Source organism: Lactuca virosa, chromosome 6, assembly GCF_052849685.1.
Source record: "Lactuca virosa cultivar CGN04683 chromosome 6, Lactuca_virosa_CGN04683_v6, whole genome shotgun sequence".
In the NCBI taxonomy this organism is placed as follows: Eukaryota; Viridiplantae; Streptophyta; class Magnoliopsida; order Asterales; family Asteraceae; genus Lactuca; species Lactuca virosa.
The window spans coordinates 193,535,055-193,607,143 of record NC_136431.1 but is presented as its reverse complement, the minus strand read 5'-3'; the positions used below and the strand labels follow the sequence as shown (position 1 = coordinate 193,607,143).

Below are 72,089 nucleotides of genomic sequence, written 5' to 3'. Positions count from 1 at the left end.
ACCCGAGCCAAACAACACTGGAGCATGCAAAGAGTTCACTAGGAATGTACCTAACAGAGGTACATAGATAAGCATAACATAAAACATAACCAACATAATAATGAATAGAAACATACCAGTCACAACATTTGGAGCTGCTCTGGCCTCCTCGGCAGTTAGCTAGAAAGCGCGACCTCGAGCCCTCGGGGGCTCCATCATGCCTTGACTCCCATCAGTGATCCTCAAAGTAGCCGACGCTAGAGGTTGCTCCGGCCTAGCAGCAAGCGAGGGACAGTTGGCCTTCACATGGCCAACCTGGCCGTAATGATAACAAATCCTGGAACTGAGTGATGGGGCCTACTAGCGGAAATCCCTCGCCATATGGCCCTGCCGGCCACAATTGTGGCACCCAGAAGACGATTGAAAAGCACCCTCATGCACCTTGCCTCACTTCCCACAAGTGTGGCCCTTCCGGCCCCTAGATTTGGCATCAGCGGTCTTAAACCGCTTTGGCGCAAGCTGCGACTGCGTCGGGACTGGCCTCTGCTCCCTCGTCTGCAAATCAATCTCAGTCTCATGCCGCCTGGCGGCCTCCCGCATCTCCAACAAAGTACCATAGCGTTGGGTGGAAACAAACTGTCTGATCTCCGTCTTGAGCATGCTCAAGTAACGGTTCATATGAGCCTGCTCAGATGCAGCAAACTCAGGACAAAACATAGCCCTCTCCGTGAACATCTTAGTGATCTCAGTCACCGTCTCAAAACCCTGCCTCAAATCCAGGTACTCCTGGGCCAACCTCTCACGTTCCACTAGCGGCACATATCGGGAGCGAAACATCTCAGAGAATTGCTCCCAAGACACGGCAGCTCTCTTCTCAGTAGAATATGAACTAGTAGCAAGCCTCCACCAATCCTTCGCTCTGGTCCTCAGAAGGCTCAGAGCGCACTTGACCTTCTGGTCAGGTAGACGAGAACAAGTGAAGAAACACCCCTCCAAATCAGATAGCCGCCTCATGGCGATGATCGGGTCCTGCACTCCATCGAAATTCATGGGCTTTGTATTGTCGAAGTCCCGATATTGAAAAACCCGACCCGATCCAACTCATGCAGCCGCAACGGCTGTAGTGGCTATAGGAGCAACAGTCTCAGACAAAGCAGCATAACGCTCATCAAAGTATTCAATCATGGCGATCTTGATAGACCCACACATCTCTGGCAACTAAGCTCGGAAACGAGCAACAACCTCCTCCTGCAGGATCTCCCTGATCCTGTCATCCAACGCAGCTGACTCACCCTGACAGCCAGCTACTGATCCCGAACCGGAACCTTCCTCAACTCGACGCGTAGTCACCATACTTAGATAAACCAGGAGGATATCAGATAACATGCATATCATAATGGGGAACCAACTCCCAACAAAGCCCTAGGGGTTGTGACTTCCTTGTTAAGCATACGGAGCCTGTGCTTTCAGTAGTATGGGCCCATAATACCTTCCACACCTACTCGTATTTGTCTCAGAGGATCATCACAACACCCTAACAATACTCACTAGCATAGCCATACACTCAATCCTCATTCCCTAGAGGAAAGGCTAAACATCTCAAAACTGGCCAGCTAACCCCACACAACTCATCCATGAAACTTCCACCAACCCTGCAGCCCTCGTGTATGCTAGCCATGCATAACACTGGACCCTATAGACAGTCGAATATCTTATCCTACCCTAATCCCTTCATCAAACAAGAACAGGAAATAAGGCCAGACCAAACATTCTCAGGCTATAAAATCTTAGTTATGCATGACCATGATGCATACACTAAGCAACTACAGTAATGATGTCAATTTCATTAGAGAAGAACCCTGGGCTATCAGGCATCATATAATCAGGCAATTATATCATGCAAAATCCTGAAGATCGATAACCTATGACTAACATGTTGTTCTAACATATCACAATATCAAATAAGAGTATGGTATTTTGGGGTCTACTTATTGGCTCCGACTGATCGTACACATCACATCCACCTTGATTATTTTGAAAACCATTTGAAAAATCTTTTTCCTTAGTTTGAGACTGGATTCACACGAGTGTTTCTCCAATTCACTCAAACCAAGACTCTGATACCAAATTGTAACATCCATAAAATTTATGAAAATTTTAAACTTTTTAAAACACCCACAAATCATCATTGTTTACAAATAGTTTCCAAAACAGGTTCAATATCATAGTATTCCCAAAATCATAAAAACAAAGCTCGAGGAGGTGCACGATCACGCCTTCGCCTTCCCACGATCCTCTAAGGTACCTGAAACATAATCCAAAACTGTAAGCCCAAAATTTAGTGAGTTCCCCCAAAATACCAATGCACAAGTAAATAACACATATATAATAACAACATGAAATGAGTCCAAAGTTGACAGACTGGATTACCCCTGAGCCCACAACATAAGTCTGGCTTGCCCCATCGGCCCACAACTTATATCTGGCTTGCTCCCCGGCCTGATCAGTCCTCGGACGACTGAATAGCACTAAGCCCTCAATACGAGTCTAGCATACCCTTCCCGACCCTCAGCTCATATCTAGAATGCTCATGAGCCCTCATTATGAGTCTGGCATGCCCTCCCTGGCCCTCAGCTCATATCTAGTTTGCTCCAGGGTTTGTTGGCTACAACACGGAGCAGTACAACCTCAACCCAACCCACACGATATGTCGACATATAACAGATAACATCATAAACAGATAAACAGACAGTATCACAGGTAGTCCTATAGATCTACCAAACTAGCATATCAAAGATAGCATGCATATCTATTCAATACTCAACATATCAACAATATCAGATTATCAACCAATAGTCCGACCTTGGTGCCTTCGACCCGTAAGTATAGTGAGGAAAAATCACCTCACAAACTGAACAAAACTGATTAGGCCCGACTCTGAATCTCAGCTCTCAACTCAAATGCTTACAACCACCAAGTGACCATTTCCATCAAAATTCCAACAATACCCAAAATATCCTCAATAGCCAAACATGGTCAAACTTGTTCAAACTCAAAGTTAACCGGTCAAAGTCCATAAACCCACTAAGTCAACACTACCGAGTTAACTCGAAAATGGCTGATGCATGCGAGTACGCGGGGCGTACTCCGGAGGTACGCGCAGCGTACACAAGGCTTCACAAAAACCACTATTGGGGTGGCTGACCGGGTACGCGGGGCGTACACCAGTCTACGCGGGGCGTACCCTTGCAAATCCAATTCCTTCATTAAGTGCTTAATGGTTTTAGCACTTGAGCTAACACTTCAGATCCAAGGTCTAGAGGCATACTAGGGTCATAAATTTCCCAACTTTATGACTTTTCACGTCCAAAAAGTCCTTAATGCAAGGTCTTAATCCATTAAGACCTTCTACAAGAAGCATAGAGCCAAACTAGCTAAAGGGACCTCATTTTTATGGCTTAGAACCCTTCCTAGGGTCTGAAAGGACAGCCCAAAACGTCCAAAATGAAACATGCATAGAAATGGGACTTTTGAGACAAGAAGAACATCATAAAGCTACCAAAACGAGATCCAAGCAAACAAAACATCTAGGTGGGAACTTTTTACCTTCTGGAGCTTCCCAAGAAGGTGATGATCCAAGATCCACGAGCTTGCTTCAACTTCTAAGCTCCTTGATGCAACTCCTTCTTCCTTAAGCACACAAAGAACACACTTTTAACTCAAAACACTCTCTTATGGGGTTAGGGTTTGCCAAAAATGACTCAAGGGCTTGGAGGCTGAAAAAATGAGGGTAAATGATCCTTAACGGTTCTTAAATACCCCACAAACCCTAAAAATTAGGGTTTCACTCGAACATAAGTACGCCCAGCGTACTAGGGCGCACCCTAGTAAGCTTAGCGTACTCACATGTACACTTAGCGTACACCACCTACCCCAAAATTACCATTTTTTCTACTATGGTTTATTAGGGCTACTTCCTTCCAATCTAAGGACCAAAATGACATATTTTAAAACCAAGGGATGAATTTGAGAATGCCTGAAAAACTGGGGTGTTACACAAGGGGTTCTATATATGATGGAGGCTAAGAAAATACCCTAGAACATGAATCTTTTCCTTTAAATGTTGTAACACTTGTATTTTTGTAAGTTTCACATTTAACCTTCATATTTAAAAAAGCTTTGCATTTTAGTCCTTAAGCTAGTACGCGTGGCGTACATGGTGGTACGCTTAACATACTATCCCGGAAGCTAATTGCGGATTTAGTCCACGTACGCTGGGCATACATGGAGTACGCATGGCGTACGTGAGGATTATGAAACCCTAATTTTTAGCGTATTACATCCTATTTAAACCTTGTGATAGCCTCACTAGGTCATGTTTAGACAGCCTTCATCCCCACTTGTCTAGAAATCGAAACCCTGGTGAGATTTAGAGAGATTTGAGCCATAAAGTGTGTTTGTGGGTGTTTTGTGAAGGAGAAGAAGACGAGAACCACTTGGAGTTGTGATTGGAGCTTGAGGATCTGGGATTATCTCACATTTTTCTAGATTTTTGAGGTGAAAAGCTCCCATATTGCTAATCGATGATGCTAGATCTAGTTTTGTGCCATTTTGTGCCTTTTTAGTCCTTGGAATGATTGTTGAGCCTCTTGATTCACTCCATAAGTGATTAATGGTAGATCTAGGGTTCTTTTGGTCCATTTGTCCATAAAAATGCAAGCTTTGTCGTGTTTATGGACTCATTCATGTGTTAAGACCCTTTGTTAAGTTCTTCTGAGCTATAGAACCCCATTAAGCCATGCATACACGTAAAGTAGACAACTTTACGTGACAAACCACCTTAAGGAAGTCAGATCTGAGTGTTGGGTTGAAGTCTTAACTGATTAAGGGCTTAATGATGGAAGTTGGCCAAACTGGGGAGTACGATGGGCGTACAAGATAGTACGTTGCACGTACAATCCCCAGAGCCAGTACGCTAAGCATACGAATTGAGTACCCCCCACGTACTCAGCAGTGGGCTTCAGAGTTTTGGGTATTTCGATATTGGGCCCATGATTGGACCTTAGGAGTTTAGGGATTTATTGTGCCATCAGAATATTATTTTGGGCTAATGATATTTTATTGAACTTTTGGTTGGAGGCCCACGAATGGACTTGGGCCCGATTTGGAAAATTGGGCCATATTGGGCTTTGGGTGATTATTTTGGAATTTGGTCCTTTTGGATAGTTGGTTTGGGCCTTGGCTTTGGGTCAAGTTAGGTAAAGGGTAAAATGGTCTTTTATGCTAGTTGGGACTCTTGGTGTGAGTCGGGATCCAATTATTGATTGGATGTTATTTTATGATTATAGCGCGGGGATTTTAGCGGGTCAGCAGTCAGAAATTTATCTATGAGATTCAGCGGTCTGAGGTGAGTTTCCTCACTATGTTTAGCGGGTCGAAGGCACCAATGGTGGCCCATGATTATTATGATAGGGTGCTAGATGTCTGCGTGACTCTTGCATGTGTTGTGTGCTGGTATGTATACCGAGCGATGTTCGATGATTGTGTTGTATCTTATTGTCTTTGTTATTATCGCATGTGTTATCATGATTATATGTTTATATGTTTATTATGTGTACCGGGTGGGGTCTGATTCTAGGAGGGGCCTAATGAATGACAAATATGTAATCCGAGCGGGGCTCGAGGTCGGGCGAGGTCCGAGGCCGAGTGGGACTCGATGTCGGGTGAGGCCAGATGTGAGGCGGGGGACCAGTATGTGTTTATTTATGTATGGTATGTGATATTTTGGGTAACTCACTAAGTTTTGGGCTTACAATTTTCAGTTTATGTTTTAGGTACTTCAGGATCGAAAGCAAGAGCATGGGATGATTGCAGAGCACATACCACCTTTTCCGTATTTTCAGATTTACTCTGATATGATATGATGTAGTGACATACTTTGGTCTTGTTGGGTTGTATGACAATGTTTTGGATTACTGTTTTATAAAATTAAAAATGAAATTTTTGGGTCTTATTTTGGGACGTTACAACTGAAAACCCTAAAAATTCGTAGGTTTGGGCTGCACAGTTCTCACGTCGTGAGAATATACTTCTCACCTCGTGAGAACAGGCTCCTCATGTCGTGAGAATATAATTCTCGCCTCGTGAGAACGGGGTTCTCACCAAATTCCGTTCCAACTTCAAACAATCATAACTTCTTCGTTTCAACTCCGTTTTCGGCGATCTTTATATGCACAGAAAGGTATTGACAAACCCCACAACCCTCTCTAATTACTGTTGACTTAATACATGTCAAAATAAAACCATAATCCATGCAAGAAGCCTAAAATATTAGTTTTCCCATTTTACTCTTTTTCTTCCAAGCACAAATCGAAGACTTTAATCACTTAAGCAACATCATCATCATCATTCGATAAGGTCTAAATACCATTCCATTTAATCCCCAAACCTTTACTCGATCCATTTATAGTCCACAGTCCCGAAATGAGAAACTTCTCGAAACAGGATGTTACAACATGTGATATCAAGAATATGTGTTTACAGTAGGTCCGACCCTAACATTTGAATGTCTTGTGCGAAAATAAAATTGAGTCCCCATAAAAAATTAATATAATGTGTTATTAAGTAATTTTTTTACCGTTCTAAATTCAATACTCAAAACTTAAAGTTGATAACATAGATCTCGTAAATTTCCTACATGGGCATCGTATATCGATCTTTACTCCTTAGTAATAAACTAGAATTGTTGTAAACAACTTTCTAAAATAAGAAAAACAACCAACACATTACAACTTTTTAAACATCTATCTTCTAGCATTTTTAGAATCAAATTCATCTATTATACTTTCATACCCAATATTTTCAAAAAAACTCATTCAATAAAAATCATAGCCACCACGTTCAATCTCTCTTGAGACATGGTAGATCACAAATAAAATTTTAAAAGATTTTGTTTTAATAAGCTTCTTTTCGTTGATGCATCTATAGTGGAAATAATCAACAATATCCTTTGTGCTATACAAGAATTTAGATACGTATATATAATTTTTAAAAATTTAGTATTACGTTAGTTTTATTATGTATGATTAGTAATATTTTTAACATATCTAGTTCGTTGAATAAATCACCACCATTGATGTCAGATATATGGCCATTTTTGTAACTTCTTTTCAAAATTTTAGCAACATGCCTTTAGTTCATCAGTATTCAACAACTTCAACTTTTCAGTTGTGAATAAGAAACCAAAAATACTATCATACCAATTTTACTGCTTAAACTTATGCTCTAATAGACGAGTAGTTTGATCAACCATGTATACAATATATTGAATCATGAATGATTTTTGAAGTAAAATTTCATGTAGTAATGCTTTAATAGACCAATAGTTTGATCAACCATGTATATAATATATTGAATCATGAATGATTTTTGAAGTAAAAGTTTATGTATTAGTTCTGATCGATAACAACATCACTCTCATCAAAATGTATTTCCTTTAAATTCTTATCTTATTATTGTTCTTGAAAAATATCAGAAAATTCCTAAATCAAAAGCTATAATCAATATATGATACAATATAGTCATATCGGTGATAAAATCAAATCTATCAAGTTCATACTATGCTAGACATGTAGCTTCACTTATGATATTTAATTTTTTTCTCCGTTAACAAGCTTATGCAAAGCTTACACTATTCCATCTTGAGTCAAGTCTATCAAGTTTATAATTGTTTGTAATATTTGTTCAATTACACATGGTCACCAGTCAAATTACTTCAATTGTAAGTGTCAGTTGGTCTTGAACAATTGGCTTCTAATTAATTTTTTAGTAATTATTAAACAGAATTTTTGATTGGAGGCCCCTTACAATTTAAGACTCAATGCGACAACACCACCCGCACACCTTCAAGGTAGTTACTCGTTTACAATAATAGAAGAAACTAACATCTTAGAAATTACGTAAAACATTAATAACGACACTTTACGGAGTGTACATCAAAACATCGTTATATCTTGGGTAAATAGCATAAAAAACACTCCGTTTACACCAAAATTCTAATTTGACACCGTGTTTTTTTTGTCTCAAATTTGACACTGTGTTTTCCAATTTGTTACAATTCTGACCACTTGACCGGTTAATTAGGTTACATGCTGACGTGGCATGATGACGTGTCAGTTTTGATGATGTGGCATGCTGACATGATATGCTGACGTGTCAAAATTGATTTTTTTCACAAAAAACACTAAGTTTTCACTTTTTTTCGATTTTGACACTAAGTTTAATTTTTTTCTTTCAATTTTGACACTATGTTTTTTTGTTCCAAACTGAACATCATTTTTTTCCAATTTTGTTCAATTTTGACCATTTTCCATTTGAAACCGTATAAATATATTTTTTTATTACATTTTAAACCGTATAAATATATTTTTTTTTGTTTAAAAACCACATTTTTATTATATACAAGGTGTTTTTTTTTTTACATTCAAAGTATAATGTATAAATATGTATTAGTTATATCATGAGAACCAAACTAATCATAAGCTTCTAATAAGATGTGAAAATTTCAGGGGTTGCAAACTTGACATCCGAGTTTTAATCGACTACACGCCTCCAAACCTACAAACTCATTTTAAAGTTGTGTATTTAATATAAAATACGGTTTTTATATAACTAATACATATGTATACATAAAATTATGGTTTGAATGTAAAAAAAAAAAAAAAAAAAAAAAAAAAGGAAAAGAAAACTTGTATTTATACAAAACTATGGTTTTTAATTGAAATGGAAAATGGTTAAAATTGAACAAAAATTGATAAATGATGTTCGATTTGGAACAAAAAAAACATAGTGTCAAAATTGAAAGAAAAAATTAAACTTAGTGTGAAAATCGAAAAAAAATGAAAATTTAGTGTTTTTTGTGAAAAAAATTCAATTTTGACACGTCAGCATATCATGTCAGCATGCCACATCATCAAAACTGGCACGTCATCATGCCACGTCAGCATGTAACCTGGTTAACCGGTCAAGTGGTCAGAATTGTAACAAATTGGAAAACACAGTGTCAAATTTGAGAAAAAAAAAACACGGTGTCAAATTAGAATTTTGGTGTAAACGGAGTATTTTTTATGCTATTTACCCTTATATCTTTATGTAAATCGTTGTAAAGATTATTGATTAGTTTCGATCGAAAATTGAGGAATAGTGCAAATAAAAAGGCGTTAATTGACTTTATAAGTTGGGACTGTTTGTCTCCTACTAGCGAATCGGAAAGTGAAATCTGCAAATACTAGGATTATTTTGTGATATAAGCTGAAAATATGGTTATTTAATACGGAACCTCCATATATACAAATAAGAAGATAAATGTAAATACCTTTTTGTAAACAAGGTAAAGTTCAATTCATGTAGACAAGTTTGATTTGTCATCTGAATTCTGAAACAACAAATCATATCAAACCAATCCATATCATTTAAATGAAATGTTAATTCAATACCTAATTCTGTTACTTTAAAATTAAACCATATATATAAAGCTAAATTGGTAACTTTTGGACATAGAAGCAAATTATATGCCACTGCAATAGAAAAGGGGTCCCATATCTAGATTACATATCTATCAAAGTACCCAATTCACCTTCCCCATTACCCTTGGAATTACCCTCCAATTGCAAGTTACTTTTTCTCTTTTACTTCTTTTTGTATATAGTTAAAACGTGTTAATTTGCTTCTGATTTAAAATAATTAGGGATTTCTTTCATGACTTATCAGACGTATTAATCAATTTTAGTCTCGAGATTTATATTCTTTTATTATAGTTTGTCTTTCTTTCTTACACTTTTAGATCATGCACGTTTAAGATTTTGTTGGATAGGAAACTTGCAAATAATGAAAACAAACATCACTTATTAAACAATGGAACTACAATAACTCAAAATTTTGTAAAGCCAAAACAAACAATAAGAAACTATAATAACCATGTAAAAGAATAAATAAAATAAAAACTAATGTTATAAGCTATCAGAAGTCTTTAAATGATATTTGGTAAGTGGTCATATAATTGTTATTTCAAAAATTTGCGTTTTGGTTGTTCGATAACAGTTTTACGGTTTGAAATATGCATTTTGGTTCCAGGGCCGGTCTTGAGGATTCAAATGCCCAGGACGAGCCGGAAAAAAAGGGCCCTTAGGCCTTAACATATAACAAATTAAATTACATAAACTAATTTTTTTTAAAACAACGATAAACTTTATAGATAAACTTATCTAGAGCACCGACGTCAACGTTTTTCTTTTTTTCATCTAGTTTTCTTTTTTTCATCTAGTTTTTTTTTTACGTTTTTGACTACCAGATGGTTTTTAGACTTCTTCACTACAAGTTCGTTAGTTTCAACTTTCAACATTCAACATTCATTCAGATTTCAGAATTTCAACATTAACTAATAACTGTAATATGATAAAGTGATTTTGATAATCTATTCATTTAAGTATAAAGGCAAACTATTCAAATTCAACATTCAATTTCAGAATTTCTAATAACATAAATGCATTATACATTCAATTTCTGATAAGTGATAACATTCAATTTCTAATAACATAAATTAGTCAATTTATGAATTTTGCATTTTGGAACAAAAAGAATTATGAATTCTAAAACAAAAAGCAAACAAGATACAAGGATGATTAAATGTTGGATGCAATTGAATGACTGAATGCTTACTTAATTAGTAATCGTCTAATCGATTAACAGAGAGTGATTTGTTGGGCTTGATCGATTAACAAACTCGTTGATTCATTGAATGATCGGTAATTGACAGAATATAATTACAATCGCTTCTGGCTTGGCTTTTGTGTTGCGTTCCCAGTCCCAATTCTCACTTATCTACTTAAATTGTCGAGTGGACTTGGACAAACCTAGCATGGATTCATTTGTTGGGCCTCATAGTATAAACAAAAAAAAATTAAAAAATTAAAAAAGAAATAAAATTGGGCGCCATTAGAAAAAGGGCCATGTGTGTATGCCGAGATTGCACCTGCTCTTCATCGGCCTTGTTTGGTTCATACTTATACAATAACTACTTAGTACATTTTAAATAAATAAATACCAATAAAATAATTCCATAATATATGTCTTAGGGATATGCATACTTTGAGAGGTAAAACCTGTATAAAATTTTTTAAATATGCTCTTGCATGCATGGTGAAGATGGTCTTCTCAATTATCCCTTACTGTAACGCCCGATTCCCGGTACGCATTTTAAATATAAGTAGGACTCGACGAGTTGGCAGCCCAACTCGCCCAACTCGTCGAGTAGACTGGATTATGGACGCGGGCTTTAAGTAACCTACTCGACAAGTCGGGAGACCGACTCAACGAGTAGGTCTGCCTGGATTAAACCCTAATATTTAGGGTTTGCACCCTATTTAAACACATTATCTTGTCCCACTTCAGCCTCCATCGTCTCTCCCAGTCCAGAAAAGCCCTAACTCGAAACCCTAAAGCATTTGGAGTGTTCTTGAGCCATTTTTGTGTGTTTGTGATTGTTTGAAGCTTGAAGAAAGAAGTGGAAGCTTGGTGGTTCCAGAAGAAGCAAGTAGACCTAGAGGTTTTGCTTCACTTCCAGCTCATTCAAGGTAAAAAGCTTCAACCTTGACCATTTATCTCTTAGATCTCTAGTTAGGGCAAGTTTCTACCTTTTCCAAGTTTTAGTTGAGCCATTTTCGGGATTTTGTGGTTCTAAGGGGGTATGACTTTAGATCTGGAACCATTGAGGATTCCCATGGCATAAAGGTGCCAACTTTATGGCCATGGGAGTCCCATGCATAATATAGACCTCATTTTAGAGTCTTTTGAGCCAAAAACCCCATGCATGAACGTCAAGTTCGTAGCTTTACTTGTAAAACGGACCCTAGGAGGTTAGATATATGTTTTGGATGCTTTAAGACCATCTGAAATCGACTGAAGTTTTAGACATAGAGGGACTCAGCGAGTCGCTTTTGTGACTCGGCGAGTCAGGTTGCATTTTCCCCAAAACCCTTTCTTATATCGAGTAGTGTGTTGAGTTGGAAGAAGACTCAACCAGTTGGGTTCATTATGGACCTGAAGATCAACGTACTCGACGAGTTCAAGGATGAAATCGGCGAGTTCAAGGCAATATCCCAACCATATGAAGATGAACTCGACGAGTTCAAGGATGAACTCGGCGAGTCAAAGACTAAACACATTAACTCAGATGAAGATGAACTCGACGAGTTCAAGGATGAACTCGGCGAGTCAGTTGTAGAAGGTCCCGACTTTGTTTAAGGAGAACTCGGCGAGCCCTTGAAAGGCTCGGTGAGTACGGTCGAAGTCTTGGCATTTTCATGATTCCAGAACTCGACGAGTTGTGGGGCCAACTCGGCGAGTTGAGTCAGCTGGATGTTGACTTTGACCAAGGTGTCGACCTTGACTTTGACTTTGACCTGAGTTGACCAAGAAATGGTAATTAAGGAAGATTGTTATGTGTAGGATCTGAGAGGGGTTGGTTCCGGCAGCAAGGTCAGTTTAGATACTTTACGACATTGAGGTGAGTTACCTTCCAGTAGGAGTGGGTCTACGGCCACAATGCCGGCCCACTAGTAGGAGTTGGTTGATAGATGATTGTCTTTGTGATAATTATCTAGGTTTTCTACTACATGATATGTTTTATGTAACTAGCATGATATGATATATGTGATAGTGGTAGTAGGGGGATTAGTCTCGGTTACCAGTTGAAAGATACCGAAGGGGACGTCAGAACCCACGTATGTCTAGTAGTATGTTCATGATATGTTCTTATGTGTTAGTGGTAGAGGGTGAAATAGTCCCCGATTACCGGTTGAAAGATACCGAAGGGGAGGTCAGCTCCCGGTTACCGGTTGGAAGATACCGAAGGGGAGGTCAGCTCCCGGTTACCGGTTGGAAGATACCGAATGGGAGTTCAGCCCGACTACCGGTTGAAAGACACCGAAGGGAAGTCCAGCTTCTGATTATGTCAGACAGATACCGGTTGAAAGATACTAAGGGATAGACAGTATATGTTTATGGTATGTGGTATGATGGGGGAACTCACTAAGCTTCGTGCTTACAGTTTTCAGTTTTGTTTCAGGTACCTCTTCAGCGAAGAGGAAGGAGCCGGCACGGTAGCAACGCATCGCACACATATGATTTCCACATTTTGAGATCCATGGGATTGTACTCTGACATTATTGCTATTTTGATGATATGGTTTGAGACACGTGGCTATGTTTTTATGAAATGATATGAACCAATGATGTTTTTCAGTAAATTGTTTTATAAGTCTTTTAATTAAAAATGAATTTTTTGGCTTTGAAAATTGGGATGTTACACTTACCATTTCACCATGCAAAGTTTTCTTGGATAGGCATTTTGTGAACAACAGAGAGCCTAATCGAGTAATGGTCATCTCGAGTTGAGTTGCTTAATCGAGTAATCATTTATGATCAACATGACAAGTAGACGTGGAAGCTAGAGCCTAGATGGCACGGGCAATTACATATTCTCTCCTGCAATATGTTGATATGTATGTTGGATTAGTGTCTAAGTCCGTAAATATATTTGGTATGTACTTGACCCGAGTGTGCATGGTCCTTTTGGGTTGCCTTCACCAAAGCAACTTGACAAGGTAATTTGATATGAGAGAGAAGATATTATGGTTTATTAATATATTATAAGAATAATATATTAAAGGAGAAATCATATTTATTTAATTAGTATTAATCATAAATTAATTAGGAATTAATTTGGTGACTAAAAGAGATTAATTAAATTAAAGGGGTATAAACTGTCAAATGTGTGATAGTTGAGTTTTGGGCTGGGAAACCTAATGGACTAAGGGGGAACGAAATTATGATGAGGGATCATCATATTTTCGTCCAAGGGCCTCATTCCAGAAGGTTCCTTGGGCTGCTTGGTGGCTAAGCTATCCATTAGGGTTTAGACTGAAACCCTAGCACCCTACAGTATAAATAGATGCCCTATGCTTCAATTTTAGGCCACTTGATTCCAAGGGAAACCCTAGGGCCGAAATTAGCATCCTTCCCCTCTCTCTCTTAATTGCCTTCTTGCTTCAAGGTGTTTGTGAGCCATTAGAGGCACTACAATTGTGGTGCTTGCTTTCAAGAGTTCAAGAGATCAAGGAAACTAGTTGTTATTGCAATATAACAACAAAGGTATGTCTACTACACTTCTATATGATTTTCGAAAATAATAGAAGCATGCCAGGGTTTATTTTGTGTTCATATAGTTGTATGTCTTATAGTGAAAACATAGATCCAATTAGGGTTGTATGCACACATAGGATTGTTTGCATAAAGCCTTTCAGTGGTATCAGAGCCTTTGGTTTTTGTTTTCAATTTGATTTGATACATATTATGAATTTGACAAATTAGGGTTTATGGCAAGTAAACCCTAAGGCTTGGTGTTTTTCGAAAATAGGGTTAAGAAACCCTAGTTGGCGATTTTTTGTAGGGTTCTTAAACCCTTTTTGCCTAGCCTCCAAATTTCGAAATTAGGGTTATGAAACCCTAGGGATTTCGAAAATCCCTTGCCCCCCAAGACAAGATCCCAAAATTTTAGGGATTTGGATAATGCCATCTTTGTGATTATCAACTTAATTGTTTAAACTAGATAATTGAAGATCTTGAATTATCCTTTCCATAAATTTCGAAATCTAGGGGATAAAAAGGATTAGGATAAATTAATTGTTTAATTTTATGATAATCCTTCATGATTTAATAATTTAAATTAATTGTTTAATTTTGATAATTATTAAATCAAAGATTTTTGGTGTTTAAAATTTTAAATTAAATTGTCTAATTTTCGAAAATTTTAAATGCAACAAAGACACTAGTATTTTAAAATGTTTTAAAATACACCCTTATACAATTATGATATTATAAGATTAATTATTATATATATGTATAAGAATAAGCTAGTCTTATCGCTAGTAGGCCTCATTCACGAAGCCAGTCTATAAGGTGGGTATAAGGTTGCTGCCTATAAAATGGCGCTTAATGGATGTACACTCACATCTACCGCTTGCTTGACTGGTGGAGGGTCGTTAGCCGAACGGATAGGATAGGGCACTTAATTCCTCATTATAAGTATAATGGAAATATTAAAGTAACTACATTGTTTTACAAATTCCCACTCTTAGTTACTTTAGGGTAAAATGTGAAAATGATGATATTCCATGGAATTACACTTTGTACCCCTGTCAAACGTTAGTGGAGCGTGCGTGGTTAACCAGCACACTAATTTGGGATTGACATTGGTGACAAAGGGTGGCTCGATGTCTTATCATAGATCAATGGAGCGTGCGTGGCTAACCAGCACATTGATTAGGTGATGAAGACATTGAGTGCACCATGATGATTCGCATGGTTATTCACAAACTTGTTTGCGATCCTCGGCATCCCAGTCGCAAATTTGAAGTGCATATCGAGATTTAAACATGCCATTGAAATGTTCAATGAATCTCAAAAGAAATCTAGGAATTTTCAAATACATTTAAAACTTAACCTCTTTCGTTTTTCATGGTGAAAATTAGTGAATCGTCATTCACTTACCTTCAAATTATTTACTTTTAGATTACGGCATCCCTTTTCTAAGTTGTAAATAATGTTGTTGGATCCTAGCCCTAATTTCTCATGTGGGTGTTTAATTAGGGATTCATTCTAATCAAACTTTGTTCCTTTCTATTTCAGATGTCGAACGCAAACGCAAACAACAACACTTCTGGGTCATTCTCGTTGATGAACCTGTGTCAAAAAGTGACATTTGATGGCTCGAACTTCAACGAGTGGATGAGATACATTCGCATGATAACTCGTTATGAGGACAAAGAATATGTCCTAGACGAGAAGCTTGAAAGGATCAACCCAGAAGAAGCTACTCCTGAAGAGATGGCCGCCTTTGAGGCCCACGAGCGTGATAACGAAGGTTCATTGCATCATGTTGGCCACCATGAACCTCGAACTCCAAAAGTCCTATGAGGACATGTATCCATATGAGATGCATCAAGATTTGCTGGACAGGTACCACCAGAGCGCGAGGCAAGAGCGCTATGAGATCATCACCAACATGATCACCGCTAAGATGGGGAGTGGAGAATCCCTAACTGCTCATTTGCAAAGAATGCAAAGATATGTTGATCGTCTTCTCAAACTTAATGTTAAGTTTGATGAGGATTTGGCTATCTACATCATCCTCCACTCCTTGCCTTCCTGCTACAGCCAGTTCAGAATGACCTACCACATGAATAAGGAAGAGGTCACCCTAAGTAAGCTTCAAGGGCTCCTGAGGACAGCTGAGAGCAACCTCAAGGACAAATCTGTTGCATCATCCTCTACTGTAGCTGCTCCTGTGTTGGCAATTGGCCAAGGAAAGGGAAAGAAGAGGAAGGCTCCTTACAAGAGCCACCATAAGGGTAAGACCCAAGATGGTTCTTCTTCTAGTGGGACCAAAGCAGGTTCTGTTAAGCCCTCTTCTGACCCCAAGGAAGCAGAGTGCTTCTATTGCCACCAGAAGGGCCACTGGAAACGAAGCTGCCCTAAATATCTGCAAGATATTAAGGATGGGAAGATAAAACCCACCTTTGCAGGTATGTATTTAATTAAATCTAATAACTCATCATTTGCTACTTCATGGGTTCTTGATACAGGGTGTGGTTACCACATTTGTTCTGATATGCAGGGCCTAAAAAGAAGTAGGGAAGTGGAGCATGGAAGGATAAGCTTGATCATGGGAAACAAGAAGTCTTCACCAGTAACCAAGATCGGAGTTTATTCCTTAGTGTTGAGTAATGGGTTAGGGCTAGATTTAAATAATTGTTGCTATTCGCCAGATATGGCAAGAAACATCATTTCTTTTCATGGTTTGTTTAGACAAGGTTTCAGATATTCATTTGATAATAGTAATGGTTCTATTAATGCTTATTTGAATGGTGTCTTTTATTTCAATGCATTACCTTGTAATGGGATTTATGAATCTGTGTTAGTTATTGATAATTTAGGAAATGATGTTTTGAATATTGATTCGTCCACAAGTTTGGACAAAGCATGCTTGTGGCATTGTCGCCTTGGCCATGTGAACAAGAAACGCATAGCCCAACTCCAAAAGGATGGAGTCTTGGAGTCTTTCGACCTTAGGGACGATGACGTGTGTGAGTCTTGTTTACTTGGGAAGATGACCAAGTCACCCTTTACTGGCACATGTGAAAGGGGTGAGGGTGTATTGGATCTCATACACACAGATGTATGTGGACCCTTTAGATCCACCACAAGGGACGCTTGTCGCTTCTACGTGACTTTTACAGACGATTATAGCAGATATGGATATATCTACTTAATCAAGCAAAAGTCAGAAACTTTTGAAAAGTTCAAAGAGTTCAAGAATGAAGTAGAGAATCAGTTGGGCAGGAAAATCAAGATGCTTCGATCTGATCGAGGGGGAGAGTACCTAAGTCTTGAGTTTCACGACTATCTGAAAGAGTGTAGAATAGTTTCACAATTGACGCCTCCTAGAACGCCACAATTGAATGGTGTGGTTGAGAGACGTAATCGAACCTTGTTGGACATGGTTCGCTCTATGATGAGTCGTGCTTCGTTACCAATCTCATTCTGGGGGTATGCCTTGGAGACTGCCGACCATATCCTTAACTTAGTTCCCACCAAGAAGGTTACCAAAACGCCTCACGAGATGTGGACAGGGAAAGCTCCCTCGTTAGCACATATCAAGGTTTGGGGTTGTGAAGCTTTCGTAAGACGAGAGACTCACGACAAGCTAGAACCTCGTAGTGAGAAGTGTTATTTCATCGGCTATCCACAGAAGTCTTTTGGTTATCTCTTCTATAGACCAAATGACAATGTTGTCTTTGTTGCTAGGAGAGGGGTTTTCAGAGAAAGAGAACTCATAAGCCAAGGAGACAGTGGGAGTCAGATTGACCTTGAAGAGCTTCAAGAGTCAGGAGAAGAAGGAACCTCTGACACTGGCATGCAACCTGAGAAGGAAACTCCTGTTGAACCTATTGACCAGTCCTTACCTCTTAGACGTTCAAGTAGAGTTGTTGTTCCACCCCAGTTTTATGGTTTCCATATTACTACTGACGGGGATACGTTTATTAGTGATAGTACACTAGTAAATCTGGACGAACCTAACAGCTACAAGGAAGCCATGGCAGGCCCAGAGTCTGTTAAATGGAAAGAGGCAATGGATAGCGAGATTCAGTCCATGTATGACAACCAAGTTTGGAATTTGGTTGACAATGTGCCAGGTCGTAAGACGGTCGGGTGCAAGTGGATCTTCAAGAAGAAGACAGACATGGATGGGAAAGTGCACACTTATAAAGCGCGATTGGTCGCGAAGGGCTTTACTCAAACTCCTGGAGTTGACTATGATGAGACCTTCTCACCAGTTGCGAAAATAAAGTCTATTAGGGTAATGCTTGCGATAGCTGCGTTTCATGATTATGAAATTTGGCAGATGGACGTAAAAACCGCTTTCCTAAATGGGAAGTTGGCTGAGGATGTTTACATGAATCAGCCAGAGGGTTTTGTCGATGCAAAGCATCCAAATAGAGTGTGCAAGCTTGAGAAATCCATTTATGGATTAAAGCAAGCGTCTCGCAGATGGAATCTTTGTTTTGACGAGAAGGTCAAAGAGTTTGGCTTTCTGCGAAATGAAGATGAGTCATGTGTATATGTCAAGGCCAGTGGGAGTATAGTGAGCTTCCTCGTATTGTATGTCGATGACATACTACTCATAGGAAACGACATCCCAACATTGCAGGAGGTCAAGTCCTGGCTTGGGAAGTGTTTTGCTATGAAGGACCTCGGAGAGGCTGCATATATTCTGGGAATAAGGATAGTGAGAGACAGAAGTAAGAGACTGATAGGACTCAGTCAGGATACATACTTGGAAAGGGTACTAAAACGTTTTAGTATGGAAAATTCCAAGAAAGGGGAGTTACCAATCCAATGCAATACCAAACTGAGTAAGACTCAGAGCCCGAGTACAGAGGCAGAAATAGCTGATATGAGCCGAGTACCTTACGCTTCCGCAGTTGGCTCAATTATGTACGCTATGACCTGTACTCGCCCTGATGTGGCTTTCGCTTTGAGCATCGTCAGCAGATATCAAGGGAATCCTGGTAGGGCACATTGGATTGCTGTCAAGAATATTCTTAAGTACCTACGAAGGACTAAGGAATGGTTTCTAGTCCTGGGTGGGAGTGATGACTTAAGGGTGCGAGGGTACAGTGACGCTAGTTTCCAGACAGATCGGGATAATTACCGATCGCAGTCGGGCTGGGTCTTTACCCTGAATGGAGGAGCAGTGACTTGGAAAAGTTCCAAGCAAGAAACCGTAGCTGATTCAACATGCGAATCAGAGTACATTGCGGCGAGCGAGGCATCAAAGGAGGCTATATGGTTGAAGAACTTCATTGGAGACCTTGGAGTTGTGCCATCCATAAAAGAGCCCATGGAAATTTTCTGTGATAATGAAGGAGCGGTTGCCTTAACCAAGGAACCAAGGGATCATGGCAGATCTCGTCATATCGACAGGAAATACCATTTTATTAGACATCGAGTAGAAGAGGGACTCCTCGTTGTGAAGAGGGTATCGTCAGAAGATAACCCAGCAGATCCCCTCACGAAGGGACTGAGTAGGGTTAAGCATTTGCAGCACGCTAGGAGCGTAGGGCTGAAGGACGATATTAGTTTAGATTAGATAGGTAGGAAACTTGTAATGGATGATCATGTATTCAACATTTGATGATTAAATAAAGGTGTGTTATTTATAAGAAAGCTTCTATCCTGTGTTGATTATTTATCTATTGTTTCAATTTTGCATGTTTTGACTTCCTGAATAATAAGATTATTCGAACAGTCCACAATCGTTCATATGTTGGAAGTAGATATGAAGGAAGATTGTCATAAATTTGTTTGTAGATTGTCTGAAAAGTTTTAGACATAGCAAAGGTTTGCTGCAAAGTTTATGAGTGCTTATGAGATTTGTATTGAGCATTGGAATAGACCCACACTTGCTGGTATCACTTCATGAATGTTATCACAAGTGATCGCAAGATGATAATATCATATAATCTTTAAACCTAGAGATATGGTTATTGTTTGCTAGTTGATTATACATTGATAATGCGAAAACGCATCAGTAACTTGATGTTATAAAACGCATTATTGTGTGTGGTTTAACTAGTAAATGATAAAGGCATATTAGTCGACGTTTTTCTGTTCCTTTTATTCTATGAGAATAAAAGCGATATCTTGGCCACTTGATGATTTGGTTTGACTTATGTGCCGGGCCCGGTCAGTATGAAGTTGATGTGTTCAACTGAGTTCTATGTCGAACAAATCAGAGATCAAGAAATAAAATGCTAAACAATAAGTATTGTTAGCATGATATCTAGAACAGAGGATTATACGATCCCTTATCTGAAGGACAGATTATTGGTCAGAGTTGACAGCGGCTATTGAAAGCTACGATTGCTAATCGGATACGGAAGTCATATGTGAGATGTAGTTACTAGACTTATCCAAGTGGGAGACTGTTGGATTAGTGTCTAAGTCCGTAACTATATTTGGTATGTACTTGACCCGAGTGTGCATGGTCCTTTTGGGTTGCCTTCACCAAAGCAACTTGACAAGGTAATTTGATATGAGAGAGAAGATATTATGGTTTATTAATATATTATAAGAATAATATATTAAAGGAGAAATCATATTTATTTAATTAGTATTAGTCATAAATTAATTAGGAATTAATTTGGTGACTAAAAGAGATTAATTAAATTAAAGGGGTATAAACTGTCAAATGTGTGATAGTTGAGTTTTGGGCTGGGAGACCTAATGGACTAAGGGGGAACGAAATTATGATGAGGGATCATCATATTTTCGTCCAAGGGCCTCATTCCAGAAGGTTCCTTGGGCTGCTTGGTGGCTAAGCTATCCATTAGGGTTTAGACTGAAACCCTAGCACCCTACAGTATAAATAGATGCCCTATGCTTCAATTTTAGGCCACTTGATTCCAAGGGAAACCCTAGGGCCGAAATTAGCATCCTTCCCCTCTCTCTCTTAATTGCCTTCTTGCTTCAAGGTGTTTGTGAGCCATTAGAGGCACTACAATTGTGGTGCTTGCTTTCAAGAGTTCAAGAGATCAAGGAAACTAGTTGTTATTGCAATATAACAACAAAGGTATGTCTACTACACTTCTATATGATTTTCGAAAATAATAGAAGCATGCCAGGGTTTATTTTGTGTTCATATAGTTGTATGTCTTATAGTGAAAACATAGATCCAATTAGGGTTGTATGCACACATAGGATTGTTTGCATAAAGCATGCCAGGGATACCCTGGAAACCCTCCAAGGTCTTACTCTGGGTGCCTCGGGAACCCCCCGAGGTCTTCGCCCATGTGCCTCGGGAACCCCCCGAGGTCTTTACCGAGGATGCCTCGGAAACCCTCCAAGGTCTTATACCCAGGTGCCTCGGGAACCCCCTGAGGTCTTTCATGCAAATGTCACAAATAAACAAGCATAACACATCACATAACAATTAATGGGCCGACCTTGGTGCCTTAGACCCATTGGTATGGTGAGGAGACTCACATCTGTCTGCTGAATACAAAAGTTGTTCTCCTAACAGTCCGTAACCTCCCGTGCTAAATAATAATAATAAACAATGTTAGGACTTTAATTAATCGAAGGAAACCCAACCTCCAAACCCCTCCATGAGGCCCAATTATCCATTCCTTGTTAATGGGCCCAGAGTCCAAGTCCAAAATCCTTAATGGGCCTCTTGGCCCAATAAGGCCCAATCAATATGGCCATGGTCCATAACAGATGATATGACTCATAATTCCCAGAATACCACCATGCCCAATAATCAAATGAGGCCCAAAAGCTCAAAGGCCCAAAACAGATTTGGCCCAACTGTGATGCGTACGCTTGGCGTACCATCCTGGTACGCGCAGCGTACTGGGGTCTTGTGGACTACGCGCGACGTACGTTGGGTTACGCCCAGCGTACAACCAGGTTAAGCACTTTCTACATTAAGTGCTTAATACACGATTTCTTTATGTCCAAAAGTCATATCTAAGCTTGATAAGACGTCCTAAGGCATAAAGTTGGCAACTTTATGCCTTTGCATGCCATATATGCACCCAACACCCCCATTAAGACCTTTCCAAGGCTCTTAACCCATGCATGAGGTCCAAAATCCCACCAAGACTCCATTTTTATGACATTAAAGGACCAAGGGGCCTCAGATCTGTCATTCCCATCTTCTAGAGTTGCTAAACTCCCAAATAGAGGTCCAAAATCCACAAAAAGAACAAATCTAGAAAACCCTAGCTAGATCTAGAGACTTAAGTGGAAAGGTGCAAGCTTTTTACCTCCAGGAGCTTTGCAAGGTGACCAATATGCAGATTCTTGAAGCACCAACTCGAACCAATCTTGTTAGCAACTCCCTCCTTCTTGAAAGAACTCTAAAATGGCCACAAAACTCACTCCTTAAGCTCCAAAACCCTTACACACACTATCACAGTTGAAAGTAGACGAAAAGAGGCTAGAGAGGCTGGTAGGGTTTGGTCCAGGAGGCTGAAAGGTGTTTAAATAGGGGACAAGTCCGAGATTTAGGGTTTTGGCCCTCTGTAGCGTACGCCCGACGTACCCTTACGTACGCCCAGCGTACGTGAGGCTCCTCCGCGATCCTTCATGCAGAGTACGCTAAGCGTACTCATAAGTACGCCCATCGTACTCAAGGGGCCACTTATGACAAAATAGGGATTCTTCGAGGGTTCAAGCCGTACCTGATTTAGGGCGTTACACTTGATGTGTTGGCCCATACAAAGGTTTAGTGAAAACATTAAAGGTTTAATGAAAACATTAACTAGTTGTTGCTGAGTAAGAACATGAGACAAAGAAATTAGGCCAGTTTGTAGCTTCTCTCATACAAAGTGATAGTCAAGTTTGATATGTTTTGTCCTTTCGTGATGTACCATATTAGTTGTAATGTAGATATCAGCTTGATTGTCACACTTGAGATGAATAGGGGTAATATTGTCCACTTGTAACTCAGATAAAGGATGACTTAACCATGCCAACTTTGCACCATCACGTCTCATAGGCCTGTATTCTGCTTCTGCAGATGACAGAGAGACTGTTACTTGATTTTTAGAGTTCTATGAGAAAGGTGCATTCCCAAAAAAGTATAAAGAAACCACTAACACTTCTTCTAGTGATTGGGCGAGAAGTCCAATTTAGAATCATAGAAGGCTTCAATGTTAAAGGAAGGACCTTTATTGAAAAACAACCCTTGTGTCATTTTTCCTTTAAGATACCTTAAGACATGGATTGTGGCATTGTAATAGGCTTAACAAGGTGTTTGACTAAATTGGCTCAAATACTGGACTGAATAAGCCAAAATAGGTCGAGTATGAAGGAGGAAATTCAACTTTCCAATGAGTTGTCTGTAGAGAGTAAGATCAGACAAAGGTTCTTCCATTAAGGGCAACAAGTAATGCTTTAGTGGTAAAGGAGTGGTGGTAATAGGCTCATGTTGTACGGAATAAGTTAGAGGTTGCACAAATCGGTCCAACCTACCAACCCAAACTCAGCAGGTTAGGTTGAGATTTTCAACCCATTTAAATTAAATGGGTCAACCCACCTAACTCATTTAATTAAATATATTGGGTTGTGTAAATGTTATCAACCCGTTTTCAACCCACCAACCTATTTAACTTTAATATATATTTAATTTAATAATTATTTAAATATTACCATGTATTAATCTAAGTATTGATTTTTAAATTACAATGTTGTATTATTATTTATGTTTTAAAAAAGTCAGTCCTAATTCATAACTTTTTTCTTTGCGTCGACAATACTAGTCACTCTTTCAAATTACTTCGAAAATACATATCTTTAATGTTATTTGAACAATTTCATTGTATTTGTGAATTGGGATTGTGTTTTTATTATACTTTGAAAGTTTATTTAAGTTCGGAACTAGTTTAAGTGGTGTAATTTTTAGTTAATTTATTTACTTTTTTGTTTTAAATGGTTTAACCCATGTTTAACCCATTTATTTAATAGGTTGGATTGAGAATTACATAAATGGGTCAACCCGATGACAACCCATTTATCTGAAAAGTTGGGTTGGGTTGAAAATATCCACCCATTTACATAAAAAGGTTGGGTTGGGTTAAATCTTTAACCTAATTAATAAATGGGTTGAACCTGAACCCAACCTAGGTCGACCCATTGCCAGCTCTAGAATAAGCAGATAAGATTTCTTTGATATACTTTTGTTGATTAATCACCATTCCATTTGCAACTTTATTAAACTCTATGCCCAAAAAATAATGAAAATGATCCAAATCCTTGATTTGAAATTGATCATGAAGTGAATTTTTGAGAGATTGAATCTCCATGTCATAATTTCCGGTGACTAAAATGTTATCAGCGTATATTGCTACAATGAAAATGGTGGTAGAAGTTTTATTGATGACAGGATAATAGTAATTAGTTGATATTTGATAACCTTTAATAACAAGAACAAATGAAAACTTGTGATACCATTGTCTGGAGGCTTGCTTCAGACCATATAATGACGTTTTAAGCTTGAAAACAAGGGAAGATGATGGAAGAGAAAGACCAGGTGGAGGTCTCATGTAGACTTCCTCATAAAGATCTCCATGTAGGAAGACATTATTTACATTAAATTGATGTATAATCCACCCTCTTTTTACAGCAAAAGAAACCATACATCTAACAGTTGTGAATTTCACCACTGGTGAAAAAGTTTCATTATAGTATATCCCATGTTTTTGAGTGAACCCCTTTGATATTAATCTAGCTTTACGTATTTCCACAATGACATCTACTTTGTATATGATTTTGAAGACTCATCTACAAGCTATTGGTTTCTTTCATTTTGGTGATTTTAGAATTTCCCATGTATGATTTGCATCTAAAGCTATCAACTCTTTCCTCATGGCTTCTTCTCATTGAGGTTTACCCTTAGCTTAATGAAAAAAATCAAGTTTAATTTCCATTATTGGTAATTGAGATGCAGTTTTGGTAACAACGACAAAAATACTATGAGATTTAGAACTGAGACCAATGCATAAATTTGTAACAGTGTGAAAACAACTTGAAGATGCATCTGTAATAGCACTATTACAAACATAATGTTGAAGATGAATGGGTGGCTGAGATATCCTTTTTGCTCCTTAGTAAAGGTTCTTGAATGGGTGAATCATGTAAAAGAGAAGCAGATGAAGAGACATTGTTATCAGGATCATAGACAATTTGTTTCAGGGGTAAAATGGGGATTTTGAATATCAGAATCAGAAATGGGAATAGGAATGAAAGAATCCATAACTGAAGGTAAAGATTGACCGATGAGTTTAATGGAAAGATATTCTCAAAGAATTTGACATCTCTTGAAATAGAAATAGTTTGGGTTACCAAATCTAAAACCTTGTATGCTTTCTGACCATGAGGATAACCAATAAAAATGCAGGGGGGTTGGCACGTGGCATGGACTTGTCTCTTCCATTTGGCTAATGATTGAACATAACACAGACAACAAAGCTCCTTAATTGATCAAAAGCAGGTTGTTCTTTATACAAAATTTGAAAAAGACTTTAACCATTTAGCACTTTTGATGGAATTTTGTTAATCAGATGAACTCCTATCTTGATACAATCATCCAAATATGCAATTCCAATCCCTGACTGAAAATAAAGAACTCTTGAAGTGGCTAAAATATGTTGAGGTTTCCTCTCTACAAACCCATTTTGTTGAGGGTTGTATGGGGTGGATTTCTGATGTACAATACCATTATCTTGAAAAAAAAGAAATTCATTATGAACTTTAACCCAATTCCATAGCATTACCAGTTCTAATTACTTTGATCATTATGTTGAATTGAGTTTTGACCATTTTGATAAAAGATTTGATAAGATGAAAAACATAATGTTTGTGTGACATCAAATGAGCCCATGTATGCCTACTGTGATCATCTACAATGGTAATAAAATATTTATAACCATCATGTGTAGCATGTTTATATGGACCCCACACATCCACATGTATTAAGTCAAAATGATTTTTGGTCATAGTATCAATGATAGAAAATGGTAACTTGTGTTGTTTAGCTTTAGCACAAACAAGACAGGAATCAATATTCAACTCGATACATTTAGAGGAAACAAGAGAAAGTTCTCTCAACTTTGCTAAAGGGATACGACCTAGTCTATTATGCCACAACATTGTTTGATTATGAGAAGAAAGAATGAATACATATATTTGACAAGACAATGAAGAAGGAAAAACAGAAAAATTGTAAACTAAGGTTTTCTTGATTTGGTGATGATCAAACACGTACAAACCATTGACTCTCTTGCCAAGTATACCAAGAGTGAAACTACTCTTCAAGCAAGGGTCCTGGAAGAGGCAATTTTCATCAATGAAAATTATAAAAGTGTTAAGATGAGAAGCGAGTTTAGGAACACAAAACATGGTTATACTTGATGCGAACAACAACAACATTCTTACAAATTATTGGCTGATTTGGAAATATCAACCAAGAAAAATAATATTTTTATGTAATTGTTACATAGTAGTTTTTTTGAATTTTTAATAGAACTAGCAAACAAAAATTAATTATATTGGTTGACTTTATAACCCAATTAATGCCTTCTTTATAACCAAATTAATTATATTGGAGAAAAATTAATCTTTTAAGAAAAAATTGATTGGACGTCCAAAATGTTTAACATCTTAAAAAACGTTATTTTGTTTATTATGAATGTGAGCATTTTCATGATAGAAATTGCAAATATGTTATATTGTTAGCGGTGTTTGTTTTGAGAGAAATGTAAAATCAAGAAATCTATTTATATAAATAAATAATAAAATAAAAAAAAAAAGCCGTAAACAAAATGAGTAGAAATATATCACCGGAATCAATTTACAAGTAACCGTACTTGAATTAGTATTCGACTAAGAGAAGTGGTAACACTCTTAGCTCCTTGCTACATGAGTTTTTCAAGTGTCACCTTATTTTTCTCAATTCAATTTAGTACTTAATCTTAGCATTTGGTAGGGAGTGGTAACACTTATAGCATTTGGTAAAATATCATATAATTTTTTTTATTATTTTAAATCAGATTGCAATCCGGCCAATTCCCTTTCCACCACTCACATTGCACAATTCATTTCTCTCTCTTCTCGCGAAAATTGCAACGAGTCGGAGGTAGCGAGCTCTAGGGGGCGGTGTTCTAGTGTGTTTGGCAAGCTTGGCGACCGGAGGTAACAAGCTCACTCTGTTTAGTCTTACAATCACGAAATTTGTACAAAGGCTATAATTTGTAGTGTTCTAAGACATAATTTTTTAGTACGGATCAATTCAAGATTGGATCTTGAATTTGACGAATTAATACAATGTCAACATGAAATAAGTGGAGAACAAGGAATATAGTTTTAGAATTTTGTGTATTTTTCTAACCCTAAAATTTGAAAGATGTGTGATTTTTAGACTTTCAAATTGACTGTTAGTACGGATCAGTTTAAAGGATAGAACTATCAATTCAAGATTGGATCTTGAATTTGACGAATTAATACAATGTCAACATGAAATAAGTGGAGAACAAGGAATATAGTTTTAGAATTTTGTGTATTTTTCTAACCCTAAAATTTGAAAGATGTGTGATTTTTAGACTTTCAAATTGACTGTTAATAACTACCAACTGAATCTAACTACTATAAGTTTGATAATTAACAAGTCATTATAAAAATTAAAATAATTAAATAAAAATTAATTTCCTGGATATTTCAAATCTTTTACAAAAAATTGTTTTGTGCTTCTGTTCAAATCTATTTATTACAAACAAATTCTTATATTTCAAATCTAAAAATGGTGTTGTTTACAATTTCCCTACAGATTTTCCTAACGAATTGTTTTCAAAAATACAAATAAAGAACGGCAAAGAAATACAATGATTTAAGTACCACTTGCTTATTTATTTTTATAAAGATTAGATATTTTATATAAGAACTATAACATATGTTTTGAAAAAGTTGTGAAACCCCATTCTTGATTTATGATGTTAGGTGTATCGTGTACAAAATAAAGGTAGCAGCATATCGTGTCTTTACATGTTAGGTTGTCCACTCCACATGTATATGGTTTTTAATCTAAGACAATCAATTGCTTTGAGAAAAGGTTAGTGAATACGTGCATTGAATTTGAATAAAAAAGAAAAGGAATAAAAGACAAACAAAACTTAAACCAGATTGTGTACGACTGCACGAGTATAATGAATACATGCATATGAAAAGTTAAACTTAACGAATTCAAAAGAGCATCATTTACTAATGGAAAATTAACCAAAACATTTTTTTATTTCTACACTTTCAATTTTTTAAGGTTAATAAGATATGTGGATAACCAACATTGTAATTATATATATATTAGTCGATAAATTACATAAAATGTTTACAAAATATTATTATAACCGGCAATTAAAAGTTTCCCGATTACTTTTGGTCATTTTCTTTTTTATATATACACATTTGACCAATAAACTTATATAACATGTTAAAAAACTCATAACAACCAATAATTAAACGTTTTAATTGATGGTTATAACGGTGAACATAAATTTAATTGTTAAATATTTTAAAAGAAAAAAATACTTGATGTAATTAGAAAAAGGAAATGTTCCTGTAACCCATTAAACTTATGTCTATGACTCCATTTGGTCACTAAAGTTTTTTTTTTTTTTTTTGCACAATTGGTCATTAAGCTTACAATTTGTCCGCCTATTAAGTCACTTTCGTTAGTTTTTAACAGATATCCGTTAAATCAATTTTTCAAAATTACATGAATGGTCCCTATGTTTTCAAGTTCTTTCGTGTTTGCTCCTAGTCCAACAACACACATACAACCAATCTCTCCCGCATCTCCTATATTTTTTTGTGGTTAGTTAGGCCTGATGGATGTTATCTCTATGCCTTTAATACTCCATTTCCATTGTACTTGGGAGAAAATGAAATCATGGCCTTGAAGTGTGTTGACTCTTTGTGTTTCTATAAATCTATGTATTGAAGCTTGGTTTATATATATAACAAACATAATTACAATGTTTCACATTAGATGGAGATTTCATTTATTTATTTACAATATTATTTTTACTTTTACAATATTGTTACATGCCTAGGAATAGCAAATCATTAAATAAATAAATAAAAACCAAGGTATGAAGGTTCACTTATTTTCCACAACGCATCGTTACTATTTTTCTATCATTTGGTTTTCTCCTTTAAAGTTGTGCTCTAAAGGATGAATCATTCGGTCATTGCAACTCGATGCAGCCCTTAGTCATTATCGATATATTCTTCAATGGAGATATTTTGTTATTTGACTCCCATAGGCCATAGTTCTTAATTTTATATTCCTTAGTGTCCATAAATTTGTCTAGTTAATATCATTTGTCTTCTTATATATTAATAAATATTTAATAGTCTTAAAAAACAAATTGCATAACAACAATATCTAAGTCAATACTCCAAAATATTGTCACTTAAAAAACCATGTAATGGTTTTAGCTTAGGGAGGAGGGAGTCATTCCCTCCCAACCCACTGAACCCACTGCCACATCACTTTTTCTCTATTATTTTTCTTCATCTTTCCGAACCCACAAAACACGGAAATCCTATCTTTTTGAACTCACTCAACCCACTCAATTAAAAAAAAATACAAAACAATCAAATGTAAAATCTTAATTAGCAATAGAGTTATCGGCGGTACCACTCCCGCTTCAACGAGTGGGTTGATTGGTTTCACTAACCCACTTCATCATTTCTCTCTACTTTCTCTTTCTTATTTACTCTTGTACCATGTGTTTTAAAACTTGTACCTTAGTTGTTTTGTATTTTTTTTGATTGAGTAGGTTGAGTGGGTTCAAAAAGATAGGATTCCGTGTGTTGTGGGTTCAGAAAGATGAAGAAAAATAAAAGAGAAAAATTGATGCGGCAGTGGGTTCGGTGGGTTGGGAGGGAACGACTCCCTCCTCCCTTACAGAGTTCATAAATGTATTAACAATGATGATAAATTTTTAGTTTTTTATCTGCTATTAAATGGAAGCTTACACATATGTTTTTTTACTACTAAAGATTTTCTAAACCAAACACGAAAGAACTTGAAAACATATAAACCGTTTGTGTAATTTTGAATAACTGATTTAATGGAGATCTGTTAAAAACTAACGAAAATAATTTAATAGACAGGTCCATTATAAGTTTAATAACATAACTAGAGGGTTACCCCCGCTCTGTGGGGGCAGAATTTCAATCTCATCTAGCTAAAAATAAATCAGAATCGGTGCGACACTAAACAGAGAAAGATGCTCGATTGGTTATTTCCTCAGATGTCATTGTCTCCACCTATTCAATAAAAAAAATTGGCTTTGAATTAAAAGGGAAAGAAACAAACAAACTCACTGAAATTGAAATTGAAATTACATCAACTCCCATTTGAAGATTGTTGTTGATCAAATAAAGGTCAACAAATTTAAGGGAATTTGAGACACCTCCGGATATGGAGATATGATTGTCTTTTATCATCACCATATCAAATAAACCCATTATGTGATTCTTCCCTCGACCTATCAATACGTGTTGGCGTGTTAGTAAAAAGATCATATAAAAAATTAGGGTTTATGTAAATAAGATCAAAGGGTAAAAAAGTAAAAGAACACCGCCCAGTTATCCTCCAAACATAATGCTAGTACAGTTTTTGTTGTTTCCAATATGCATGCAGGGTTTGCAGCTTCTGCCATCGCCTATAACAGTTAAAAAAAACTAATATTTTTTTTAATGGTTATAGATTATTATGTAGTATTATTAATTTTTATAAAGTTATGGAGATGTTATTGTTACCTTTGTGAGTGTGGCAATGCAACTCATTCTTTGCATAAGATTTAGCACAACTCTCTCGGCTAACACAATACAATATGCTCTTCCTAAAAATGATTAAAAATTAAAAATCAGTATATCATCTTGCTAACAGCAAGAAATAGCAACCAACGTGTCTTCTTACCTGCGTCGTTTACTGGCGGACCCCGGTTTATGTACAGTCATTATCAAGACGAGCTTTCAATATCCAGGATCTATGGCAATCCACAGTACTGTTTACCTGCGTCGTTTACTGGCGGACCCCGGTTTATGAAAATGCACTTAAAAGAAGACACATCAGCTATCAAGTCTAGCAAGATCGAACACATTTCAAGAGATTAAAAATAAAAATAAAAAATTGGGCCTTAAATATCCTAACCAAAACAAATAAACGTCAAGAAAAATGGAGATTAGTATGTGCTAAACTGTTATATTATGAATCTAATAATTGCAGTGAATTATTTGTCTATTTGGAGATTTTTGTGTATCTGTTAAAAAAATGTAGTTTTTCAGTCATTGGTTTGCTCACTACTCATGTAATTACTATTATGAGTGATTATGTATTTAAAAATATATTTACATTGTGATAAACATATATGTAGACAACATTTCTTGAGTACCTCTTCCCTCTTCCTGAAATTGGCTTCCCTAGCTTGCAGCTTCTCTGTTTGTTCTTGAAATCCTTCAAAAATAACCATAAAAAACCAACAATTGTTATTAAAAAGAAGCCACAATACTTCAGAAATAAACATATAAAGAGAACCTATAACCAAAATTATAGGTGGGTAGTGATTAAGCAGAGGATGGAACAATGATCTAAGATAGTGCTATTTTTTTCAACGACTAAAATCAAAATACAATCTTTGATGTTTGCCTGCTCTAAAAGAAAGAAAGTACACTGGTAAAGTTGGTTATTAAAACGTTATATTTAGGCATATTTTAAAAAAAAGTAAATAAAGAAAATAAAAGATGAAAATAAAATGTTATGTATAATTTTTTTATAAAAATCAGACATTATCAGAATAATGTTTTAGTGTTGTTTTCCGGTATGCCATCTAGACTTCTGATGCATCAACAGTGGAGTCAAGTTCCCTGGTGTTTTTTCATGGGTGGTCCAAATAAGAGGTAAAGATTTAAAGGGTTCTCGCAAAAGGCTGCAATAACTAAATTTATTAAGTTTATAACAAAGTGTAGGTATGATAAAACAAATATCCTTTTTATGCCACATTCTCAAAGGGGTGAATTCATACAAAATTAGACCCTATGACAGCCGCTTTCAAGCAGGTATTTGATGTGCCTTTTGAAAGTAATCATCTCCATTCTTACCTGCGTCATTTACTGGCGGACCCCGGTTTGATTGAAATTTTGGATCTTTCCTAATTTACTCCTGTGTTTTGTATTATACTGTTTCCATTACAGAAAAATAACATCCACTTAATATGCTAATTTTTTTTCCTTTCCTAATTTACCCCTGTGTTTTGTATCCTACTGCTTCCATTTGATTAACCACGTCATAATTTATTCCTTTTTTATATTGAATTTTACTGTTGTAGTTCTCTATGAAAAAGTTTACTATTTGAAGGATTGGTCATCCTGTTATTGCTATTTCAACTGTCCTACTGATTTCTTTTTTCGTAATTTTTTTTATCATTTTCTACAGATTAAACTTTCCACATATACCCCTCTCATAAAATAAGTTGTTGGATACTCTCATGCGATTGATTTATGCTTTTTAAACATTTCCTACTTTGCTGTTGTCACTAATAAGAAATTATTAAAACAGAACCACCAATATTCTCCAAATGATTAAATAGGTAGTATACAAAATCATACCTTTAATGGACTGCAAGTGTCCTCAGAACAAAGAACAAAAGGCGAAGACAGAAGGTTGGGCGTAGCTTGAAGAATCAGTCCAATCAGTAGAATCCATTACAGGCGAATAAGGCAACCATTTATACCGTAAGCGGTGGTAAACAATTTGTTGATGCAATAAGGCAACCAAACAACATCAGTCTCGATATAAATGAAAAACCTGTCAAATAGAGCTGCATCAATGTTTTTGGTGTTTACAGGCATTTTATCGAACAGTTGGTGTACATTATGAAAGTTACTTTCATATCTCATAATCATGTGGGTAAGTATAACTGAATTGTATTGTTGGGATACAAAGTGTAAACATGTATTTGGCAAAAAAAAAAAAAAAAAAAAAACCCGTAAGCTTTCATGTGAGGTTTGGACCGATTGGTACCTTTCACCTGGCGAAGGTTGCAGATCAATGGGAAAAGTTGATGCTTCCTTGTTCTTCGATGTCGTCAGGTGGCTGGGATAACTAAAACTCCCTGGCCCCTGCGCCTATGCCGCCACTGGTCGACACTGTTACAAACGATCGCTAAAGTTGGAACCCTTCGATTCTCCACTAAACAAATAACAGAGGAGAGAGGGTGAGATAAAAAAAACGAAGAACAAAAGGAGGGAAAAAGCAGTAGAGTAGGAAAGGAAAGATGATGGAATCGGCTCTAGAAACACAGTTGAAGACAGCAAAAGAAAGCAGGTGGGTATTACTAAGGGAATTTGTAATTCGCCTAGTTCGACCTCGAAGTTGGAGACCATCTCGGCTTTGCAAATCGACCGATGCGCCTTCACTTTTCCCTCTCTTTCGTTCGTCTGCTTGCAGGCGTTCTTCCGACTAAACGTGAATTGTGGATAGTAATAGAGAGTTCAGGAAGGACGGAAGATATTTCAAAGAGGAGCGAAAGAAAATCGGGAACATTGTAGAAGATACCGGATGAGAGAGACACTGGGGGAAGATAATGACGCCTTAGATTGCTAACACGTATACATAAAGAATATACATAATGTCAAAAAATACCCTAAAGAATATACATAACGTCAAAAAAGCCAGAAAACGACCCAGGGACCATTTCTGCCAAAAAAATGGCCAGTTCACTATTCCTTTTCTTCATAACTTTAATATATATATAATAATATGCAAATATATATATATATATATATATATATATATATATATATATATATATATATATATATATATATATATATATTTTAGGGATCAAATCTAGCCATAGATATAAGTTTAATGGAATACATTCGTTAGGAAAATTTGTAGCCAATATTTAATTGGGCCTTATATCAGAACACATTACAAGAGGGCAGAAGTCCAAATATTGGCCCGTATTTCAATTTTCTTCACATATTTCCGTTAACTGTTAAGTTCAACTCTCTGGACGACTGTACCCCGCCATTTTTGTCTGTCACAAAGCTCGCATTCATCAATGGAGTCTTCCTCCTCTTTTCGATTCATACCCCTCTTGATTCTTACCCACACCATGTTTTTCAATTTTAAACCAGTTGGAGTTGTCCATGTTCCCCAAGATCTTTATACTAGACCAGGAAATAGCTCTGATCTTTATACCAGATCAAGAAATAGTTCGATTTCTCCTCCTCCTCCTCCTCCTCCACCACCACCACCACCACCGTCTCCATTTCTTCCCCCTCCACCACCTCCACTGCCTCCTTCTCCGGTTCCGGCGCTGTTCGTAATTGGTGACTCTTCTGTTGATTGTGGGACCAATAATTTTCTTGGAACATTTGCACGAGCAGATCGTCTTCCTTATGGACGTGACTTTGATACCCATCAACCCACCGGAAGATTCTCCAACGGAAGAATCCCTGTCGATTATCTTGGTAATTAACTACTTTTTACTTAAACTTTTATGTTAGCTGAGAATACGGTTGTTATTTGGTTCCATTTTATTTGTGCGTTTTGATGCTCTTATTATTCATTCAAGTTTTCTGTAACAGTAGAAGAATCTGATTCATGTTTATCGTAGCACGATCGTTGATTTTCTTGGATTATTTGTTTGGCAAAAAAATGCGATTCCTGAATGTTTATACTTTTTCTTCTATCTCGGGTTTCAAGTTCTTAGAAATTTAAAAGATAATCAAAGCTAATTTAGTGGATGCAGATCAGGTGTTCGATGAAAAGCTTCACTGATTTACTTTCTTGAATAATCTTGTTTTTCTTCCTTATTGTGTCACATATATCAATTCACATCAAACAAAATATCTCATGTTTCTTGAAACTTTCTTGATCAATACCATTTTTCTCATCTTCCCAAACAGCATTACATCTTGGCCTCCCATTTGTCCCAAGCTTCTTAGGTCAAAGTGGTTCTGTTAATGACATGAAACGCGGGTTGAATTATGCATCTGCTGGTGCTGGAATCATCTTCTCCAGTGGATCAGAACTGGTAAAAGTTTTTATCAATTTATGTATTCCAAGTTCCAATTTTTATAAATTTTCTGGCTTTTTGCTGTTTTGTTTTATACATAGATTCAAGAAAAATACCGTTTTATAATTTACAGGGTCAACACATATCTTTCACTCAGCAAATTCAACAGGTTATGGATACCTTCCAACGGTTCATACTAACAATGGGTGAGGCTGCAGCATCAAGTCTCATCACAAACTCCATTTTTTACATTTCAATCGGGACTAATGATTACATACATTACTATTTGCCCAATGTATCCGATGTACAATCCAAATACGTCTCATGGAAATTTACACAGTTTTTAGCCCAATCAATGAAACAAGAGATAAAGGTTACAACAACCCTCCATTCCATTTCTTACACAGAACAATAAGGTTGTACTGTGTCTGACGTGCATTGGACTGGGATCAAGACTAATGTCAATGACACAAAAATTATAACTTTTTGTCACGCCAAAAAAGGCGGAACAAGATGGGACATGGATTTGCTCTTGATCTCTCATCTGTACAAAAGACGTAAATACCCTTCTCATCTTTATCATTAAAAATAGTAAACAAAGTTTGTCTAGCCTAGTCATGTTTTGTGTAAGAAATGCAGCCTTGGGCTGCATTTGTTATTCAGGATAGGACTGGACAAGTTTTCTTTGGGGCTATTTTCAATGATGAGGATGAGGAGGGTATTTATGTCTTTTGCACATATGAGAGATCGAGAGTGAGTCCATATCCCATCTTGTTTCGCCTTTTTTGGCGTGACAAAAAGTTATAATTTTTGTGTCATTGACATTAGTCTTGATCCCAAGTCCAATGCGTGTCAGACGCAGTACAACCTGTTTTGTTCTGTTACAGCTTTATGGTGATTAATGTTGTAGTTTGCGGTGTAGAATTTGTACAATGCGAAAGTGAGGCGAGTGGTGGTGATGGGACTAGCTCCAATCGGGTGTGCCCCATACTACCTATGGCAATACAACAGCACAAATGGGGAATGTGTGAAGGAGATAAACAACATGATAATGGAATTCAACTTTGTTCTAAGATACACAGTGGGAGAGCTTCGTAAAGAACTCAACAATTCCAACATCATCTTCTGCGATGCATATCTTGGTTCCATGGACATCATGAAGAATTTTGACCAATACGGTAACACAATTTTGACTCCAAAACTATTCGGAAATCAAAGATCTAAAATTCTAAATCTTGATGATTTTTGTTTTAGGGTTTAGCGTGATGAATTCTGCATGCTGTGGTTTAGGACGATATAATGGTTGGATCATGTGTATATCACCTGGAATGGCTTGTGAGAATGCTTCAGATCATCTATGGTGGGATCAATTTCATCCCACATCTGCTGTGAATGAGATTTTGGCAGAGAATGTGTGGTCTGGATTGCATACGAAGATGTGTTATCCAATGAACATGATGGATATGGTAGCTCAGAGGGGTGAATAGGGAAATTTTCTATTTTGTTAATGTGTAGGTGTTGTATGAAAAATTGATAATGTACATAGATTACATATCTCTAGAAATTAGTTGCATCAAGTGTAAATTGGTTAGCATTGATATGAAAAGAAAAGTCAAAATCAATCTCAGAATTGTTAAACACACCCCACAATATGCAAATTTACGTCTTTAGAATATTAACATGTCCTAAACAACAATTTCCAAAAAAGAAAAGAAAAAAGAAAGGGAAACATCTCTTCAAATTCCGATTCCGTTGCTATTTATCTAATTCCGTTGTGACAAATGGAATGGAATTGAGTGAAAGATCAAGGCTTGACACGTTCCCTAATGAAGTGCTCCAAGGGTTGAATCTCGCCAGTTAATGCAGAAGCCTCAGCAACAGTGACTTTGTTTACACAGTGAGAGAATGAAAAGGGTTCCCCTGGGATTCCGAGTGTGAATTCATTAGATATATCTGCATCTGATACAGCTTTTCTTGATGTCCGAAGCTTATCACTGCAAAGTCATTCAAGAATGTGAGTAAATTACTGTTTTACCCTTTTCATTTACAACACAGACAAAACAAGTGTTGTCTGGATAGAGGGAAGAACATACATTTCTTTCTCCAGTTGTTTTCGGATGAACTCTTTTGTATGTGCAGTGACTTTATCCACCTTGTTGCAAAGGATAAGAAGTGGAATTTTCCTCTTGACAACACTCGATTTTGTTAAAATGTCATAGAGATACCTTTTTGCAAACAAAACAATATATGTTAAGATTAATATCCATAAAAAAACACATATGGGATTAAGTTTTAAATCATAATTAAAAAAATAAATTACTCTGAAACAGCACGACAATTGGGCAAGAATTCCACAGCATCCACAACAAATACTAAGCCAGCTGCTCGAGGGACATATTCGTCCAATTTAGGGCGCAAACGTGAGTGGCCAGGAACATCAACAAGGTGAACTGCCTTAATCTTGCCTTTCTGCAAAACAACATATTACGAATTTGCCCTCGTTTAGGTTTGTTAAAGTGTAAAGAAAGTAGTTTGTTTACCTTGGAGGTCTCAGAATTGAGGACAAAAAGACCCTCATTGGGTTCCATTGATGTGACAGTGCCTTGATGAGAAGATCCATCACGAAGCTGTATCAAGATTGTGTTTTTGTTAAAAAAATAAACGTTGTTGGCATCAATATGATTTGAATAAAATGTATCTTAAATAGTTTTTTGCTGTGATTATTTATTTACCTGGTAAAAAAGAACAGTTTTCCCACCTCCACTAAGCCCTGTGAGTACAATGGTGTTGGATATTGTATGCTTGAAAAGGCGTACTGCAAAGAGAATCAAGAAATGAGGTATATTTTATAAGGAATAACCATGTAGATATGCAAACAACTGCTACATTATGTTAAGATTGAAATATCAATCCTTGAAAAAGACTAGTTGTAAGATTTTGTGTCTAATAACCTTTAAATACCTCAAACTTACATGAATGAAGGAGAGATAAAGTGTAGATTTCCTAATGTTAGTTAACATGAAAGCTAATAAACATCATCAAGCACTTAAACGAACATGTGTACAAACATCCAACAGTTTAATAGTAAAAACTAAGCAAAATATACTACAGGTGTTCGTATTTTGGAATAAGCATATCCACAAACTAGAAAATTACTAGCAACGAAAACGATCTGATGGAAGGAGAGAGTAGTGAAATTACTTAAGTAGATTAAAAAGGTAGTGATGAACACGGCTCCGACTGCAATATAGATCTGAATTGGAGGGATCTCACGAGCAAATTCTTCAACACGACGAACATATTCCTCCCCTTGACGTAAAAATGGTTGCAATTGAGCTTTTACAAGCTCTAATCTGTCCACATCCATCACTGCTTTACGCACAATAGCAAACTGATCCAAATTTTCAAAAATGATCAGCTAATCAAAACAAAATTGAAATTAACCTGGCATTACAAACAAAAATCCTATTTTGTAACCACGATTAAGAGATAGAGTAAAGAATCGTACCTTTAATTGACTAATCGAGTGCTCCGCCCAGACTCCAAACCCTAGGATTTTGACTGGAGCGTTCTTTTTGGCATTTTTTAACGGGTTTACTAATAATATAATTTTGATCGTCAAACAGATATCACTCTTTGAGTTTTTGTCGCTTGGAGCCCCTAAGGTGTTTTGAAATGTTATATTAAACCTTCAATATTCCTTTTTAGTTGGACTAAACTAGTAAGCTTTTGTCATCGAGTTATTCGAACTTGAATATTTGACTTAAGTTCGTTCAAGTCAAGCGAAACTTATCAAAATAATCAATTTAAGTTTGGAAATGGACATTGAGGAAAATATGGTAATGACACCTTTAAAAAAAAACTTATTATTTACAGGAAAATTTTCATAAAAGTCTCATTATTTTTAGAAAAGTTACGTTTTAGTCAAAAATTTGAACAGAAAAATCTCAATTATTTATTTTACACAAAAATATGTCATTCCTATTAAAAGAAAAAAAAATGAATTTTTTGTTAATTTGAGCCAAAATAAGATAATCGGAACTTTTTATGTTCAAATTTTTTTTGGGACTTAACCGTAACTTTTCCGAAAATATTAAGACTTTCTTGACAATTCCCGTTATTTATAGTCATTCCGTTGAATAGTGGTTCTTTGTGGCGGTTGATGGCTTAACTGGTACAATGTTTTTCCTTTGTCTCTTATGCTACCATTGATGGTCATGGAGGGAATGAAAACCATAATAACACTAACTCAAAATTGTCCAAAAAATTATCATCTAGGTTGTACATTACAAACGTTCCTCTAAATATGGAATCTTGTGAATTAGGTGTTGTATGGGAAAGTAGGCATTGTGGGCTTGTGGCAAATGTATACATAGCCTGAAAATTGTTCAAGCTGGGAAAGCACTTTGTTTTTTTATGTTTTTTTGAAGTTAGAAGATGACAATGTGCTTGGTGAAAAGATGTGTGCATTATGAGTTGGAAATCATCACATCTTTTCATCGGTGGCAATATTTTACCTTGAGGTTAAAACTCATGCTTCAAAGGAGGATAGAACAGTTAATAGTTGGTTGATAAGAATGTAACAATGAGTTACGAATGTACTCTAAAAAGACGTATGCAAATGTGGTCTTGTGTGGTAAAACATTTCATCTAACACATATTATATGATCAAATTTTCTGTAAATTTTATAAAAAACATTCTTTTTTGGTTATAGGAAGTGATTCGTACACAACTCAACTGCTTTTTACCATACACTATAATTTGTGTTTTATAAAGTTGTATTATACAACATTTTAAAACATAAATTATTATGTATAGAGAAAAATTATTGTGTACGAATCAACTTTTATATATATATATATATATATATATATATATATATATATATATATATATATATATCATTTAGTGCCATAAAAGCATTTTGATAATTACAAACCTGACACACCAGTTGAAACACTCGATGACAAGCTGATATGATTGAACTGTGATCGATGTTATAAGGGGTTTTCTATAAATATCCCCTTCCTTTTCCAATTCCACCCCCTTGATTTGATTTTTTGTCTTTTGTTGTTTTTTTTTTGTTTTTTTTTCTATTTTGTTTTTTTGTTGTTTTTAATTCTTTTTTAATTATTATTATTATTATTATTATTATATTTTGATTATTATTATTATTATTATTATAAATTTCGCACAAAATTTTAACATTCAGAAGACATTATAAATTCAAACAGCTATATAAAATCGGTTTTTAAATATTTTTTTTATATTTTTTAATTACGGACAAAAAAGTCGTTCGAATTTTATAATGTCGTGCGAATTTATAATGTTTACCGAATTTTAAAATGTCATCCGAATTTAATAGTAATAATATTAAAATATAAAATAAAAGGAAAAAAATCAAAAACAAAAAGGAAAAATAAATAAATAAATAAAAAATGTCAAATCAAAAGTAAAAAGTTAATTTGATTGATGTTAGGGGGTAAAATTGGTTAAGAGGGATACTTATAGCACAACCCTGTTATAATAGCATTACTAATTAACAACAATCCCATTGTTGTACTTGTGTGTGAGGATAATAAAATTAGTTACACTCTTATGGATCATGATTAGAAGTGGAAATCCACGGAAGCAATAGAATATTCAACAAATGTCTGTCCACCAGATGAAAACTAAAGTAAAACCTTGAAATAAAAACTAAAAGTAGAATATTTAACATGGTGAGATATTTAGTGGCTAAATCGAGCTAAAATTAAAATTGAGACTTTCATGGTCATTTAAGTCAAAACTCTCATTAAATATTAAACTATGTTATAAGGAACCAAGAAAAATGCAGGGTACAGGTGCCGCCATAACACAAGAAATTAACGTTGTTTTTGGTATGGTTGGGTGCATGTTTTGGAGAAATAAGCTTTAGATTAAAATAAATAGATATTGTGTAAATCTATGAATCATTACTATTTTTTTGCTTCAAGTTAATTTACATGTTATTAGATGAGTTTGTTACTTTAACTACAATGAATATATGTTAATTTATTGTTTAAACTTGGGATGATACAAATTTAGTAGAACTTAGAACTACTTTTTTTCTTAAAATTAGAGAACCAAAACCCAGTTTCTAAAAAGAGCTACAAAAATCAAATCTTTATAAAAAATAAAAATAAATCATCTGTGAAACAATCTTGAACTGCAAAAATGGCTAATGCTAAAGATTAATGTACAATGGCATGAGGTTATCAATAAAAAGACTCAACAAAAAGTCAAAGTAACAATTGTTGTAATAACGCAAGTCAAAACCAGAAACTTCCATCCCCAATCTGCCTTGCGTGTTTTCCGGTGATGTAAGTCATCGGAGGAGTTTGAAAATCGATCTGAAAGAATCTTTAAGGTGACAACAATGGTGAAAGAAACACTTGCAGACAACAAAGCATGCTCAGTTTTATCCAGGCTTTCTTCATCACTTACAACCTTCTCAAGTTCTTGCCTATCAAAAAAGTTGGCAAAGTTTTGCACCATTTAGCAACAATCCTTTTAGTCTTGTTACCAATATGGTAGTGTACTTTATTTTTATCCATAATAGCAGAGTACTTATATCGTTAAAGAATGTAAGTACACTGCTATTATGGATCAACAATAAAAAGGGTAAAATAGGTTGCGATTTCTTGCAAATTACCGAAGATGCAAGGGACATTTCTCAAGTATATAATGAGATATGAAATATGGTCACAACACTTTATGTATGCGTATTTTACTTCTTTCATACTACCAAAGGGTTTAAAAAGCAAGCTTAAAATTGAGTTTTAAATTTTCATTACCTAAGCATGATGTTTTCTTTGACTACTGATTCCAAAAGGAATGACACTGAAGCCTTCCACGACTCCAAATCCGCAATTTCTTTCTCCTGAAATCGTTAACCACGATCCTTAAATGATAAAGATTCAAAAACCAGTTTAGCTTGATCAGTTTCAGTTGATTTTTTGATTTTTAAAGACCAATTGAACCGTGTTAACACGGTTCAATTTGATCAGATTATGTGGGACCAACTGAAACTGAACTGTCTTTGGCGTCTGTACGCCAAAGACACGTACAAAGACAGTTCAGTTAGGTCTACTTGACAAACTTTTATTTAGAGAAACAACTAACCAAAATCTCTTTTACGGTTCAATTTGATCAGATTATGTGGGATCAACTAAAACTGAACTGTACGCAAAAGACACATATAAAGACAGGTCTACTTGACAAACTTTTATTTAGAGAAACAACTAACCAAAATCTCTTTCCATGGAAAAAGATTCTCAATTTCCGATCTTGTTTCCTCCACAAGCCCCGAATATTTCGCGATTTCTTTCTCAAGCTGTGGAACAACATCACTATGTCTCATGTTCACCCCGTTAATCTCCTCCTCCAACAACAAAAAGTTATTCTCCAACAATCGAACTTTTTGCATCAAAATCTTGAGAACCGCATCACCATGAATCCGCCCATTACCTTTCGCCACCGTTTCCGGAACTTTCAGTCCATCATCAACACCTTCGATCATATTCTTCAATTCACCATCGGTTTTCAGATTAGGGTTTGATAACTTTCTCTCCATCGATTCCGGTGACGCCATGATCAGATCTTCAAGCATCTTCTCAATCGCATCGACTCCAAATGCTTGAAAAACACTAAGCGTGCAGTAAAATTCCGACCCATAATGAGTAATCAATCGCAACATAACATATCTCGCCCATTTGGGTTCAGGTAATTTAAAGTATTGTTTATGTTTCACGTTTTCCGCCTCAAAAGTTCCGAGCTCATACCACGATTCCGCCGGAAAAACCAAACTTCCCGCCAATTCAAATTTCTTAAAATTCGAAGAATGGTGTTCAAAATTCGCGATCGTAATTGCATCAATTAAAGTCTCCTCTGCAAGCTCGATGACGACGAATTTCTCAGGAACAGAACACGGGTTTCTCAAATACATATCGTGATCTTCCCCCAAAATGTTGCTTGCACCTTTCGCTTCCTTATCGTGCGCCACCACCTTCGCGCCCTTTGACGCCGCCGCGTAGTTGTACTTGGTTCCATCGGGCTCCAGCCGGTGGGTGATGTTGGTTAACCCGCTTGGTGCACCGGTGACCTCTTTCAAATCACGATATGTTAGATGGGTTCGGCTTGATTTGACCTCTTCTTGTCTGTTTTCGAGATAAAGGTCTTGAATTTGTCGTTCACAGACGAATGAGGAATAACCTAAAACTTTCCAGAATACTTCGTCTGCTGAAGTTGTTTCTTCAAGAGGATTACCATCGGTTTCTTCCTCGTAAGACGTTGAATCGTTATGAACCCTAGAGATATTGAACTCTAAAAGAACCCTATCTGTATGATTTCGACCTTGATCTTCGAGGTATGGATATGAGCTCAAGTTGGTGAAGTTCTTGCTAAAAACACCTACATTCCCTGTAAAAATGAAGAACATAAAGGGACTATCTAATGGGGTATCACAGATTCTCAAAATATTACATGAACAGACCTTAAAGATCGTAACTTTATGCAAGAATTTAACAATGGGAGTTCATAGAATCAAGAAACAAATTATGGGTGTGTAACTTAACTCGAAAACCGCATATATTTTTATAAAATATTACATGAACGTCCAAATACCCTAAAGATCATCCTCATAGATGCATCAATTCATGCAAAGAAAATCAATGTCAAAAGATATTACGACAAATCTTTTTCTAAAACATACGATACAAGGCACCTCAAGTTCATGAAATTAAATAAATAGAATGATGGTTTCCAAAAGGGTATGACAAATTCTAATAATATTACGTAAACAAGCCCTAAAAATCATAACTTTATGCAAAGATTTAACAATGAGGATTCACAAAGCCAAGAAATAATACATGGGTATGTAACATAATTCGAAAATAACAAATATTTTCTTATCAAAATCGATAATTTATTGGAATTGCCTGTGAGATACCTCCATTGCCGTGATTGAGGCCAAATGTAGAGAATGAAATCATAAAAGGGAGCCAAAATGTGATGAATAAAGGCAACGAGAGCTTTAAAAAGCTATCTTTTTCATCTTTTTTGTTGAACAATTTGAGGTTATTAGGGTGAATTTTGACATCTGTAGATGGATCTTGGATGATGGGTTTCTTCATCTCTCATCAAAGTTGAAGATTTACGTAAGAGTGGACAGGAGAAGTTTACTCTGTTTTTCGATTCTAAAAGTAAAAGCACCCCCAAATCTTAATCGTACCCCACCCCTGTGGAAATATTGGCTCTGTCTAGACATGCACGATCGGTTTTGAACCCGATATCAGTTCTTGACCCGACTCGGAAAAAGACTCGGGTTTTTAAGGCCCGGTTGAGTTAGTGGTATACAATATGAATATAATAAGCACTATAATCATGATTCACGATAACAATCTTGTTAATCCGAATAAGGTTAAACTGTTTATTGCAATTTAAATCGCAATTATCAAATAATCAATTTCATAATACATATCCAAACACACATAAGATATTAAGTTATGTAAAGATAAACAATTCTAACCATTATACTTTCAACTCCAACTCTATAGCATACTACATGTTCAAATGAAAGATAGGTGATTACTATTATTTTGAGGTGGACGTACTCTTTTTTTCCTAACACACTTGTCACGACATTCCATTTTAGTTATTCTTTTATTTCCACCTCTTCCATCTCATAATACGTGGAAGAGAGGTTCAATCTCCTACTAAATATTCATATTTATCCTCTTATTTAGTGGATTATGACATATGTCAAAATCAAAGATGAGATGTTATGAGAAAAAAGAAGTGTATTACACATGTTATTAAGTCAAAGGAGCTCGAAATTAAAAAATAATAATAATTTTGATGTAAAAAACTTAATCGAACTCGAAAATCCTAATTTGGAATTCGGTGGTCATTAAAACTTTTCTTGAAAATTGAGGCTATTTTGTGATATGCATTTGCCAAAAGTAATGTTTTGGCGGATATCCGTTTATTATAACAAATATTATTATTCTTTGAATAACTAATTAGCAACTACAGATTAATACTCATTTGGTCATTAACAATAACAATTATCTTATAAAATACACAATTACCAGAAAATAGTTTTGACCTAATTCAACAAAAAATAAAATCTTGGATAATCTTGTGCATTTTAGAACCAACGTACAAACAATCATTCTAACGATTCTTCCAAGATTTCAACAAAACTTTCTATACAACAATCTAAACCCCGAAAGCCTCTCTCCCATAAAAATAAAAATAAAAATAAAAACCTTTGTTGCTACAAACTTGAAGAAAAATATGAATGCAATTTTTGTATTGGGGAACCATGAACACGTGTCATTGACTCAAGATGCTATACTCCATCTCAAGATCTTCTCCTTTCTTTTGTTTAAAGAAGGAAAGGCTCCCTGGATCACCTTCCTCAAGTAACCGACTTGTTGGAGTATTTGGCGGGTATTCATCAAGAATTAAGTCTATTTCATCCCCTGTCATATCCATTTGACAAAGAAGAACCTGAAACAATTCAACAAACAACAATTTAAGTCCCTTGTTTCTTTTTCTTTTTCATATCATTAATCATAATCAACATGAACCTCAAAGTCAAAATTACCTTTACGGTTTTGAGTAAAGCAGTATGGTGGCGCCTGAGTAAAGCAACGGTTTTTCCATACATGTTGGACATCAAATCTTCTGTTCTTTTTGCAATTTCATCATCCATTTTGAAATTAATTGATGGCTCAATTAGATCATAATGTTCATATAAAGAATCTTCAAAGTCTAGACGTGGGCCCACAAATTTAGGCTCCCTTCTCCATGGAGGTGGCTCCCCATGTATAACCATCGGGTTCTCCATGTTCCATCTGATAAAAACCAAACATGTCAAAAGTCTAAAATACCCTTTATTCTATCCGACCCAATAAAAGGGCAAATACGTAAATTTACATTGTGATGATTTTACGGGCGAGCCAAGTTGCATCTGCAAGGTACTCTACTGATGCCTTGGATGTATCCCTTCCAAATATCACCTCTTCAGCAGCTCTCCCTCCAAGTAAGACCTGTTCATGTAATCATGTCAGTAGTAGTAAGCATCATTAGGGGCAAAATGGTAATTTCACATTTTGATAATTTGACCTGAAGCCGGTGAAGCAACTGTGGTCGACGTTCAAATAAATACTTTTCATCATCGAGTCGATTGAATACAACTTGTGATAGTGTCTGCATGCATTATCATTTATCAATCAAGAAAAAAAGAAAATCATTAGTTAAAACTCATTACTTTAATAAAAAAAATAAAAATAAAAATTGAAAGTGAAAGTAGGTTGCTATTTCTTGAATTTATTTTTTACCTGGCCACGAGGATGAATTGAGATGCGATCACAGGGTTCAACATTTGCATTCTCAAATCTCCTTAAAAGATGGGAAGTCAAAGCGGTCCCCACTTCAGTTGTGGCTCGACGGCGTTGACCTTGTTGACCCAAATCTAATGCAACTCGTTTGGGGCCCACGGTCAAACGGTCAACGGCTTCACCAACATCTGACTGAAGGATCGACTCATGTTTGTTTCTCACAGCTACAAGAGCAGCCTCTTGGAGGAGCTGAGCCAATCTTGCACCACTCCATCCTGCAAGGGTAATTTCGTAATTTACTTTTTTTTTTTCAGATAAAAACAAACCATTAAACACACAAATCTTTCTTCTTATTATCTATCACTTCTTGAAACATCAAAATCAAATGTCAATCATACTAAAACTCATGGACATCACATTATACAATTACTTTCAACTGTTATGTGAGTCAATGTTTAGAGTAAATTACGAAAATGGTCCCTGTGCTTTCTGATTTATACCATGTTTAGTGCAAGATTGGAACTTTTTTTCAATGTTGATCCTTATTTCAAGGTTGTAGTGACCAAAATTAATATGAAACCTTGAAATAAGGACTAAAACTGAAAAATGTTTCAAATTTTGGAGTCAACATTGTAAAAAAGAAAGCACAAGGTTCATTTGTGTAAACTTACTAAAAAGGGGGAGAGATCAACAAAGCACATACCAGGGAGATTTTGGGCAAAAACAGATAAATCAACAGATTCTGACAACTTCACTTTGCGTGCATGCACTTGCAATATTTCCAATCGCCCTTTTGCATTAGGAGGACGAATTCTTATCTAAAAAAAATAAAAATAAAAACTTCAAGAAACATGTTCTAAGTTGCAACATGGAGTATTTTCAAGAGGGTATTTATGTAATTATCTCAAATAGCAAAGATCCAACCTTTCGATCAAATCTACCAGGCCTCAAAAGTGCAGGATCTAACAAATCCTTACGATTTGTAGCACCCAAAAAAATAACACCTTTTCCTGTATCAAATCCATCCAATTCTATCAACAATTGGTTCAATGTAGTTTCTCTTTCTTGTGTAGCAGCATTGTAAAGATCATCTGTTTTGTCACTAAATATTCCTTGACGCCTAATTATTGCAAAAAGAAAATATTAATCTACCGAATCTTTTTCTTTAATAAATAAATAGAAAAACACAATAAGGACATGAATGAATACCTTGTAGCTAATGCATCAATTTCATCAATAAATATAACAGATGGTCTGTTGACTTTTGCTCTTTTGAATAAATCCCTAATTCGAGCAGATCCAACACCAACTAACACTTCAACAAATTCTGATCCAGCCATTTGGTAAAATGGGACACCAGCTTCTCCAGCTATAGCTTTAGCCACAAGGGTCTGAATGGCATTTTACATAAAGATAATTAATCCTATTTCTCATAAAGAGTATGAAATAGCTTATAATAACCTACCTTGCCACATCCTGGAGGGCCCTCTAGTAGTACACCATGAGGTGGTTTTATCCCCATCTTGTCAAATAGTTCTGGATTCTTCAAGTATTTGACTAGCTAAAAAGTCAAAGATTTTATGAGGGATAATCTCATAATCATAATTGGTTTATAACAAATAGAACTAATTTCAGGATCATTCATAACTTTTAGAAGAAAAAGAAAGATTTTTACCTCTTGGAGCTCTTCGACTGCTATTTCAATACCTGCCACATCGCTAAATGTAACTCCAGTTGAACCCTAAACAAATGGTTAAAAGAGAATAAGAAATGAATAACACACATATCCAGAATTTGATCTTTGAAATAATGTGATTGAACATTAAGTAAAACTAACATCAACTCGAGCTTGTGGTTTAGACTGTGAAAATTCAATTCCTTGCCATATATCCTGCAAATTTGTTTTCAAGAAAACGAATTTCAAGATTATGAAGCATATGCATACACTGTAGAAAAAAGGGTATCTTAGGATTTAGATCATTAATCTTACCCATTTCCTGAAATTCTTAGGCCTTCTAGAAAGAGTGAAACGAACAAGAACAACCATCAATAAACCTACCAACAATATGGGTCTAGCTATTGAAAAGGCAGATGAAAAAACCCCAAGTCGATACATTTCATTCAACTTTGAGGAAATCCCGCCATAGAAGAACATGTCTAATATCGCATCACCCATTCTTTCCAAAACACCAACAACAACTTCTAAAGGAACGCTAAGCAGTGATTTTGCCATGGGCCATATGACATATGTGGTCCCTACATACACGAAACCGGTTGCTGCAAATACAGCTGAAGCTAAAAAGCCACCAACAACCACCGCAGCTGCTGCAATTGCAGCTGTCGCTGCACCAAGTTCCACCATTACCCTGCTGGATATTGATGAGGCGACTGGATTTGGATACTGTGGGAGCTTTCCCACCCATGTCATCGTTTGTGTCTCTATCTCATATTTGGGTCCATTATACTCATTTAGAACAGTTTGTACTTGAATATCATCAAGCTTTATTGACCACTTAGTCCTCCGCAAATTCTTGTCTCCCGGAATCTCTTTCAGCTCCACGATGAGATCCTTATGTCCATAAGCAACCTCAGCTTCATCTTTGAAAGTCAAAAACTTTATCATATCGGTCTCTATATACTTCTGGAGATTTTCAAAGCTCATTTTTGGCAACAACTGGAACTCCCTATCGAATTCGGCTTCTTCAGATAATTCCTCTACGAATATCTGTTCGGGAACATAAAGTTTCCCCTTTGATTTCCTCAGAATATCATTCAAATACACATCCTGTGAATAATCCACCCTATCTCCACTTTTGTTGTTATTCAACCATTTCGAATTTAGACTCTTAAGAATCTCCGAAGCACGATTACTACCATGACTCGTCTTCCCCAAATTCTCTTTCTCCTTCAGTGTATACAATTTATCACCAATTTTATATCTGGGCTCTATCTGGCAAGGGTTTTCCTTCAGAACCCTAGTTACAAAATCATCCTGTGGTGCACTATTATCATTATTCTGAGCCGAATCGGATTTTCGAAAGAATGCATGGGGAAAATGTAGTCTTTTTCTCCTGATTTCAATACGTTTAAAATCATTTCGAAGGGGAGTTTTGATAGGGAGTGAGGTATGGAGGGTAATGCTGGATTGGGAAGAAAAAGCCCCAGGTAATACAAATTTATCAGGTATCCCAATTTGTGTGGGAAGCATATTGTGTGATGAACTAGGGTTTATGGAATTTCAGGGTTTTAGAGAGAGTGACATGAGAGAAATTGCATCGTTTGCGAGATGAATTCCATGGAGGATTAACGGATTATGAAGAGACCGACTTCGAGCTCTCTGTTCTGCAACAAATTGGAAAGCGTAGGTTTATCCGGATCCGAATATTTAAACGGGTCATTTTAATAAATATCAAAAACCATGAAATTCGACAAGCTAACTTTTTTTTATCAAGGTCAGGTGGAGTCGCAACACCAACACCTTTTTTTTTTCCTTTTTTTTTTTTTTTTTTTTTTTTTTTTTGTCAATTGCATCTAATTATTAGCATTTTATAGGGAGTTTAACTTTCTTAACACTCTATTTTTTTTTTAAATATTTTTTCAAATTTAAAAAATAACATTGAAACCTTGGAATTTCAAATGGGGCCCTCATTTCCCAAATATCATAAAGAAAATAAAATTTCACGAATATTCATATCAAAATTTGTTGGAGATCCATAGGCAATTTGTTAATTTTAATTTGTAAAACCTATATATTATACATAATTTGCGCACACAATATGCATACAGGCTAGCAAAATTTGTGCTTTCTTTTTCTTTTTCTTTCTCTTTCGTTTGTGGGGCAACTAAGCTCATTACTTTAAGCATCAAGGCCTGCTTTTTCTCAAACCATCGGAGGAAAAGGAGGAGAAACAACAAGAAATCAAAAAAAATAAAGGGGGGAAAAGCAAAAACAGGAAAAAAATTAAAGAAATTAAGAGAGGAATTAGAGGAAGAAAGAGTGTTTTTGTTTTTTCTGGTTGAAGAAGAAGAGCGAGAAAGAACCAGAAAAAGAAATGTCTACTCAAACTCAACCACATAAGCAATCTAGCGAGCAGCTTCAAACACTGATGCAAGCTGGTCAAATTTCAGGGAGTTTGAGTTTCAGTGGGTTAATGTCGAAAGAAGATGAAGAGATGTCTAAATCTGCTCTCTCAACTTTAAGGCGAAAGAGGAAGAAATAGAGAAGAAAAAATTGGAGGTTAAAGAAAGAGTTCAAGCTCAGTTGGGTCGTATTGAAGAAGAAACCAAACGTTTAGACCAATCACATTCTCCCTTTCCTTTCTTATCTCGCCAAAGCCTTAACGACTGGAGCATAGCGAGCCCCCTAACGAGCGCTAGGGGCGGTGTTCTCCTTGTCTTAGCGAGCTTAGCGACAATTTCTAGCAAATACCACAATTTCTAGCAAAAATAGGTTTTAAGGACAAAATGAGGCTATGGAGGCTGATTAGGGTTTGGTCCAAATGATATAAGGTTGCTTAATAGGGTGCAAGTCAAGGAATTAGGGTTTTAGTTATCTGTCACGTACGCCTCGCGTACATGCTTGTACGCCCAGCGTACGAGCGTCAGCCACCCGACACACACTCACGCGTACGCTAAGCGTACCCAAATGTACGCCAAGCGTACAGAAGGACCTTTTTTTGCCAAAAAAGAAGTACTTGAGGGTAAACAATGTAATACCTGGATTGGAATGTTACAATTGTGATCGTAATGTAAGGGGTTGTTTAATAGGATCTGTCGAAATTATTTAGACATTTGTCTTGAATGAAAGCATGTTGTTTGGTTAGACATCTAAATTGATGTGCTGAATAATGAAAATGACAATGTTACCATTCTAGTGCAGAAAATAAGTCCTTATATTGCAAAATCAAAATATAACTGAAGCAGTAAATCTTTATATTGCAAACTCAAAATATAATCGAAACAAATATTGGATATTTTTTTCTTATATAAGGTTAATCAAATTCCTTTGGTGTTAAAACTTCATTGTTTGTACCGAAAGCTAATAAGTTCTACAAAGATATTAGCACCAAGGTTAGTTCCAACCACATATAGGAGAATTTCACGTTTTATACGATGAAGATGATTAACTACTTCACACATGTCATCTAATTATTATGCAGTACATAAGCACTTAGACTGCACAAGCAAACAACAAAGTTGCTAGTTGTACGAACACTCGAAACATAAATACGTTGCAAAAAAATATGCCCTATGACATGAAATAATAGAAACTTACGGTGTGTGGAACCCATCCTAGCCCTCGGTGGTTGCTTACAACAACATTTCATCCATGTTTTGTCATTTGTATACAATCTTCTTAATATATTGGAATACAAGTTATAACTTATTAACATGAAAAGCGATAAAAAAAGCATTAAAAACTTCTTCATAAGATCAAGTAACTCACAGAGGAAGAAAAATCCCTTGTTAAGCCATAAATCACAAAAACTCGATTGGTTTTGTTGAGTTGAATGTTTGTCTCTATAGCAGCATCATCGCTTAAATAAGTTTATTATATCATCATCATAATAAATTTCAGTGAAGAGGCTTAAAGATATAGGGAATATGTAACATCCACTTTCAGAATGTATCTTATTTTGGGATTATGGACCGTAATTTGACCCTGTAAAGGCCTTGGGCTTCTAGGGAATAGATTTTAGACCCTATGGGATGATTGATGATGTCAGATAAGTGATATAAACCTTCGATTGTACTTTGGAGTTAAAGAGGGTAAAATAAGAAAAGTAATATTTCAGAGTTCTTTCATGAATTATGATTTTAGTTTGGAGTGTTTTTAGTCATAAGTGATTAAATAGAATTGTGGGGCTCGTGAATACCTTCGCGTGGATTTAAAGATCACTGAAATCAGATTTGAAACGAAGAAGTTATGGTTGTTTAAAGTTGGAGTTGTGAAGTTATCTCCTACGCTGAGCGTATGTGGAAATATTGATCGGGGTTTTATTGATCTACGTTGAGCGTAGGTTAGGCTACATTAAGTGTAGCCGCGACAGATCAAAACCCTAAATATAGGGTTAGGTGCCCTATTTAAAGGCTCTAAGTCCTTGAGATCATCCACATGCTCAACCTCCACCCTCCTAAAACGTTCCTTTGAAACCCTAGCCGCCAATTGTGAGTTTTGGAGCTTTTAAAGCGTTTTATGTGCTCTTTGAAGGAAGAAGGTGTTTGTAGAAAAAGATGTAAAGCTTCAAGGTGTGTAGATTTGGGATTTGCAAACCAACATCTATCTCTAGAAGGTATAAAGCTTTCATCTTGATGCTTGTCCATGTTAGATCTAGTATGGTTGTGAGTTTTATAATTTTGTCCCCATAATCTTGGTCCTTATGAGTATGGGTTACTCCAGACCACTTGAATGCCTTCTTCTGATATTTTTGAGGTTACAGTGTAACGTCCCAAAATTTCATAGTAAAATTTTCACTACCAAAACAATAAACCGTACAAAGGAGTTGTTCCAAAATCAATCAAAGTGCATATATATCATTAAAACATCAGAGTAAAATCACAAATAGCCAACGCGGAAAACTCTGGGGGATCTTGTGCAGTCATGTTGGGCCCTTCCGGTTGGAACCGGAAGTACCTGAAACCATGAACATAAAATCGTAAGCACAAAGCTTAGTGAGTTCCCCAAAATACCACATGTCATACATAGAATAGAGAATGTTATGTGCCAACCATAGTCTTACAATCACTATCATGCCATGAGCTGTATCATGGTCTTTCTTGCTAAGCTGGGGGGCAAAAACTCAGGTATTACAAACAAGTACCAAGAGCCACGAGCGTATGAGACATGAAAACGGGGCACTGATGTTGGAGAACAGGGGAAGACGGGAATAATTTTCGTTCAGATACACCTTGAAATCTTATTTATACACATGTTTTCTTAAGATTGAGATGGGTAAAAATGCTTAAACCAAACAGTCTGAATCTTAAAGATTCAAACAATATCTCTCTATTAATTGAGCCATTAAGAAGCTACAAAACAACCCTAAGTTAATATTAAAGAAAATAACATGAATTTATTTTTATAAAAAAATACCAATTTCTCTAAAATTGAGCATTTTGGGTCGATAAGGGTCGGACATCTGATCCAAATCTACTCTTCCCATTTTTTATTTTTTTTTGGGAATGTGGTATCCATCAAATCTCAGAATAATATTTTGGACCATTGATTGTTGACAATAATAGCTTCTGATGAAGAATAGGTTGCGGTGTTGTAGGTATATTCTCTCTACTTATATTTTTTATTAATATTTTCTCGATCTAGATAGTGAAAAAAACGTAAGCCATAAGCCATAATAATAATAATAATAATAATAATAATAATAATAATAATAATAATAATAATAAGAATAAGAATAATAATAATAATAATAATAATAATAATAATAATAATAATAAACTTGTGTGTAATACGATGATCGTGTCTGAAACATGAAAATTTGGCTCAAAATTTTCCGTTAAACTTATGGTAAAAATATGTAGATATCGAGCAATCGTCAATACTTAGTGTTAATTTGCATCAATAATAAGGATATTTGGCATTTATTTGATAGAAATGTGTTTCAAAAACATGAATAAGTGTTCCATAACATGAACCGTTATGGAACATGATGAACTGGTATGGAACACACAATTATGTCCGAAATACGCATAGCCAGTCTGGAACAAGTTCCCAAAATGTTTTCTATTGACTTGTTTTACTATTATTCTAGTATGACCGTGTAAATGAAGTTGTACCGACAACGAATTGCAAACCTTAGTTGGTTCAAGTCATTATTGCAAGGCTACAACCTGCCACATCACGAGAGGAGTTTTCAAGGCATTATGTTTTGGGAAGTGGGTTGATGTACTGATAAGCATGGAAGGGTGTCTATTGATCGTTAGTTACATTTTTTCCAATAAGGTTGCTTCCAATCCGCAGTCCGATGTGGATGAACTAATATTTTCGTTAGCCGACTACAACCTATGCTTTGAAACGAGAGTATTATGCTTGATAATGTATTTATGGTTTGGTTACTATTTTACAGCTAGTTTTACAGTCACATGTTTTCAAAATCGGGTGTTTCCATTTGTCTCAGTGAATGACATGGTGAAAGTTAGTGATTTGGAGGCCATATTCAATAACTCACTTCATGAGTTATCCGACGAAGATGTCATAGAGTGACATTATTGTATATGTTGGATAGAGGGTTTTGTGGTAGAAACTATCGTCAACATGTTAATGATGAATTCTTTGCACCCGTATTCAATTTTAACTAGTTCAACATGTATCGTGTAATTTATAATTTTAATTTACTTTTAATTGGGTTCGCTTTATTAAAAAAATTATCTAATTCATTGATCTATTTTTTCTTCCACAAGTACCTTTGGGATAGGGAAGTTTGATCACACGTTTTGAAACATATTTTGATTATGCTTAACAAAATCGAGGAGCATATTCGCCCCACTAGTTCAAAAGCAGGCTAAAGACTTTCATATACCCTACATGGATTTATTTAAAATTTTAAGATAGAATTGTTTTATTTTTTTTGCATTAATATTGATTTTTAGCATAATTATGTGTGTTAATACTTTGACATTTTAATTTGATAGATATGGATCATGGAGACATTTCTATAGAGTAGAACATCTGGCAACCTAATATCGGATGCAATCCTTTAGGTCATTGCATGGTCGAGGCTTTGACCCTTGGCTTCATTCGATTATGCTTGTATCATTGATGTTTTTGGGGTATGAATATTAATGTAAAATTTATTCATACTGTACTTTTTTTATATTAACTTTATTTATGATTAGGTGGACCATCGTCCGATTGAGAGATTAGATCCTACTGTCACGGACCAGGTTTTTGGAAGTCTCCGAAACCATGTTGAAAATACGGGAACGAAAAAGAATACTCGAGGAGTCTTCGGATAGATCAAGAACACTCTAAGGGACCCTGGAAGACGCTAGAATATTATAGATGTCCATAGAACAAGATAGACTGACCAGACAATACACGAAGCTAGAATGACCGTGAAGACTTTTGAACGATCTAGAACATGCTAGATCATACAGGAACGACTTGGATAGTATTGGAAGATCCTCGAGATCTCTAGAACATTGTAGAATAGTATAGCATAATATGGATTCTTGTAACATTCGGTTCCAGGTATTTCTTGTTTGGTCCTTTGAGTTTAATATTTTTTGCAAAAATGGCCCCTCATACGTTGGGCGTACATTTGGTACGCTTAAAGTACATGCGCGGTTGGAGACGGGGGACTTAACCACGTATGCTAAGCGTACATGGTGTACGTGGGGCGTACGACAGCCAAGACCAAACCCTAATTTTTAGGGCATGGGCCCTATTTAAACATCATTATGGCCTTTGTACACTTACTCTCATCATCATCCACTATTCATTCCCCCTATTAAAACCCTAAGTTCATCCTTTTATGGCATTTTAGTGTGTGTTCAAGAAGAAGGAACTTGGAGACCAAACATTTGTTGAGGTTGAGCTTCTAGATCCAGAGTCTTCATCAACTTTAGGAGCTTTTGAAGGTAAAAGTTCTTACATTGGTGATTCATTTTGATTGTTAGAGTTTAGCGTTTGTTTGTGAGTTTTATTTTGTCCCATGGGTTCTCTTTGTGAGTTTGGGCAACTCCAAAAGTTAGAGGTAAAAAGTCCTTAATATGAGCTTTGTTGGACAAAAATGGATGTTGGATTCCATTAAGACATGTTAAGGCATAAAGTTGCCAACTTTATGCATTAGGACCCTGAAATGGACAAAATCTAGAAGTTGGACCTTATGGCTAAATGGATTAAGCACTAAATGGATTAAGGTGGCAAGCAGCTCAGTACGCCGAGCATACCAAGGGAGTACGCAACACGTACTGGCAAACAGTCGTGTACGCCGAGCGTACGCCCCTTAGTGTTGTTTTGGACTTCAGATGGGCTTTGGACCTTTGGGCCTTAGTTAGGTGTTGTGCCTTGGCTTGTTTAAAGTAGGTGGGCCTTAGGATTCTACTAGTGGGCCTTAAGTAGTATGAGTTGGGCCTTAATAGGCCTTGGGGCCCATTATGGTGTTATTGGGCAAAGTGTGGTTAGGCCCATTATGGGAAGGGTAATATGGCCTTTTATCCTAATAGTGTGGGTCGGGATTTTAGGCCCACGGTTATAGGTTATAACCTAATTTTGATTAGGACGATTTGTTTATGTTCAGTGTGGGATCTTCCAGTTCAGTAGCCGATCAGTTAGTTATTATCAGCGGACTGAGGTGAGTTTTTCACTGTATCAATGGGTCGAAGGCACCAAGGCCGGCCCATTACCCATTATTTGTGATATAGGGTGTTAGCTATATTTGAGATATGTGCATGAAATACCAGGATTTGGCCCCTAGCAACTTTATGAAAGCCCAGGATATGGCCCCTGATATTTGTATGAAAGACCAGGATCTGGCCCCTAGCAACTATATGGAAGACCGAGATTTGGCCCTCGACAGGAAATTACTTGTAAGACTATGGTTTGGCCCATAGCAATTATTTATTTAATGTTTGGTATGTGGTACTTGGGGAAACTCACTAAGCTTTTGCTTACAGTTTGTATTTATCTTTTCAGGTACTTCCGGTACTAAGGGAAAGGGTCCGGCGTGATGGCACAACATTCTCCCCTCACTATTTTTCGCACTTATTGATATTTTTACTCTGATGATTTGACATTCACTACTAGAAAACAACCCTTTAATGACGTGCAAACAATGACACGCAGTGACTTACGATACACAAAAGTGTGCGTCCTAAAAATAATGCCATCTCTTCTAAAATTTGAAGGATAGAGGACACGCATTTGTGCATGCCCTGAAATTAGTGTCAGAAAAAAATATGGAGGACGCCTATCATAAAATGTGTGTCATGTAAGTGTGTGGATTTATATTTTTTTAATGAAACATGCGTTTTGAGCGGGAAATGAAATCCCCAAAAATTAAAACCCTGCCTATGTGAAAAATTAAAACCCCCTCCGCTTCCGATTAGCAAGAAAGAAGCCTAGGGTCTTCGTCTTCCTTTCTCTCTCTCTAACCTAAAACCCAACCTGCGATTTCATAGAGATCTCTCATGGCTTTCCATATCTCACTTAAATCGTAATAACAATCAATCATTATCTTCACCTATTGCCATCACTTAAATCTATCTTATTCCGATCGCCCTGCCTTAATTGACCCTAACTCCCATCAAATCATCACTTTCTCCCAGCTCAAACGAAAAATCTTCGATTTCGCACAGACACTACACTACACTTACAGTGTCTCCAAAGGCGATGTCGTTCTGATCTTTTCTCCGAACTCCATCCTTTTCCCTGTAGCCTTTCTCGCCGTTACCTCCATTGGCGCCATCGCCACCACCGCTAATCCCCTATACACCGTTAAGGAACTCTCCCACCAAATCAGCGATTCAAAACTTAAGCTGATTATCACGGTTGACCAACTGTTCTCTAAGGTCAACGGCTTCAATCTGCCGATAATTAATCTGGGAAACTTCTCAGATTTGATAGAGAAATCGCGTAACCATGCCGCTCTGTCTCCCTCCGTTTCTCAATCTGATGTCGTCGCGATACTTTATTCTTCCGGTATAACCGGATTGAGCAAAGGAGTGGTGTTGACTCACCGGAGCATAATTGCGACGGCGTTAATGGTAACATCCCATCAAGAATTCTACAAGGAAGGGTGAAGCGTGTTTCTATGCGTGGTCCCGTTGTTCCACATCATGGGATTGATCACCTTCACCTACGCACAGTTGCAGAGAGGGAACACCACAATTGTGATGGCGAGGTTTGAAGTGGAGACGACTCTGGATGCAATACAGAGGTACAAGGTAACACACCTTTACACTGCACCGCCTGTTGTGGTGGCGCTGGTGAAACAGTCGGCGGTTGTCAGAAGGTACAACTCCTCATCGTTGCAGGAGATTGGGACCAGTGCAACACCTTTAAGCAAGGACACCATGGATGAATGCTCCAAAAATTTTCCTCAAGAAAAGATGTTACAGGTAAGTTATCCAAAATCCAAAAACTATCTCCATTTCAAATACACATATCAAATCTGTTTGGTATTTCGGTAGGGATATGGAATGACACAGGTGGAATTATATCAATTGAGGATACTGGTGCAAAAGAAACATATTTCTCTGATGATTCTGCTCATATGGTTTTGGTGAGAAAGCTTTGTTTGTGATTTGTTTGTGAAGTAATAAAAAAACTCTAGGTAGGGTCACAAATTCATGATCATTAGCATTCTAATCTATCGGATGTGAGCCCCATTATTGCATATGAAAATATGAAAATAGATGACCATATTAAGGTATGCATTCTTTTCCAAAAATGAAATTGATATATTAGACCATTGATATAATAACATTTAGATTAAAATTGCACAGAGGTTGAGAATTTCGGTTACTGACTACTACTGATGTTGTTGTAGTTCAATGAAGAAGCACGATCTCCCTTTGTGAAGAAGTTTAAAACCATTGTTCATCCTGGAGAGGTATTATCTATTTTGTTTATGATGTTTTTCATAAGATTAAGATTAAAAACATATTTATTTGACATTTAATTGTATTTATGAAGGTAAACCGCATCAGGGAGCTTCCTCAAAACAACAAAATAGTAGCAACACACACAGACAGCCCTGATGTACGCATTTGTTTTCCATTTTTCATTTTTGGTCCTTTATTTTATTAGTTTTTGATGTATTCTTTTAATGAAATATAATTTTATAAAACCAGGTCCTAATTTGGGATGTTGAAGCTCAGCCCAATCGCCATGCTATCCTTGGAGCCACAGAGTCGCGTCCTAATCCTTGGAGCCACAGAGTCGCGTCCTACCCGTTCGGCTAACGACCCTCCACCAATCAAGGAAGCGGTGGGTGAGAGTGGACACCCATTAAACGACCATTTTATAGGCCATAACCTTATACCCCCCTTATAGATCGGCTTTGTGAATGAGGCCTACTAACGGTAAGACTAGCATTTTAGTTATACATACATAATATTAGACTTTCAATGTTATATATATAGTATAAGGGTGTATTTTACACTTTTAAAATACTAGGTGGTTTAATTTTATAAATTACACTTTTAATTTAATTAAATATAAACCATATCATTATGGATTTATTAACTCTCTTTTAGTTATACACTTAACTAATTTAATAAAACCATAAGGGTGTAATATGAACTTTTCAAAATTAGAGTTTTTAGAATTTAGACTTTTTCAAAATTAAACCTTTTAATCAAACAATTTAAATTCCAAAACTTGAGGGCAAGTTTTGAAACTTTTCAAAACAATTAGGTTTTAATTTCACTTTAAAATTTTCGAAATTTAATACTATTTAAATTAAAATTTTAAATATTAAAACTCTTGATTTAATAATTATCTTGAATTAAACTATTAATTTAAATTATTAAATCATAAGGGATTATCTAAATCATGAAGGATAATTACCAATTAAACAATTAATTTATCCTAATCCTTTTAATCCCTCTAAAATTCGAAAATCATGGGATAGGATAATTCAAAATCTTTAATTACCATATATAACCATTAAAGGATAATTACAAGATATAGGATAATCCAAATCCCTAAAATTTAGGATCTTATCTAGGGGAGGAGGCTAATTTCGAAAATCATGGGGTTTTTCAAACCCTAGATTTCGAAATCTTGAGGCTTAAGGAAAGGATTTGAAAAACCCTTTCAAATTTTTGCAAATTAGGGTATAGAAACCCTAATCTCGAAATTTCTTGCCTCCTAGGGTTTATTGGCAATAAACCCTAATATGTCAAGGTCATACAATTGTATAATGCTAATTGAAAACAAAAACCAAAGGCTCTGATACCACTGTTGGGTTTTGTACAAACAATCCTATGTGTGCATGCAACCCTAGAGTTGGATCTATGTTATCACTATTAGTTATGCAACATTATGAACACATAATAAAACCCTAATGATGCTTACTATTTTCGAAATTAACCAAAAAGGTTAGATTACATACCTCTTGTTGTTATATTGTAATAACAACTTAAATCTTCAAAAACCCTAAGTCTTGAAAGCAAGCACCACAAGTGTAGTGCCTCTAATGGCTCACAAACACCACAAGCAATTGGAGATGATATAGAGAGAGGGAAGAGGTATAGAATTTTGTCCCTAGGACCCCTTGGGAAGGCATGGACGAATTCATGAGCTTTAGGGGTCTTTATATAGGTGTAGAGATTAAGGTTTTAGTCCTTATCCTTATCTAGTTGCTTGCCCACCAAGCAATCATAAGATAAGCCTTGAAATCCCTTATCCTTTATCCTTTGGACAATTTCAAGGATCCTTATCTCCTTGAATTCGTTCAACCCATATTTAGGATAACCATTACCATATTTTGTAACTATCACATAATTACAATTCAGCCCCTCTAGTTTAATTAATTACACTTGATCACAAAATTAATTCTTAATTAATTATTGACTGATATTAATTAAACAAATATGATTTCTCCTTTAATATATTATTCTTATAACATATTAATAAATCATAATAACCTTTTTCTCTATTATTTCTCCAGACAAGTTGCTTTGGTGAAGGCAACCCAAAAGGACCATGCACAATCGGGTCAAGTACTTACCAAATATGGTTACAGGCTTAGACACTAATCCAACAGTCTCCCACTTGGATAAGTCTAGTAACCACAAATGTAAGTACAACTCGATTAGCAATCGTAGCTCTCAAAGACGCTGTCAAACTCTGATCTTATCAGTAACCTGTCCTTTAGATAAGGGATCATATATTCCTCCATTCTAGATATCGTATAGACGTGAGACATGGATTGAAATCATTCTCTCAGTCTATGTGTTGTTTCCCGATTTCCGATTTACGACGACTGACTAATTGAACAAATCAAATTAGCCCTAGCCCGGCCGAGCATTTACGTTTGTCATCACTAAATCATCGAGGGGCCCACAAATATCGCTTTTATCCCACTTTGGATAAAAGGAACGGATAAACTTCGACTCAATGTTTGCTTGCACTCACTCACCAAATCACACACAACAATAAGTTTTATAACACCAAGTTACTGGTGCGTTTACATATTATCAATGTGTAACCGATTCGCAAGATACAACTCACACATCTCGGTTTCAAGAATACAAGATGTTATCGTCTCACCAATCGCTCGTGATAAAATCCATGAAGCGATCCAAGTGAGCGTGGGTTTAATCCAATGCTCAAAATCATATTCATAAGCACTCATGAACGTTGCAGCAAACCTTTGCTATGTCTAATACACTTTAGACAATCTACAAACCAATTCATGACAGTCTTCATTCATACCTACTTCCAACATATGAACGACTGCGGACCGTTTGAATAATTCGATTATTCTTAATAAACTCAATTCTTCTGGAAGTCAAAACATGCAAAGAGAAACACAAGAATAATACTAATCCTATATGGTCTCAAACCTTTGAGTATAAATAAAACACCTTTTATTTATCACCATATCGATTACTCATTATCCATTGTTTAATGTTTCAGATAATCAACTTTATAACTCGAATCATAACCACAATTGTCCCATGCTCAAAGCATGCACACTTTGGTTTCCTATGGTCCATACTTTGTGAAATAGATTAATTGAAACTTTTCAAATGCAACTCATTTCACAATCCCCAATCCTTATAATTAGTGTAAGAATACCAAATTCTTGCCACCTTTTAGAATATGTCAAATTCTAATATTTTATGCAATGATCCTCTTGTGAAGTCACGGCACAAAAATCACAAAGACTCGGCCAACGAAATCACAAGGTACTCTATCAAAATTGTTACAGAACAATTCTATAGATGTGATGTCTCTCACTCAAAGTACATTCCTTTGAACATCCTTTTGCATAAAATTTTCTAATCATGTAAATTCTTAATTTCCAACTCCCAATTATGGAAACATTTCCATATTTACCATATGATAACTCATTCTTAATAGAATCTTATCTATTCATAATAATGTCGATATGATCCATTCAATACCATACTTCCAACTACTCACAAGCGACCAATCCTCAGGGAACTTTTGGGTCGTCCTTTGATAGTTGTTTAAGTATCTTAGTCAATACCAATTCTTGTCCTTTTCCCTTCTTAATGCGCTAGACATTTGGAAAATTTTAGAATGGTCAAATATTATAGCAATTGCAATCGATCCTTTACCCGAAGCGTATGGGACACGATGCATAATGTCTTACATAAAGATACGATACTCTATCAATCTTCTGCCATAATATTTTATGTGTCACGTTCTTACAATTCGAACTATGAAGAGGGATACCGTAATCATAATCGAAGTTTAAGAAGACACTATGTATCCTTTGACTAAATTTATTAAAATTTCTCAATCTAAGCTTTAGATTTGAAATGAAGCACAATATTCTCTCCCTTAATTATAGCAAAACAACTTTTCAACCCTTACAACTTTGCAAAGTATAACTCTTGTTTTCTATAATTAATATTGCTAACTGGCAATACTTACCATAATAATCATGCTCCCACTTACATGATGATTATTTCTTTACCAGCATAACACTTATGTTCCCACTAGCTTCGACATGTATTCAGAAATTAGCTGAACTTCTAGAAAACAATTTCTTAAGTTCATATTTCTAATGCTAGATGCTTTGATAAGACTTTATCTAAGCTTCTCAAACTCATACACTTTTCCTTGGACAACTCATATGTATATGTCTAAACGATTCTAGGACTCATATCAACAAGTCTAAAATGTTCAGACCCATTTGCCATTTCCCACAATTCGAACTATGAAGAGGAATGCCACAATCATAGTTGAATTTGAGAAACCCAAATTACATAATGCTATCTTCAAAATCTCTCTTAGTGAAAGTGTTTCCTTACAATCATTCTTATGAATGAAAGAAACCTTATGACACTTAGATTTTGTGGTGTATTCGTTCTTATCCATGTAAATTTGTCATAACCATAATCACAAGATAATGTTAGTGACAAATCCAAACTCTTATGGATAGAACTTGTTCTTCTTAATTTCTTGCCATCAAGGGTCCCACCATTACTTCCAAGTTATTGAGCAGCTCACCCCTTCGTTTCAATGTACTTTCCATTGAACAAGGTGTCTTGCCCCTATACAATCCATTGAGAACTCGTAGAACTCACATGCATAATTAACTCGATTGGAATGGCACAGAAATAAAATTAGTGTCAACACGATAGGTTGTAAACCTCAAGTCGTGTGCTAGTGATGAATGATAAGGTTTATTCTTGATTTGTTCTTGAAACCTTTCAAGACCATTAAGACTCCCACTGACTCCTTGACATATAAGATTCTCTTGTCAATTAACATTTCTCGACAAACAAATATTCAAGAGTTAGTGTAGCTTTTATCAAGACAAAACACTTCACAAAATTGGTCCTAGTTGGTCTTTGTCTTGTCCAAGACATCACAACTTTCCACATTTGATGAATGTTATAAACCTTCTTAAGACTTGTCACTCAATGTCACAATCTTAACTCTAAGACTTGTTTTTTGGAACGAAGTATGATTGACTTCTTGATTTAACCATTTCTTCAATTCTTGATTCCTCTTCTCAGACATACAATTGCACTAAGACTCACTTAGAGGATTAATTGAGATATGGTGACCTATCATAAAACATAATAAAAGGTACTCTCCCTTCTTCTTAGAATAGAGAAACTTTTATCTTTCTGCTTACTTGATTCTTCTTATTCGTTCTGCTATTGATTGAAGCTCTTTCAATCAACTCAGAATTACACTTAATCTTATGAGTATAATCATATTTACTTAACCTTAGTAAATCATGACGAATATCTTTGTTACTCTTGTGGTGGATTTGACCAACACACAACTTTATGTACTCGATCTCCTAGTCCTACACTTGACACTTTGTCAAAGAATTTGTCTAAATTTCCAAATATGAAATTTCTCATTCATCATGCAATCAAGTTGTATGATTCCAAGTTTCTATCCAATTGAAACTTGGGCGATGAGAAACTTTCCCTATTTGGTAAATTCTTGACCTTTCCACAAATAATACAATTAAGAATCAAATCCATTATTGCTAATAATAGAAACTTACAAACATCAATTTTTTCATACACGCCATTGCAAGGATAAATAAATAATCAAAATTTATTTTATTGCGGAAAAATTTGTCCTTACAATGCAATTTAATTGAAAAATATGTTAATACATATTTCATAGCAATCTATTCTAACTCCAAGTAGTAGCTCAAAATTCTAATCTTCAAGCAATGCGATCGAAATCCATTTCTTCACGATTAGATTCAGCTCACTTCTTCCCTTAAGCCTCCTCTCTTTTCTTCGATCCTATAAAACATCAAAATGTAATCTTATTACATCATGTATTAAGAATCTAGAATAGGAACTTAAAAGAGTTAGTTAATGGATTTTACCTGAAGTAGAGCCATGCATCTTGACTCTCCCATCTCTTAGATTTCTCAGGTAGTTAGGGCAGCTTCGTCTCCAATGTCCCTTCTCTTGGCAATAAAATCAAATGGACTCCTTTGGCACAGCACATCGGACAATCATAGACTTAGTTCTTTCTAGACTTCCGATGTTGCCAGTGCCCATTGCAGTTTGGGAGTTTGACTCACCAGACAAATTTGCTTGATCAGCACGCCAAATCATTGCTGATTCAACAGCTATAAGCAAATAGGTGAGATCAATGAGGGTCACGTTGTGATGCATCATATAGTACTCTCTAACGAACTCACTATATGATTCAGGAAGTGACTAAAGGACCCAGTCAACAGCCAGCTCCTCACAGACAACATATCCCAACATTCTTAACCTATCAATGTGTGACTTCATCTCTAGGACGTGTGCACACACTGACTTTCCTTCTTCATGTTTACTTGCCAAAAGGACTTGAGTGAGTTTGAACTTTTCAATCTTTTGAACTTGTGGGTTAGGGAGAATAATAGGAGGAGGTGGAGGAAGTGAATCATGATCTCTTGTTCCCCGATCGAATCGTGGAATATCATCTTCATGTGAAAAGCTTGTTCCACGGGATTTGGGAAGACCATAGTTGTCATACTTTGACATCTACAAAACGGGAGAAAAATTCAAGTTAGTTGATTGATTGAATCCTTAATAAATCACCCAAATGAGATATTAAGGCTAGGACCCAACACAATACTCTACAATTTGGGAGATGGATGCCGTAACCCAAATTGCAGAACATTTGAAGGTAAGTGAATGACGATTCACTAATTTCCACCTTGAAAAACGAAGAAGAAATTTAAGTTTTAAATCTATTGAAAATTCCTAGATCTTTTGACATTCATTGAACTTTTCAATGGCATGTTTAAATCTCGATATGCCCCTCGATTTGTGACTGGAATGCCGAGGATCACAAAACAGGGTGTGAATAACCATGCAAACTTACATGGTGCCCCCAATGTTACAGTCACCTATTCGATGTGCCGGTTAACCACACACGCTCCACCGAACTATGACAAACAATGAGTCATCCTTTGCTACCTTTGCTTAGAACCATTTAGTGTGTCGGTTAACCACACGCGCTCCACTAACGTCTTCGCAAGGGCACAAAGTGTAATTTCATGGGATTGCATCAATTCACTTTTGCCTAAAGTAACTAAGATTGAGAATTTTGTAAAAACATTTAGTTACTTTATACTTCATTATACTTTTAATGGAAAGGGTTTTCCCTATCCTACCCGTTCGGCTAACGACCCTCCACCAATCAAGGAAGCGGTGGGTGAGAGTGGACACCCATTAAACGACCATTTTATAGGCCATAACCTTATACCCCCCTTATAGATCGGCTTTGTGAATGAGTCCTACTAACGGTAAGACTAGCATTTTAGTTATACATACATAATATTAGACTTTCAATGTTATATATATAGTATAAGGGTGTATTTTACACTTTTAAAATACTAGGTGGTTTAATTTTATAAATTACACTTTTAATTTAATTAAATATAAACCATATCATTATGGATTTATTAACTCTCTTTTAGTTATACACTTAACTAATTTAATAAAACCATAAGGGTGTAATATGAACTTTTCAAAATTAGAGTTTTTAGAATTTAGACTTTTTCAAAATTAAACCTTTTAATCAAACAATTTAAATTCCAAAACTTGAGGGCAAGTTTTGAAACTTTTCAAAACAATTAGGTTTTAATTTCACTTTAAAATTTTCGAAATTTAATACTATTTAAATTAAAATTTTAAATATTAAAACTCTTGATTTAATAATTATCTTGAATTAAACTATTAATTTAAATTATTAAATCATAAGGGATTATCTAAATCATGAAGGATAATTACCAATTAAACAATTAATTTATCCTAATCCTTTTAATCCCTCTAAAATTCGAAAATCATGGGATAGGATAATTCAAAATCTTTAATTACCATATATAACCATTAAAGGATAATTACAAGATATAGGATAATCCAAATCCCTAAAATTTAGGATCTTATCTAGGGGAGGAGGCTAATTTCGAAAATCATGGGGTTTTTCAAACCCTAGATTTCGAAATCTTGAGGCTTAAGGAAAGGATTTGAAAAACCCTTTCAAATTTTCGCAAATTAGGGTATAGAAACCCTAATCTCGAAATTTCTTGCCTCCTAGGGTTTATTGGCAATAAACCCTAATATGTCAAGGTCATACAATTGTATAATGCTAATTGAAAACAAAAACCAAAGGCTCTGATACCACTGTTGGGTTTTGTACAAACAATCCTATGTGTGCATGCAACCCTAGAGTTGGATCTATGTTATCACTATTAGTTATGCAACATTATGAACACATAATAAAACCCTAATGATGCTTACTATTTTCGAAATTAACCAAAAAGGTTAGATTACATACCTCTTGTTGTTATATTGTAATAACAACTTAAATCTTCAAAAACCCTAAGTCTTGAAAGCAAGCACCACAAGTGTAGTGCCTCTAATGGCTCACAAACACCACAAGCAATTGGAGATGATATAGAGAGAGGGAAGAGGTATAGAATTTCGTCCCTAGGACCCCTTGGGAAGGCATGGACGAATTCATGAGCTTTAGGGGTCTTTATATAGGTGTAGAGATTAAGGTTTCAGTCCTTATCCTTATCTAGTTGCTTGCCCACCAAGCAATCATAAGATAAGCCTTGAAATCCCTTATCCTTTATCCTTTGGACGATTTCAAGGATCCTTATCTCCTTGAATTCGTTCAACCCATATTTAGGATAACCATTACCATATTTTGTAACTATCACATAATTACAATTCAGCCCCTCTAGTTTAATTAATTACACTTGATCACAAAATTAATTCTTAATTAATTATTGACTAATATTAATTAAACAAATATGATTTCTCCTTTAATATATTATTCTTATAACATATTAATAAATCATAATAACCTTTTTCTCTATTATTTCTCCAGACAAGTTGCTTTGGTGAAGGCAACCCAAAAGGACCATGCACAATCGGGTCAAGTACTTACCAAATATGGTTACAGGCTTAGACACTAATCCAACAGGTCCAGGGGTGGGTTGTGGAGCAACTGGCATGCTTCTATTATCTGATGTTGTGACTCTCCCAGATGAGAAGCCCTTGGTGATTTGGCTTAATGGAGGTAAGAAAATATCAAATTAAAGAAATAAGCTTTTAAAGGACTAATTTATTGTACAAAGAAGATATTATTCTGATAATTTTTTTTCATGACTTATTCTTATTATTTTTTAATTTGAATTTATTAGCTTGTAAACAATTAAGAAGTGTTGGTGTGAGGTCAGCCTTTATTAATATCTAATTCACCCACTCAGTTATGAACAGTTATTAGTGTGGAGTTTGATTCTCCTCCTGTACCCTTTTTTGGTGACACTACATGGCTAAATGTTACAGGTCTCGGGTGTTCTTATTTGGGATATGGAGCTACACAAGAGATTAGGCCATTCATTATGGGTACAGATGGAAGTGATCTTCAGTTAAATCCATACTTATGGAATAGAGGTATAATTTTAGAATAATTATCAGATTAAAGATTATATATTCTTTATGTAATGGGCATCGTTTTAAACTTGTTAATATGTGGTGCAGAAGCCAATATGTTGTTCCTGGAATCGCCTGTTGGATTTGGCTTTTCCCTGATTATAGTCATTTTTTTGTGATTTTGTTCTTGGATATATAGTTGTGCAGTTGAATAAGGGACAAAAAATGTTACAGACCTCAAAGAGAAATGTGGTAGGGTATAATCCAATCAAAGTTACAACAAAAAATTGGAAAAATTTGTGTTAGGCTTGTTTGTTTCAGATTTTGTGAGAATCTACAATTAGTAACAAAGTTGTGTATATATACAAACAGTTACATGTAATTGGATAAACATCATGAATGACACTTATATGGCGGTTGACAGTTTTCTTGATTGTGTATAGATTAATGACTTTTTTTTTGGCATAAGTGATATGCTTTACTTGTAACTTGTAAGTAATTTTCTATATGACATGCTGACCTGCAGGTAATATTTACCATTTAGATGGGGGTATTCTTGTCATTGTGATTGTCATTATTGATATCAGGTAATTCATATTGTAGTGTATTTATTCCAAATCCCACATTCTTTAGATGGAGAAAAGGGTAATTTTGTCTTTTACAACTAACATTCCATGTTTAATTCTTCTAATAATTATATTAGCATATTAATTTTTTGACTTTTATTTGATCAGGTCACAAGAATTATCGGAGCTGAGGTTCATTAGTCTTAAAGAATTATGAAAGGCAAGATGCAACTCTACTTAGTTGGAATTTGATGTTTATCATCTTTGTGTATATCTTTTTAGTTTGTATAACATTACATTGCAGAAGGCGTCCCTTAATAGAAATTTAGTATTAGGTTATATAGTTAGGGAAAACCTCTTAATAACAATGTACAATTAGATCCCCTTAATATCAATGTATTGAAATTTTTTGACATCATGTTATTGGATGAAATTGATTGTTTTGGTATATATTTGTTTACATATTTTTGTATTATGTGTAAATGAGTATCGTAAATGCGCGTCGTAAATGCATATTGTAAATGGTTACTAAAGTTTATGACACGCAAATGCGTGTCGTCTTCATTTATGACATGGGCTTCCTTGATACGCATTGCGTGTCATAAAAACGCGCGTCGTAAGGTTACGACGCACAAATGTGTGTCATCTTCCTTTATGACAAGGCCTTCCTTGATACACATTGTGTGTCATAACTGTGCGTCGTAAATACGTGTCATAAATGCGCGTCGTAAGTAGACGACGCGCAAAAGCGTGTCGTCTCTTGTTATGACAGGGCCTTCCTTGACACGCATTTGCACGTCGTCTGAGCGTTTTACGACACACATTAAGCGTTGTAAAAGGCTGTTTTTCTAGTAGTGATTGTTATTATGTAATGGTTTTTGGAACAATATAATGACTGTAACTCTTGTTTAAAAATGAAAAATTTTATTCTAGTTTTTGGGCTGTTACAAGTCTTGTAAAGATAATGTAGATATTTTTAGAAAACTCGAGAATATTCGCGAAAATACGGTACCTAGAAACTTTCATTTAAGGTGGTGGAAAGTGCCTATAAATAGGAGGTAAGATTCTTTTTTAGAAACCATCGAGAAGTTCACTTGTAAAGAAGTTGAGTTCTATAATAGAAGCTTTCTTTCGTTGCTTGAAGTATTCTAATCGTGTCTCTTGCTTTCCAAGTTCGATAGTACATCGTTAAGATTGAAGTTACTCAGATGATTTGACATTGTTATTATGTAATGGTTTTTGGAACAATATAATGACTATAACTCTTGTTTAAAAATGAAAATTTTTATCCTGGTTTTTGGATTGTTACAAGTTGGTATTAGAGCCTTGGTTTGAGGGATTCAGGTACACTTTCGGGTGTGTCAGAACTCAAACTGAGGAAATTATAATCTTTTCAAAAGAAAAAAGAATTTGAATTTTTGAAAAATATTCTTTTAAGAAAAAGGGGAGTGCAATGCGTGCAATGCGGGACTGGTAAGAGGAGGTTACCCAAGCGGTAGGGACGACGACAGTAGATGTGATGACATGGGAGGACTTTGTTCAGAGGTTTCAAAGGGATTTTGCACCAGCTATAGAGGTGCAACAGCTGGCGAGGGAGTTCCAGGATCTTCATCAGAGTACAGAGACTGTGGCGGAGATTACCGCCAAATTCATAGAGAGAGCATTGTTGGTCCCGCAGTACGTTGCGGATGAGGAGATGAGGAAGACGAGATATCATGATATACTGAGGGATGATATCTGGGAGTTCGTGAGCTTCTCAGGGTGCAAGACCCTGAATGATATGGTCGAGAAGGCCCGCGAGCTGGAGATTGAGTTGGAGCTCTGGATGAAGCGGAAGTCGGAGTAGGTTCAGGAAGTTGTGGGTCAGGCTAAGAGACCCAATACCTCCGATACCCACACCAGAGGCCAGCGGATTTGGGGCCGTTGCGCCAAGTGGGACAAGCCGCACAGTGGAGCTTGCTTATCGGCAGGTTTAGGATGTTTCAGTTGTAGCTAGTCGGCTCACGTGAGCAAGGATTGCCCCAAGAGGGCTCTGATTTGCTTTCATTGCAATCAGATCGGCCATAAAAAGGCCGATTATCCGAGATTGTATGGGGAGCAGTGGTGGAGCTTGTGCCAGCCACCTTGAGGATTACTGATGGCCGCCTGGGCAAGGCAGAGGCTCCTGTGGTGAAGAGCAGGGCTTTTCAGCTGACCACCGACGAGGCTCGTGCAGCGTCGGATGTAGTTACTGGTATGTGTTCTAACCCTATATTTTATTGCTTTCTTTGTTTATGCTTATGTTTATTATGATCTTGCATAAAGACCTTTTTGGTCAACAATTTGTCTGTTCATATTCTGTTTGATGCGAGGGCTACTCGATCCTTCGTATCTCTTGCACACAGCAAGAAGTTTCGAGACGCTCCGAGGACTTTGGATTCCCCTCTAGAGCTGGAGATTGTGGATGACCGTATCGTGAGTGCTTCGAGGGTTTTCCGTGGGTGTGTCCTGAACATGTTCATCGAGAGGTTCTCTATTGATATGGTGTCGATTCCCTTGAGAGGATCAAAGGTTATCATCGGGATGGATTGGTTGGGCCCCAATGGGGCCGTGATTCAAACCCCAAGTGGGGGAGAACTAGTTATTACTTGAGAGAGAGCTTCACATGGGCCAACTCTCTATTCAGCCGCGAGGGCCAAGATATATCTGCAGCAAGGTTGTTCTGGGTTCTTAGCTTATGTTTCTGACACGCGGGATGGGGCCACGACGGAGTTGAGCAGGGTAGCCATTGTGTGGTATTTTCCAGCTGTTTTCCTTGAGGATTTGCCTGGAATGCCTCC

General features: G+C 36.1%; 4 protein-coding genes, 1 long non-coding RNA gene and 1 pseudogene across 5 annotated transcripts; 3 read left to right on the top strand and 3 right to left on the bottom strand.

Moving 5' to 3' along the window:
* Positions 1-34,153: 34,153 nt before the first annotated feature.
* LOC145120257 (GDSL esterase/lipase 7-like) lies at positions 34,154-36,805 on the top strand. Its single transcript, XM_079056074.1, has 5 exons — positions 34,154-34,703; positions 35,142-35,269; positions 35,385-35,624; positions 36,174-36,429; positions 36,506-36,805. Exons 1-5 carry the CDS (start codon positions 34,292-34,294, stop codon positions 36,736-36,738), a joined length of 1,269 nt encoding a protein of 422 aa, XP_078912200.1. The 5' UTR covers positions 34,154-34,291; the 3' UTR covers positions 36,739-36,805.
* A 96-nt stretch (positions 36,806-36,901) lies between these two features.
* On the bottom strand, positions 36,902-38,893 carry LOC145120258 (uncharacterized). Its single transcript, XM_079056075.1, has 7 exons — positions 38,760-38,893; positions 38,453-38,642; positions 37,984-38,066; positions 37,792-37,878; positions 37,572-37,720; positions 37,345-37,476; positions 36,902-37,245 (listed from the first exon to the last, which is right to left on the bottom strand). The coding sequence occupies exons 2-7, from the start codon at positions 38,616-38,618 to the stop codon at positions 37,056-37,058; spliced, it is 807 nt and encodes a 268-aa protein (XP_078912201.1). The 5' UTR covers positions 38,619-38,642; positions 38,760-38,893; the 3' UTR covers positions 36,902-37,055.
* A 2,586-nt stretch (positions 38,894-41,479) lies between these two features.
* On the bottom strand, positions 41,480-44,472 carry LOC145120791 (SUN domain-containing protein 5-like). Its single transcript, XM_079056585.1, has 4 exons — positions 44,221-44,472; positions 42,520-43,691; positions 42,068-42,153; positions 41,480-41,736 (listed from the first exon to the last, which is right to left on the bottom strand). Exons 1-4 carry the CDS (start codon positions 44,402-44,404, stop codon positions 41,502-41,504), a joined length of 1,677 nt encoding a protein of 558 aa, XP_078912711.1. The 5' UTR covers positions 44,405-44,472; the 3' UTR covers positions 41,480-41,501.
* A 910-nt stretch (positions 44,473-45,382) lies between these two features.
* On the bottom strand, positions 45,383-50,023 carry FTSHI1 (FtsH extracellular protease family). Its single transcript, XM_079055212.1, has 12 exons — positions 48,609-50,023; positions 48,456-48,509; positions 48,294-48,359; positions 48,084-48,179; positions 47,828-48,009; positions 47,543-47,738; positions 47,322-47,436; positions 46,619-46,893; positions 46,404-46,487; positions 46,215-46,327; positions 45,883-46,132; positions 45,383-45,785 (listed from the first exon to the last, which is right to left on the bottom strand). The coding sequence occupies exons 1-12, from the start codon at positions 49,824-49,826 to the stop codon at positions 45,609-45,611; spliced, it is 2,826 nt and encodes a 941-aa protein (XP_078911338.1). The 5' UTR covers positions 49,827-50,023; the 3' UTR covers positions 45,383-45,608.
* A 6,746-nt stretch (positions 50,024-56,769) lies between these two features.
* Positions 56,770-58,864, top strand: LOC145122189 (putative CoA ligase CCL7; annotated as a pseudogene).
* Positions 58,865-59,125: 261 nt separating this feature from the next.
* LOC145119155 (uncharacterized) lies at positions 59,126-59,504 on the top strand. The gene is made up of 3 exons (XR_013713705.1): positions 59,126-59,190; positions 59,274-59,339; positions 59,432-59,504. It is a non-coding gene; the product is annotated as an uncharacterized LOC145119155 (long non-coding RNA).
* The last annotated feature ends 12,585 nt before the right edge of the window (positions 59,505-72,089 follow it).

Coding starts and splice junctions, on each gene's coding strand:
- LOC145120257 (XM_079056074.1), top strand. CDS start 34,292: ATGGAGTCTTCCTCCTCTTTTCGATTCATACCCCTCTTGATTCTTACC. Junction 35,625..36,173: donor CAATGAAACAAGAGATAAAG/GTTACAACAACC, acceptor TTTGCGGTGTAG/AATTTGTACAATGCGAAAGT. Junction 36,430..36,505: donor GAAGAATTTTGACCAATACG/GTAACACAATTT, acceptor TTTTTGTTTTAG/GGTTTAGCGTGATGAATTCT.
- LOC145120258 (XM_079056075.1), bottom strand. CDS start 38,618: ATGGATGTGGACAGATTAGAGCTTGTAAAAGCTCAATTGCAACCATTT. Junction 37,477..37,571: donor AATTGTCGTGCTGTTTCAGA/GTAATTTATTTT, acceptor GTTTGCAAAAAG/GTATCTCTATGACATTTTAA. Junction 37,246..37,344: donor AAACAACTGGAGAAAGAAAT/GTATGTTCTTCC, acceptor ATGACTTTGCAG/TGATAAGCTTCGGACATCAA.
- LOC145120791 (XM_079056585.1), bottom strand. CDS start 44,404: ATGAAGAAACCCATCATCCAAGATCCATCTACAGATGTCAAAATTCAC. Junction 43,692..44,220: donor CCTCAATCACGGCAATGGAG/GTATCTCACAGG, acceptor TCATTTTTACAG/GGAATGTAGGTGTTTTTAGC. Junction 42,154..42,519: donor TTCCATGGAAAGAGATTTTG/GTTAGTTGTTTC, acceptor TAACGATTTCAG/GAGAAAGAAATTGCGGATTT.
- FTSHI1 (XM_079055212.1), bottom strand. CDS start 49,826: ATGCTTCCCACACAAATTGGGATACCTGATAAATTTGTATTACCTGGG. Junction 46,133..46,214: donor GCCCGTAAAATCATCACAAT/GTAAATTTACGT, acceptor GGTTTTTATCAG/ATGGAACATGGAGAACCCGA. Junction 45,786..45,882: donor CTTTACTCAAAACCGTAAAG/GTAATTTTGACT, acceptor GAATTGTTTCAG/GTTCTTCTTTGTCAAATGGA.